The following is a 72,089-nucleotide window of genomic DNA, read 5'->3' on the forward strand; positions in this document are numbered from 1 at the left end:
GTTATGCATAGACTTCTTAGTTTACTTGACCCTCTTCATTTTCAGATTTCATTTCTATAAAATAGCAATGGGCTTTGTAGAATTGCTTTTAGAGTATTGTAAGATAACTTAGGTAATACCTCTAACAAAGAGTCAAACAGATATTGGACATATAACCAATGTCTGGTACCGGCCTTCCCCTCCTTTCACAAGCTTAATGGCAATGCAGTTAAGTCAAGGACCTGGATCAGAATTACGGCATGAGGAACACACTCCATGTTTGTGCACACCCATTCGTGGATGACTTTTCCAGGGTCTTCTCTTTTCTTCCACCTGACAACAAGTTCTCCAACTTCCCTGCTTGGAAGTGGCTGCCTGCCATGAGATAATCCCCTTTCTAATTTGTCCTCTCATGAACAATGCACCCAAGGAGTCCCTTCCTCTTACTCCATCTCTCCTTGAGCCTGCAGAATGGAGCTCAAGTTTCCTAGAGCAGCCACTCTTCCTGCACCACCTCCCCTTCTGCCTTGCGGGCTGCCAAGCCTGCGTCCACCGTGCGCATGAACTCCAGCATCAGGAAGTTTCATGCGTGTGCCCCGTGCTCCTATCTGGGCTCACGTGAACGTGCTCTTCTCTCTTTCTGAAATGCCCCTTTCCTTTGAGCGATTGTGGAAATCCTCCTCATCTTTTACAACTAGTCTCAGATGCACCCTCCTTCCCGAAGCCTCCTCCGAATGGCCTGTCTACACATGGCCCAAACTCGGTTTCAGATCATTAAAATAGAAGGAAAAAGATGAATGGTGTGCAGGGAACACACAGACAGCCTGTGGCATGGTTGGAAGCTGTAGTCTGATCTATGGCGAGTCCTGAGACCACGACTGTTCTTTGATTTTTGCTGCAGCCCTGAGAACCCTGTAGGTCTGCTCAGGCATCTTGCTGCTCTTCCCATCAAGCCCTTTGTTTCTCTGCCTATCTTGTTTCCTGCTTTTCACTTTCTTGTTCTCACCTGGCTGATTTGTAAATAATAAAATAACCGAAGTTAGACAATTCCAGCTACTTAAGATAACTGTGTTTCCAGGGAATCTGTTTCATGTGTAGAGAGGAAAAAATAAGTAGTCACAATCCTGGATTTTCTATGTGAATCAGTTTGCTTAGAGAGCAGCAGCTGTTAAAATATAAATGTGATATTTGAGTTCAAACGGGAGCAGAAATTATACTTTGTGTGGGCCAAAGAAAGGCATTTCAATGACAGGGCTCTTTCATCTGGAGTGGCGTGCCTAATTCTGATTTAGAGAAAAGCAGGTCTGATATTGTGCGGTGGAAAAGGAGGCCTGGGGCTGGGCATCAGAAAATCAGCTTTCAGACACTTCCTCCAGGTTGTAGCTGAGAAACTTGAGGCTCTTTAGTGAAATGAAAAAATAGTAGGCATCTCATCCAGCACAGAACCATATTGTCACAGTGTACACACAGATGGCTGAAGGCAGAAAACACCACACCAGTTCAGTTCCCCCCAGTGAAACCTATCTTGCCTTGGTGGAAAGAAGTCACCAAATCTGAAGGTTTATCATGAACAGGCAAAAGAGTTTCACTTGTTTTCATGATTCAAAACATTTGGCTTAAACTGCATATCTCTCCATTTTAAATGTAAATTATAATAGGGAAACAGGAGGGAAATATGCAAGATTCTGGAAAACCTGAAGTTTCCATGTTTATCTTTTCTTTAGTTCCTTGCTCTTTAGAGTCAACCAACCCATTCCCTAGATATAAAAAATGGCTGGGGTAAGAAAAACAAGTTCGGTGATATTTTTAAAACTGTATGCACAGTCACTTGGAGACCCTTGAATGATGTTAGGAGACTGAGCTTCCCATACTCACTGGGACACACACAGTTGCTCTTGTTTGTAAGAGAGGACGCTTCTGAAGTGGCATTTCCTCTGTTGCTAGTATCGGCCTGCCTTCCCCTTGACCCCTGCCTTGTGGCCACCACTGTATCACATGTCCACACCCTTTCTTGGCTGGGGCCCTGGAAGCCAGGGCATACTGAGTGGGACAGCTGGCAGGGGCTCGGGCTGGTGCGGTCACTGACAAAGAATCCTCCTCCAGCCTGTCAGTGGCAACTCTGCAGCTGTTGGCCCACATACCTGGCATACCTCCATCTCCAGGCAACTGCTGGGTGTGGGCAGGGATCCCAGCAGCACCCACTGACATCGGCTGCCTCCCAGAATGCCAGCCCCCAGGTAGCCAAGAGGAGTCATCCAGGTGTCGGGGAGAGAAGCTGAGAGAAGCAGCGAGGGCGGTGGTTGTGGGAGAGAGGAGGAAGTTGGGAGGGTCACCCACACACTTATGGAAAGCTTGGTGCAAAGAGAAAGAGACCGCCTTTCAAAAACAGCCCTGCTCTACCATCCTGAACCTAGTCCCGATCATGCCTTGAAAAAAATAGATTCCCAAGTGGGTCTTGCCTAAATAATGTAAGTGGACGTGGGAAAAGCACGGACTTGTCAGCAGTTTCAGAAGGTTCCTTGCTGCTGGTGACTTTGGAAAACTCCCTTAACCAGCGTGAGCCTCCATGTCCTCCTCCAGAGCAGGGGACTGTGTACCTTCCCCCAGGGAGGCCTGGAAGGATTTTGTTGGGTTTTCCTGATAAACTCACTCAGTGGATGAAAGGGGGGATGTTTGTAAAGTTGTCATATTTATGTTGAATGTAAGATCATTGAACTCTCACTGATATGCAGAAATCAACCTTAACGAGCGCTATCTGCAACACAAGAGATTTGTTTTCATGAGTACACACCTAGACGATGAACCTGTGCACACGACTTCACACTTTAAAAATGTCTCTTTTTTATTTTGCAGTTCTTTAAATACTAACAAGAATGGTTTTTAAAAGTGTTTTCAAATGTGAAAAAATACATATGACATAAAATTTATCATTAACCACTTAAGATGTGCGCTGGTCAGTGGCATCATGCACGTTGACAGTGCTGTGAAGCCATGACCACCATCCAGCCACAGAACCCTTTCATCTTGCAAAATTCAAACCCTGCACCCACTGAACAACAACCCCATTTCTCCTTCCCTCCAGCCCCTGGCAAGCACCATTCTATTTTCTCTTGCTATACATTTGACTATTCCAGGTACTTTATATTACTTTTAATGGCAAAAACCACAATAACTTCACACCAACCTAAAATGAGTTGAATCATGTAGTATTTATTTGTTTGTTTGTTTGTTTATTTTTTTGACTGGCTCACTTCACTTAGCATAATGTCCATTGTTTATTATCAGCAATTACATTTTAAAATGTCTAATCTTAGAAAAAGAGGCATACTGTTGTCAATGAGAGGTCAGCAGTTTCAGAATATATGAATAGATGACAGACACAATAGACTTAAAAATTATTACCATTCGTTGTGCCAAGAAAACTTGCAAAAGTGTTCTTTCTCTGATGTAAGCATGCCAAAGGTCTGAATGTGTACACATGTATGTTACTTCCCCCACTCCTCTTTTCTTTCATTTTTATCTTTACTTTTTTCTAGGTAAGGACCGATTTTATTGTGGGGTGAAAAGTAACATAGAGCTGTACATTTTAACCACAGAAGATAAGTTTGCTAAATGTGCTGAAATTAGAAGCATTGTATAAGGCCCGGTGCAGTGGCTCATGCCTGTAATCCTAGCACTTTGGGGGACCTCGGAGGTGCCCGAGCCCAGGAGTTTGCGGACCACCATGGGCAACATAATGAAACCCTTTCTCTACAAAAAATACAAAAGTTAGCTAGGCCTTTCGGATGCGACAACTAATTGTGTCACAGAGACACAACCCTAGTGGCTTAGGATTCTGGGAAGATATAATCTCCCCCGTTTATCTAGTGATCGATAATGCATGAACGCTTTAAAAGCTGGAACAGGCGGCCGGGCGCGGTGGCTCACACCTGTAATCCCAGCACTTTGGGAGGCCGAGGCGGACGGACCAGGAGGTCAGCTGATCCAGACCTTCCTGGCCAACAAGGTGAAACCTCTGTTTCTACTAAAACACAAAACAGTAGCTGGGCGGGGTGGCGCGCGCCTGTATTCCCAGCTACTCCAGAGGCTGAGGCAGGGGAATCGCTTGAATCCGGGAGGCCGAGGTTGCAGTGAGCCAAGATCGCTCCACTGCACTCCAGCCTGGCGAAAGAGCAAGACTCTGTCTCAGGGAAGAAGAAAAACAAAACAAAACAAAACAAAACACCTGGAGCAGGCATCCCTCAGTGGGCTCTAACCACCAACCTTTAGATTAACAGCCGAACGCGCTAACCGATTGTGCCACAGAGACACGTAGTGTACCTTCTTCTGGGCGCTATAGGAAGGGTGCACTCACCAAACACTCCCCAACCCTCCCATCCTCAGAGCCCACCCGGCAGTACAACTGTGAAAGGCCTTGGAAAACTGGAGCGACGAGAGCGGTGAATCGTGTTGGTCTCGTTGGAGACCCGCAGGTCGGGAGATTCTGGAACCAGGACGACCTTGCCCCTCACCTGCATCAGAAGCCCCCGGAAACGCCCGGCCCCGACCCGGACCTGAGTCGCCTGGGGACCCAAGGGAAGCTGAACGCCCGGTGGGCTCCCGCGATGGTTCTTTGTGCCGACTTGACCCAGTGAGGCAGCCTGTGCCTACCCTGCCCAGTCACTTTTGAGGCCGCTGCGGAACTTCCGCTGCCATCTTCGGATCCTGTGTCCCGCACGGGGGCTCCACCAGGGCAGGGATGGTGGTGAGGGTGGCTCGTGGGTCCCCTCGCGGAGAGCAGGGTCTGGCACTCACCAGCGCGCACGACTAGGACTTGTTGAATTAATCCATCGTCACCTTCAGCTTTTAGTCCTTTGAAGAGCCCCGAAAATGGAAATCATGAAATATTTTACCATGGGGAAGTTTTGATTTGTTTTTTGTTTTTGTTTGTTTTTGAGACAGGGTCTCGCTTGGTCGCCCAGGCTGGAGTGCAGTGGTGCAAACACGGCTCACTGCAGCCTCGACCTCCCGGGGCCATCGTCGCCTTTAGCTTTTAGTCCCTTGATAAATCCCAAGAATAGAAATCATGAGATTTTTCCATGGGGAAGTTCTTTTTTCAAAGCGTTTATTCACGTTGATTTCTAGGCATCCCCCGGGGAGGGCAACGGGCAGGGCCTCCAGTGCACCTTCTGCGCGGTGGAGCCGCGGGGGCTCAGCTGGGCAGTGGTAGGGTCCTGGGGCGGGAGGGCAGGAGGGAAGGGAAAAGCAAAAGCAGGGAAAGAAGTCGGGGAGCGGCGGAACACACACATCCAGACCTCCTGAAAGGCTCGTGCAGAGGCACAGGCTGGATCTTCTGGAGGTGAGAATTGTTTTTTGTTGTTGTTGTTGTTGTTGTTGAAGCAGAATGGGGAGGAACTGAGGGGAAAATTCAGAGAGAACATGAAAGAGCTCCAAACGCGAGGACCTATAACTCCCCAAGAATAACATCTTCCAGAAGAACTAGACAGAAAACTGGGTGTCTGGGAACCCTGAAATCCCTGGAGGAGTAGCATCATCATGACCCTCTGTGTTTCTTTTGGCAAAAGGACTTGCTTCCCTTGTTTGTACAATTGTTTGTGTTTGTTAAATAAATAAAACCCTTTTCGTATATCTTTGAAAGTACATTGGCTCTATTATTTTATGATTACAAACAATGCTGCAGTCATCATTCTTGTACACTTCTCATTGGCCACTAGTGTATTTCTATAGGGTAGAGGCCTGGAGAGCAGTTGTTCCAGCACAGTGATTACATGGTTTTTATATCATTCCATGTTCTTCTTCCCTTTGTTGGCTTATTAGCTATAACTCTTTCTTTCTTCTTGTCCACCGCATCCCCGACTTCTTTCCCTGCTTTTGCTTTTTCAGTGATGGCTTTAGGGTTTCCAGAATACATCTTTATCAGTGCCATCTAGTGACATTCTACCTCCCCTTCTGGCCATTATGCTGGTGTTGTCATGTAATTTGGTTTTAGACATGTTATAAACCCCACAATCCATTATTATTGCTTTTGTTTAATCGGTCAAATTATTTTAAAAGATTTAAATAAGAAGAACATATATATTTAACTGTGTACATACCGATTTCCAGTAGTCTCCATTTCTTTGTGTAGATCCAGTTTTCTGTCTGGTATCCTTATCCTTAGGCCTGGAGGACTCCCTTTGCATTTCTTGTAGTATGGGTTGCTGAATTCTTTCTTTCTTTTTTTTTTGTATGTCTTTAAATGTCCTTATTTCAATCACATTCTTGAAAGATTTTTCATTTTGGCATAGAATTCTAGGAAAACTATTTCTTTCAGTACTTTAGGATGTTGCCACTTTGTTTTTGTAAAACTGGCATAAAGCGGGCTTTTTGTACTTGTTATATAATTTTTGGAATGTGTATTTAAATTAAAAACATTAAAATGGGCTGGACAAGGTGGTGCACGCCTGTAGTCCCAGCACTTTGGGAAGGCGAGACAGGAGGATTGCTTGAGGTCCAGAGTTGGAGACCAGTGTGGGCAAGGCAGCAAGACCCTGTCTCTCTGTCTCTCATATATATACATATATATATATACACACACACACATATATATACACACATATATACGCGCTCATGTGTATGTATATATGTGTGTGTATATATATATGCTCATATATGTATATGTGTGTGTATATATATGCTCATATATATGTATATATATGTGTGTGTATATATATATACATATACACACATACATACATACATCGTGAATGTCCTAGATTCATCCTAAGTTCCACCAACAGTACACTTAAAGTAAAATGTGCCGAACCTGAGGGTCAAACCTACCTGCTGACGTGTAATTTGTGTTTGTGAGACATTCTCAACAGCATTTGCTTTCCCCTAGCATAGTGGTTTTCGTGTTTTCCTCACATCTGAATGTCTTCAGTGCAAAACCTGTCAGAATTCATTTCCTTTGCCGAAAGATTCTAAAATACTTTCTTTTTTTTTTGAGATCAGCGCACTGCAACTTCCACTTCCCAAGTTCGCAGGATTCTCCTGCCTCAGCCTCGCCAGTAGCTGGGGCTACAGGCCTGCGCCAACACAGGCGGCTAATTTTTGTATTTTTAGTAGAGACGGAGTTTCACCATGTTGGCCAGGCTGGTCTCAAATTCCTGACCTCAAGTAATCTGCCCACCTTGGCCTCCCAAAGTGTTGGGATTACAGGCGTGAGCCACCTTGCCCAGCCTAAAATACTCTTACTTCAGGCAAAAGTGCATTAAAAACAAACTTCTCAGTTGCATCCCTGGAATCCATAGGAAGCCCGGGAGAGACAATCAAGAGCTACAGGATCAAGCACTAAACAGGGGAGAACAAAGCATGGCTTCCTAACTAGGAGTCAGGGCAAAGTTATCTGCTTTGGTCTCCAATGGAGACCGGCACTTGGTTCACCTGCGACGGGAGGACCCGGCCCAGAGGAGGCGGACTTTCTCTTCATGGTGGCTTCAGACAGGAAATCTCCTAGGATTTCTTTCTTTCCCTTTGATCTACTCCCAACGCTCCCTTTCTGTTTCTTCAAGACCTTTTTTGGATCCCTACTGCGCAGGACCTAAGGGGCTGGTGCCCTTCCCTACCCTCCCTGCCTGGGTGTCTTCAGCACCCATGCTCACCCAGAACGTTACTGCCTGCCAGAGAGAGCGAGAGGACCAAGGAGGGCGGTGGGTGCAGTGGGAACCAGAGTCACCGTGTGCCTGTGCCTCGTGGGCTCCTCGCAAATTGAATAAACGCCCCCTGAAGCTTCTCTGCAGGTCACAGGGAAGGGGAGGGTGGCTGCCGACCCGGCGGGAGAAGCGTTAAGAAGCATCGGGAGGACCTGACCCTACCCCTGGACCTTGAAGACAGGCCTGGCCAGGCTGATTTTAATGGATAGGCCCAAGGAAAAGGCTCAAGGGCGGCCCAAACCCCGACCCTGAGATTAAGGCTTTCAAATGTCTGAACGTTTTGATGTTGGTCAGTAGAATCCATCCCACCTTTATCACAAGACTCCTTTGCCAAAATTCAGAGATCTGGGATTCCTGCTGGTTGCCGCACAGAAAGCCAATCACCAAGACGATTATCGCCAAGGAAGGCACTTTAATAGGGTGCTGCAGTGGGGGAGATGAGAACTCAGTCTCAAATCCATCTCCCTGACCAACCAAAACCAGAGGTTTAGATGGCAGGGAAGAAATGTTAACAATGAGTAAGAAAACAGGAACTAGGGAGGAGCAAGGAAGCAATCATGATGAATGAGGGGCCCCAGCATCTCATTTTCTGGATGAATTTCAGTACTTTGATAGCTTTTTTGACAGGCCTGAAGGTCATTTCCTGAGGAGGGAACTCAGATAAAACAAATACTAAGTTTCTTTCTTTCTTTTTTTTTTTTTTTTTTTTTTTGAGACGGAGTCTTGCTCTGTCGCCCAGGCTGGAGTGCAGTGGCGCGATCTCGGCTCACTGCAACCTCCGCCTCCCAGGTTCATGCCATTCTCCTGCCTCAGCCTCCCGAGCAGCTGGGACTACAGGCACCCACCACCACACCCAGCTACTTTTTTGTATTTTTAGTAGAGAGGGGGTTTCACCGTGTTAGCCAGGATGGTCTCGATCTCCTGACCTCGTGATCCACCCGCCTCGGCCTCCCAAAGTGCTGGGATTACAGGCCTGAGCCACCGCACCCGGCCAACAAATATTAAGTTTCAAGCTGTAAGACCAGAAGGGTCCATTTCTAGGTTTATCCAAAAAAGCTACATATGGGACTGTGGGGTGGTTTTCAGACCAAGAAAGAAAAAGATTGTGCAGACCAAAGTCTGCAGTTAACCAAAGAAAAAACATAATTTTCTGACCAATAGGATGTATGGGATCAGAGAATGACCAGGCTATAGAAGAACCGTTTTTTGTCCTGAGCATAGGGGAAGGATGAAGTTGCACCAACTAAGGTGGAATTAAGCTGCAGATGGGGAGAAATCTGGATTTTGGTTCAGAGCCCTGGGGTCTTCCTTGAAAGAAGAACCCTGTCTCGGTTTCTGCCTCTCTCTGAGTCCTTTTGGAGGTTGAGGATGCTGAGGTCTTGGTGCTTGGCCCCCTCTAGCCCTGAGTACTTCCCCTCCTGCAGGGCAACCTGGCCCAGTGCCCAGGTCCCAGCTCCAGCGACCATTTCCCCCTACTTTGCTCCTAGCAAAGGCCTGAAGGCCCAGCGGTTCCTGCAGAACCGCTGTCTCCCTCTTTTGGATAAAGCAGAGAGGAAATGACCTGTGTGGAGGGAATCAGGGGCTGCATCTGCACGGAGGAGCTGAGGCAAGTAGGGCAGTTGCGGTCTGTCAATGTAAAGGACATTTGCCATCCAGGAGGTTGGGCTGTTATTATTAATTTTTAAATTCGTCAATACAAACTTCAGGGAAATTTGTCTTCTTACTTGTAGGAACCTCACAAGACCTCCCATCTTATATTCCAGGGAGAATTGCTGCGTATTACACTAACACACAGGTGAGACTGCCATTCTGACCTGCAGGCCTCGATGCCCTGTGCAGGGGCACCAGGGCACTGGCAAAGCCCTTTCCATACAAAGAGCAAGCGTGTTATGTCTACAACCCAATGGCACCAGTTCCAAGTACAATTTCTACTTGGTTCTATGAGCTGAGTACATGTTCCCCCCAGCATAGAAATCCTACAAACTGCCATGAATGCTATAGGGAAAAGCAGGGGCTAGCCAGGTGTGATGGATCATACGTGTAATCCCAGCAGTTTAGAAGGCCAAGGCAGGGCGGATCACTTGAGTTCAGGAACTGGAGACCAACCTGGGCAACATGGCGAAACTTCAACTCTTAAAAAAACAGAACAACAACAACAACAACAACAAAACAAGAACAGAAATTAGCCGGCTGCGATGGCTCGTGCCTGTGCTACTCCAGAGGCTGAGGTGGGAGGATCGCTTGAACCAAGATCCCACCAGATACAGTGAGACTCTGTCTCAGGGAAAAATACAAACAAAAAAAAAGAGGCTCTGTAAGAGGTGACTCCGGGGACAATGGAAAAACACTAAGGTTTTCAAGTGGTGTTAAAAGCCAGTAGGCCTTGGGGACCATTGAGCAATCTACAAAGCAGGGAAGCCTAGATCTCTGAGCTTCTCCCGCCAAGTACCACCACAGCTAACATGAGAGACCTCCCCCACAGAGACTGAAATTTGCCTCCTGAGGAAACAAGTGACTACAGACATCTGTCCCAGGACAGTAAACAAGAAAATAAGGTCTCACAAAAACAAAAACAGCTGACCACACCATACAATCACTGAGACCGGGCCTGCGACTATAGATGAAAAAAACAAATGCTGTCTATTATTCATACCATGAAAGACCAGGGGAAAGCACGAACGCAGTCCCCTACTACTGTTGCGGGAATCAGGAGAACAAAGAGACCAACGGGTGGAACAGAAGGATTTTATTGAGTGCACTCGGGCCTAGCGTGAGTCCCGAAGAAAGACAGGGGGCTTGACTTTTATACACACTTCTGAAAGGGGGTTGGCTAGTTTGAATGGTGCAGCAGGAATTTGATGGTGCGAAACTCATGGGGCAGGCAAGAGGGCTTACAGAAGCAGAAAGAAGGCAGTTACTCAAACTGTGACAGGTCTTGCAACGCAAGCACAGCTGGTAACCTTGCAGCTGCACTGAATGGAAATCAGGAACTTACAAAACTTGAATAATGACATGTGGCAAGGGGGAAAGACAAGGCAGTAAAGACATTTGTTGTTTTTCCTCTTATACTTGCTGGGGGCGGACCGTGTTGACAAAGTCGCTGGAAATCACTGTCAGGGATGTAGCTTTTCGGATAGTATTGTCCAGGATCTGCTAGGCTCTATCCACTGCAGGCCTTGGGGCTGGGGGGGGGGGTGCCCTCCCAAATACAGGAAAACTTGTCTTTTCGTTGTAACTTCTGCTTCGTTACTACAAATTACGCAGCTGAGCTTCCCACATTAGAGGAAAGGACAGAACAGCATACTTCGAATGAAATAGTGGAGTCGGGTTTAAGAAGAAGCCCCTATCAGTAACCATAATATTTGCTCTGCCACATAAATAAGATGTTACGGATCTCCGCCCCGCCACAGCTCCATACGCCTCACCCTTTTAACGCACAGTCACTTGCCCCAGCACCACTCCAGCCAATCCCCAACCACCCCGAGCCCTCCTAGCCCTAACACACAGCTGGGACTCTCATGTCCAGCCAGTGGTCCTGGACTTGCTACTACAGCGCGGGAAATCCTTCGTGGCGAAGCAGCAGCCCCTGCGCTGCCTCATCTACATAGAAACTCCCTATCGGTGATGTCACCGACAGTGCCTTTCCCAGTCTCCTTCTGCTCTTCCGCCCCACCCTCCGCCACTCAGCCTACCAACCCGCTGGGGGAGCCGACGGAGGAAGTGACGTCTGCTGTCCCACCTCTCCCTCCCGCCCTTGTCCTTTACGGAGGTGCGCCCAGACCTCGCATCTAGTATCCCCCAAAGAAGCGACTACTTAACCTGTGTCCTGCGGAGGACCCTTCTGGTGGCCAGCTGGAAGCTGTGCGCTGGTCTTCAAATAGTGGCTTTTAATTCGCAGACTAGAACGTTTAGGATTACAAAGAAAACAGTTTCCTTTCAAAGCTGTTTATCTTTGTGAAGTAGCATTTTGCTTAAAATTGGAAGCCTTTCACTATCAGAGAGAAATCATATCTATGAAACTAGAGAGGCTGCTCAGATGACTGCAAACCAGCCATCCTTGCTGGTTTTACCAGTAGTAGTGTTATAAAGAATGTTGTCCAATTTCATGAGTCTCGTAGGTTTGTTTTTTTGTTTTTCAAATACAGTATTGTACAAAAAGGAAGCAGAATGTGGTTGCTGTCTCAGTGTAATGCCTCTCTGGGCCTGAGAATTTGGAAAGGCTCACACTCCTCATAAAAGTTCTTTTCTTTCCTCATTCTCCGTTTAGATAAAATGTCTTTTTTTTGAGACGGAGTCTCGCTCTGTCGGCGGGATCTCGGCTCACTGCAAGCTCCGCCTCCCGGGTTCACGCCATTCTCCTGCCTCAGCCTCCCGAGTAGCTGGGACTACAGGCGCCCGCCACCACGCCCGGCTAATTTTTTGTATTTTTAGTAGAGGCGGGGTTTCACTGTGTTAGCCAGGATGGTCTCGATCTCCTGACCTCATGATCTGCCCGCCTCTGCCTCCCAAAGTGCTGGGATTACAGGCGTGAGCCACCGCGCCCGGCCAGATAAAAAGTCTTTCTTGAAAGCATTGTCGATCAAAAGCTGTATCTCTCCTTGCCAGAAAGGCTCATTCCCAGATAGTCCTGTCCCACACTGGGGGCAGGGGAGGAAAGGAGCCCTCTCACTGAGGAATTTTTAACAGTGCCCAGAAGCTGAATTGGCATCACAGAATTGGGGGAGGGGGGAGACAGAGAGATCTCGGCCAATTCTATAGTTGCTGTCACTTGTTGAATCATCTCTAGTCTTCAGAGTACCATGAATTTCGTTTCTCAAAAGAAGTAAAACAATGAGAAATACATAACATTAATAATTTGACTAGTGGAGATATAATGCACACAAGAATGATAATCACAAAGAGAATCTATATCCCGAAACAGTAAGGGAACCTATTCCATTAGGCAGCCAACTGAAAACATCAGGGAAAACATCAAATACCATTTCTTCTTTAGTGATTTCTTGTAGCCAAGTGGCTTCTTTTCTAATTTTTTTTCTAGAGAAGGTTCTACTGCATGGGAAACATTTATGTATATGCAACAAAAGGTATTTGCCACCACACATACATCTCCCTGCTCAGCTAAATATATCATCTAAAGTGATGTGATTACCTAGTACAACCTTAGCCAGTGAATAAATAGCTTTTTATTGAGCTGCAAAAGAGGCCGCAGTTTCGTCAGCAATGTTTTTCTTTCTTTTTTCTTTTTCTTTCAGAGACAGCGTCTGTCTGTGTGGCCCAGGCTGGAGTGCAGTGGTGCCATCATAGCTCACTGCAGCCTCCAACTCCTGGGCTTAAGTGATCCTCCTGCCTCAGCCCCCGAGTCACTGGGATTACAGGCCAGAGCCACCGTGCCTGGTTTTCATCAGCAGTGTTTCCTGAGGTTACAGAAAGATTTGTAATCCTGGGAAGAAACACTCTCTTGAAGCAAAAGTGCTCTCCCCCCAAAAATGCAAGGAGCTATCTTCTTGATAGCCGGGCAGATAATTCTCAGGTTTTGCCCCACTGAATCTCTATCTAAAATAGAGCAGTGGTCATGCCTAGTGAAAAGTTAGAGGGAACTCGCCCAATGTTGGGTTTCTTCAGATGTATGTGTGTGTGTGTGTATATATATATGTGTGTGTGTGTGTGTGTGTGTGTGTGTGTATATATATCTCCAAATATCTTAAAGACACTGCCCTTCCTCATTCCATGCCATTAGACATTTATAGGACCATGCATGGTGATCTCCTCCACACAAAAATAAATGCTGGTGCAGAACAGGTAAGTGTACTATAAATCGAGTACATCAGCTTTTGGGCATTTTAAACCATTGGTCAGACATGTTGGAGCAAGAGGGCAGCTTGATAGCAAGAGGGAGTGTTTCTCTTTCAGTTTTCCAATAGCAAAGTGATGTTTGCCACTGTCATTTCAGAGTGAGGTGACAAATCGTTGTTGTTGTTTGGTTTTGTGGGGTTTTTTGTTTGTTTTTGAGACAAGGTCTCACTGTCCCCCAGGCTGGAGTGCAGTGGCACGATCAGGGTTACTTCTGCCTTGACCTCATGAATTCAAGCAAACCTCCTTACTAATCCTCCCGAGTAGCTGGGACTACAGGCACGTGACACCACACCCTGGGGTGTGAACTGGGATTTTATATTTTCGGTTGGCTCCCTAATGGAATAGGTTCCCTTACTATTCTGGAATACAGATTGTCTTCATGGTTGCCATTCTCGTGTGCATTATATTTCTACTAACCTGCTAATTTTTTTTTCTTTTTTCTTTTCTTTTCTTTTCTTTTTTTTTTTTTTTTTTTTTTTGAGACAGAGCCTCACTCTGTTGCCCAGGCTGTATTGCATGCAGTGGCAGGATCTCAGCTCACTGCAATCTCTGCCTCCTGGGTTCAAGCGATTCTCCTGCCTCAGCCTCCTGAGTAGTTGGGATTACAGCCTTACTGACATACACCACCACGCTGGGGATTTTTTTTTTTTTTTTTTTTTTTTTTGGTATTTTTAGTACAGACGGGGTTTCGCAGTGTTAGTCAGGCTGGTCTCGAATTCCTGACCTCAGTTGATCAGAAGTAGGTTAGGTCAGAAAACGCACCCTGGGAGAGGCTGGCAAAATGCCCAGAACGGCCATCGCTAGGCCTGGGGTTTTCTTCTGTACTGAAATACTACTATTCATGTAGTGCGGGGACAAAACCAATTAGATACTTCTGGGAGTTAAAAAGAGATTAATTTACAGTGCCATTTGAGAAGGGGTATTAAGGAATTTGCCAGGGTACTGACGCGTGTCAGGTGCAAACCGCAGGTTGAGAGAGAGCTAAGTATTTTCTGTCCATGAAGGTGATAAGGGGGGTCTTGAAGAAAGAGGGACGTGGGAGGACACTGGCGCCAGAAATAGAAAAGGGCTGCTTGGGGGTGGGAAGGATGGGTCGGGGTGCTATCTAGAAAGTTGCCTGGCAGTGGATGTAGGATGTAAAAGCGAGACATCAAACAAGAAGCTGTCGCTTAAATAAAGTCTGAAGAAAGACTAGATATGTAAACGGCAGGAGATAGTAGGGAAACTGGACCCGTCTCCTCATAAAACTTCCCGCCTTATATTTCAGGGAGGATCGCAGCGCATTTCGGCCAAGACAGGTGAGACTGCGGTTCTGACCTGCGGGCCTCGATGAATTGCGTTAGGGCGCCTGGGCTCCGGGAGAGCCGTTCCACTCCACAAAGTAAGCGTGTTATGTCTGCAAACGAACGGGGACACTAAGAGCCCCAAAGGCCCTGCTTTAATCCCAAAGAACAGCCCCCGTCTGCGTAGTTTGTACCTGGCTCTGTGAGGTGAGAACACATTCCCCGCTAGCACAGAAATCCTACAAACTCCTGAGGGGGCTGCGGTTAGAAGCAGGCGCTGTGTAAAAGGGGACTCTGGAAGCTAGAGAAAAACACCAAAATCTTCACAGAACGTGAGAACCCGAGACGCTGGAGACCATGGATCAATTTCTGCAACGAGCAGCCTTATGTTCTAAGGGAAGAACTACGCAGTCTTCGCGCTGGTTAGCCTGTGAAAAACTGGCTTGACACTTCTTACTTCTCCAGCGAAAACGACGGCGATATACCACTTTCTATTTTGCAGGCTTCTGACTGCAACAGTAACACTTAACAGCACCACAAAAAACACAAACCAGCAAAAGAAAGCAGTAACAACTAACGCACGGCCTACTTTTTAAAACCAGAAGAAGAAAGCAGGGGAAAGCGCGAACGCAGTCCCCCACTACCACAAATTATGCAGTCGAGTTTCCCACATTTGGGGAAATCGCAGGGGTCAGCACAGCCGGAGTGCAATGGATAAGTCTCGCCCTGGGAAAACCACCTTCGTGATCATGGTATCTCCCCTGCCAGGTAAGTATGAACTCTCGTACCTCCGCCCCGCCACAGCCTCACACGCTTCACCCTTTACACGCACGGTCACTTGCCCCGCGCAACCCCCCCAGCCCTCCTAGCCCTGACACACAGCTGGGACTCTCAGGTCCGACCAGCGGTCCTGAACCCGCTCCCACGGCACGGGAACTCCTTCGTGGCGAAGCAGCAGGTGGGGAAGCAGCAGCCCCTGCGCTGCCTCATCTACATAGAAGTCGCCCTATCCGTGATGTCACCGACAGTGCCTTTCCCAGTCCCCGTCTGCCTTTTTGCCGCTCAGCCTACCAACCCGCTGCCGGAGCCGGCAAGGGGAAGTGACGTCTGTCTCTCCCTTTTTTTCCTCCCGCCCCAGCATCTGTTCTCGCCCGCAGAAGCTGGTCCTTAGCCTGCGCTGCGGAGTAACCTTTCGGTGGCCAGCTGGAGCCTGGGCACCGTTCTTCAAATAATGGCTTTTAATTCTCAGACTAGAACGTTTAGGATTACAAAAGAAACCGGTTCTCTTCACATCCTTATCCTTGTGATGTAGCATTCCGCTTGAAATTGGAAGCCGTTCAATGTCAGAGAGAAACCATATTTATGAAATGAAAGAGGCTTCTCAGATGACTGCAAACCAGCCTTCCTTACTGGTTTTATCACTGGTAATGTTATAAAGACAGTCGTCCAGTTTCACGAATCTTGTAGGTTTTTGTTTGTTTGTTTATTTGTTTGCTTTTGATGTTGTTGTTGTTGCTGCTGTTTTCCAAATTCAGTATTGTAGAAAAATATGCTGCCCCAGAAGAGATGATTGGACACTCTCCAGCGTGGTGTTGGACTTTGTCATCTCTTGCACAGCCATCTCCAGACCTTAGTGCTTACCTCACGTTAGTTTTTTATATTCTGCAAAGACAAAACCAAAATAATCCAAATTTGACACAAATACCTGGGATACATCTTATTTGAGATGTTTAACAAATGTCTGGATCATCTTTTCTTACATTGGATTATAACGCAGGAAACACTGTGAAGTAAGTAAAGTTGGAATTCCCAAGTCAAAGACCATTTGAATATTTACAAGTAGATTTGAGACAGGAATAATACAGGGTGGCCGCAGGGTAACAAATTCTAGGCAGCAGATTTACATGACTTGAGGCTATGGCCTGATAAGACGCTGAAAAACCAGGGTTGTGGACCAAGCTGGCTAAGACTGACTGGACCCAATGTGGTGCTGGATTTGAGGTAGGTTTTACCTAGGCCCTCATTATGCGCTTACTAACATACTAAATCACACACCCACCAGTGCCATGACAGTTCTGAGACCAATATGTGATGTAAAAATGGATGGCACCACAGTTCCGAGAAATCTCCACCTTTACCCAAGAATTTTCACGAATATTCCACTCCTTGGTTAAAGAAACCCATCGAGATGAAACCCCAGAACCCATTGTTCTCTCTCGGGTATGCCCGAACTCCCCTTTCTTGAGTGTGTACTTTTTGCTTTGCAATACATCTCTTCTTTCACTATTTGCTGACTCATCCTTGACTTGGTTCTCAAGATGGTGTCAAGAGCCTGGACACCACAGCTGGGGTCGAGATCCCACCAGTGTCCGGGGACCTCCCCCAGCCCACCAGTATCAGATTCTATTCCATTGCTCAAATCACAAAACATTGAATGGAGAGTTCTCCTCTGGAGAGCATAAAGTAAAGATTCTGTGGCACGGTGGCCAGTTAGGCCACTGGAAGGCATGGCAAAATATTGAAAATGAGGGATTAGGTGATGGTATAGTAACTGCTGAATACTAAATACTTGATCCAGGCCCCATTCCCTGGAGACTGACAGAGAGACACATCGTCCAGGTAGTAGTGGAGAAATACTTTCTGGGTATCTGACCAGCCTTCGTGGAAAGAACTGGCACCATCCTGCAGGTGCAACTGCCTGATGGGTTCTTCCTGCCCATTGTACATACAAAATCAATTCATGGAAACCATGGCATTGCAGTAAAGAGTTTAATTGACACAGGCCAGCCACAACATGTGGGGGACGGAGTTATTACTCAAATCGATCTCACTGAAGGCTTGGAGGTAAGGGGTTTTTCAAAGACAGTTTGGTGGGGAGGGGGCTAGGGTTTGGGCAGTGCTGATTGTCGGGGATGAAATCACAGGGGTGTGGAAAATGGCCCTCCTGCATTGAGTCAGCTTCTGGGTGGGAGCTAAGGGACTGGTTGATTTTCGGGCCAAATGGTGACATCCAGTAGTCAGAAATGCAAAAGCCTGAAAAGACATCTCAAGAGGCCAGTCTTAGGTTCTGCAATAGTGATGTTCTTCACAGAAGTAATTGGGGAAGCTGCAAATCTTGTGACCTCTGGAATAATGGCTGGTAATTATTTAACGAGGCATACATCTTAGTAGAATTCAGGTCCCTTTCATCCTCCTAACTTGGTGGCCTTTCATTAGTTTTACAGGGGTAATTTAGTTTTGGGGAAGGTTATCATTGAAACCCACCTTTCTGGCTGTCCCCAATGTTTTTGGCACCAGGGACTGGTTTCATGGAAGACAATTTTTCCATGGGTTTCCGGATTTCCGGATGAAACTGTTCCACCTCAGGTCATCAGGCATTAGTTACAGTCTCATAAGGAGTGTGCAATCTGGATCCCTCACATGCGCAGTTCCCAACAGGGTCCGAGCTCCGACGAGACTCTAATGCCGATGCTGATCTGACAAGAGGCGGAGCTCAGGTGGTAATGCTCGAAAGCCTGCAACTCACCTCCTGCCGTTTGGCTGGGTTCCTAACAGGCCATGGACCAGTACCTGTCTTGTGGCCCTGGGGGTTGGGGACCCCTGATTTAAACTATAAACTCAACTTTTCCCAAAGATAGCTTGGGAGAAATTGCACAGGAATGAGCAAAGACAGCTAGCCTGTGAGGCTAGAACCAAAATGGAGTCAGCCATGTCAGATTTCTCTGATTGTCATAATTTTGCAAAAGTAGTTTCAGAGGGACTACACTGGACACTTGTTAAAAGCATGAGGCGGATTTTATTGTATGTACTACAGTAGGCAAGAAAGACCAGAAGAGAACTGAGCTCAACTCCAAATACAGCAAGAAGAGTTGAAGATTTATAGCCAATCGGCAAGGTAAGAAAGTCAGTGGATGGAAAATTACTAAGGGGAACTTGATTAGCTATCAAAGATGGTTGGGAGGACTCTTGCTAAACTAGGCTCAACGGTATTCTTTTCTAAAACTGGACTTGGCAGGCCAAGAACTAATAGAGAAAAGGGCTCAGAGGAAACTGACTAAGGTTTGGTCAAAGATGGAGTCCTTGTCAACTCTACATTGAAGCTTCTGCAAATAAACGAAGACCAACCAAATGAAAAAAAGCAAAGGCTATTTATTCTGAGCTTGCTATGGCAGGGAGTCAGCCACTGTTACTTGTGTTTTGGCAGAGACTTGAAGGCAGTCAGAAGGGTGGGAAAGCTTTTTAAAAAGAAAGGCTTTAGGTATGCTTGGACTGGAGGCTGTCAGCACGGTGAAGCTATAGATAGACGAAAAAATCAAAATATTTTACCCCAGAATATATTTCTTTGGCATATTTTAAGATGGCTGTCAGAGAGCCAGCAAACAGAAGTAACTCTGCAAAACTGTCTTTTATAGGGGAAATTTACACCTGCAGAGAATCTGCATTAATCCAGCCTTCCCTTGTCAGGATTGAGAAATAAAAATAAGCCCTAGGCCCTACAACCAACTGAACGGACTCCCTCTTGGCTGACAGGACCACAGAGAAACCTTGAAAGCTGTTTCTGGCTGTGACAGGATAGAAGGCTGGACATGCCCCCTTAAATCCCCTCCCTCACTAACCATGGTTATGAGGCAGGAGAACAGCAGAGGGAGTTGGAAGTTGGATAAAAGGCAGAATGAGTAAAAGCAGAAACAGAAGCAAGGTGATGGGGTGGGAGAGCAAGAAGCAAGATAAAAGGCAGAATTTGAGCGGCCAAAACAAAAAGTAAGATTAAAAAAAGCAAGCAAGGCCGGGCGCAGCCCCTCACCCCTGTAATTCCAGCAGTTTGGGAGGCCAAGGCAGGCGGATCGCCTGAGGTCAGGAGTTCGAGACCAGCCTGACCAATGTAGTGAAACCCCTTCTCTACTAAAAATACAAAAAAATAGCTGGGCATGGTGGTACACTCCCGTACTCCCAGCTACTCAGGAGGCTGAGACAGAAGAATTGCTTGAACCCGGGAGGCAGAGGTTGCAGTGAGCCAAGATCGCGCCACTGCACTCCAGACTGGGCAACAGAGCGAGACCCTGTCTTAAAAAAAAAAAAAAAAAAAGCAAGCAAGGACCCCATGGCCAGCAAGATCCAAACCAGGAAAGGGGCAGCTCTTCAGAGATAGGCATGAGCATTAGAGAGAAAAAGTATCCTTAACATGACTTCATATGATAATCAGCTCATTAAAGCTCATGCATACAGACTGCATATCATGCATGTACTTAAAATTATGGGATGGAGGCAGCATTCAAGCACACAAGGGCCAAAGTAACTAAGCAACCCACCTATCAATCAAAAGGCAAACAGTGGCTAAAGATTAGGCATCCTTGGTCGGGCACAGTGGCTCACGTCTGTAATCCCAGCACTTTGCGAGGCCGAGGCGGGCGGATCATGAGGTCAGGAGATCGAGACCATCCTGGCTAACACGGTGAAACCACGTCTCTACTAAAAATACAAAAAAATTAGTCGGGCGTGGTGGCAGGCGCCTGTAGTCCCAGCTGCTGGGGAGGCTGAGGGAGGAGAATGGCGTGAACCCGTGAGGCAGAGCTTGCAGTGAGCCGGGATCGTGCCACTGCACTCCAGCCTGGGTGACAGAGCGAGACTCCGCCTCATGAAACAAACAAACAAACAAACAAACAAAAACAGTAGGCATCCTTGTGAAGAGAAGGAAAAACACACACACACACACACAAAAAGACCCCAAGTACACCAACCTAATACTGATCTCATCTCCCAGAGGTCAGCCCACCCTCCCCACTCTGAGAGTGTTACTGTGCTTAATAAACTTTTGCTTTGCTTTGCTGCTTTGTGTGTGTCATGTACAGTTCTTTGTTTGGGACACCAAGAGCCTGGAACTGCACGGCACCAGCTGGTAAGAATTAGGCTTTTTTGGCCGGGCGCGGTGGCTTATGCCTGTAATCCCAGCACTTTGCGAGGCCAAGGTGGGCGGATCACGAGGTCAGGAAATCGAGACCATCCTAGCTAACACGGTAAAACCCCATCTCTACTAAAAATAAAAAAAATTAGCCGGGCCTGGTGGCGGGCGCCTGTAGTCCCAGCTACTCGGGAGGCTGAGGCAGGAGAATGGCCTGAACCCGGGAGGCGGAGCTTGCAGTGAGCCGAGATCGCGCCACTGCACTCCAGCCTGGGCGACAGAGAGAGACTCCGTCTCAAAAAAAAAAAAAAAAGAATTAGGCTTTTTTTTCCCTTAAGGGTTAACAACAAACCAGCCCTTTGGAAAGACTTGCTTCACCACTGTTATCAACCAACAGCCTGATGCTTTCCCTCAGTTTTGTGATTTTGACAAAACAAGCAAGCAGCATTCCCTCCTGATAAGAGACCACCGACCTAGGAATGATTCTGGCCAGACTAGAGAGGATGCACAGTGAGGGTTTTCATGTCCTCTGCTTCAGCTTTTGATGTCAGAGGGCCACAAACTCCACTCTCAGATGATTGCTAATGCCACCATTTTATGAACATGGGCCCCATGGAGAGGCACGAAGCTCAATTGCACTTCTGCACATTTTTCCTCCTATAAATATTGCTATTGGAATATTATTTGGTACGGCTCCCGTGAAAGATACATTTGCAGAATGTACTCAAATTAGAAGCATCATGTAAACCCTATAATGTAGCAATACTGCATCAACTTCCCTACACTATAGCAATATCTGCGGTATAGACATTTCCACAATGACCAAAGATATGTGTACAAGAAAGGTGGCTGCAGCATTCTTTGTAATCCTAAAACAATGAAACCTACCTCATCTCAAAAACTTTATTTTATTTTATTTTTTTTGAGATGGAGTCTCGCTCTGTTGCCCAGGCGGGAGTGTAGCGGTGCAGCCTCCACTGCAGCCGCCACCTCCCAGGTTCAAATGATTCTCCTGCCTCAGAATCCCAAGTACCTGGGATTACAGGCACATGCCACCATGCCTGGCTAACAAAAACATTTTGAAAAGGGTTAAATAAATCATGCACAAAGTGAGGAAAAATACTCTTTTCAAAAATGATGGAGAGGATCACTATGATGATGAATGATTCCACTGGTCACATTATTGATAGAGCAATCAGTAAATCCAGGCACATCCTCGGGATATTACTGACCTCCTATTATTAAAATATGAAAAAATGGAGGCATGTAAATTACTCGTTTAAGCGTATAACGGACTGAATTAGAATTTTATCACACCAGAAGTGGGTTCATAGGTCTCTGTTTCAGGATTCCTGAGTTACACACGTATAAACCCAGGATTTCAGGAGATACCCGGTTAAGAATCCGGTCGGGGAGGTGGGCTGGCCCTTGACATGGATAAGTCACAAATTAGTGGCTTAGGACTCCAGGAAGATAAAATCTTTCCCATTTATCTAGTGATTGACAATGCATGAACACTTTAAAAGCTCGAACAAGCGTCCCTGGGTGGGCTCGAACCACCAACCTTTCGGTTAACAGCCGAACGCGCTAACCGATTGCGCCACAGAGACAGGTACTGTCAGTTCTACTGGGCGCTATAGGAAGGGCGCACGCACGAAACTTCCTCCGTCCCTTGCATCCTCAGGGCCCGCCCGGCAGGACGACTGAGCAAGGCCTTGGAAAACCGGAGAGATTGGAGCGGTAAGTCGCGCTGGTCACGTTGGACACCTGCGCGTTGGGAGATTCTGAAGCCAGAAGGATAGCCCAATGGCCTTCGCCCGTCCTGCCCCTCGCCTGCTTCAGAAACCCCCGGAAACGCCCCGGTTGAGACCCCGGCCCGAGCCGCCTGGGGGCCCTAGGGAGGCTGAACGCCCGGTGGCTCCCGGGATGGCTCTTCCCGTTCTTTGCGCCGCCTTCACCCAGTGAGGGAGCCTGTGCCCTCCCTGCCCAGTCGCTTTTGGGGCCGCTGCGGAGCTTCCGCTGCCATCTTCGGATCCTGTGTTCCACACGGGGGCTCCACCAGGGCAGGGATCGTGGTGAGGGTGGCTCGTGGGTCCCCCTCGCGGGGAGCAGGGTCTGGCACTCACCAGGGCGCAGGACTAGGACTTGTCGAATGAATCCATCCTTTTAGCTTTTAGTCCTTTGAAGAGCCTTGAGAATGGAAATCATGAGAGATTTTTCCATGGGGAAGTTCCTTTTACAAAGCATTTATTTACGTTGACTTCTTGGCACCCCGCGGGGCGGCAATGGGCAGGGCCTCCAGTGCACCTTCTGCGCGGTGGAGCCGCGGGGGCTCAGCTGGGCGGTGGTCGGGTCCTGAGGCCGGAGGGCGGGAGCAGGGGAGGGGAAAAGCAAAAGCGGGGAAAGAAGCCGGGGAGCGGTGGACCAGACGTCCAGACCTCCTGAAAGGCTGGCGGGGAGGCACAGGCGGGATCTTCCGGAGGTGAGAATTTTTTTTTATTATAGCAGAATGGGGAGGAATTGAGGGGAAAATGGAGATAGAACCTGAAAGAGCCCCAAACGCCAGAACCTATAGCTCCCCAAGAATAAGACCTTCCAGAAGAACTAGACCCAAAACTAGGCGTTGGGGAACACCGAAATCCTTGGAGGAGCAACATCCGCATGACCCTCTGTTTTCCTTTAGGCAAAAGGACTTGCTTCCATTGTTTGTTCAATTGTTTGTGTTTGTTAAATAAATAAAACGATTTTCATGTATCTTTGAAATTACTTTGGCGCTACTATTTTATGATTACAAATAATGCGGCAGTGATCATTCTTGTACACTTCTCATTGGCCATTTGTGTATTTCTATAGGGTAGAGGCCTGGAGAGCAGTTGCTCCAGCATAGGGATTACACAGTTTTTGTTTGTTTGTTTGTTTATTTATTTATTTTCGAGACAGAGTCTCGCTCTGTCACCCAGGCTGGAGTGCAGTGGCGCCATCTCAGCTCTCACTGCAACCTCCGCCTCCCGGGTTCAAGCGAATCTCCTGCTTCAGCCTCCCAAGTAGCTGAGATTACAGGTCCGCGCGAGCCACCACATCGGGCTAATTTTTGTATTTTTAGTAGAGAAGGGGTTTCACCGTTTTGGCTAGGCCGGTCTCAAACTCCTGACCTCAAGTGATCTGCCTGCCTTGGCCTCTCAAAGTGCTGGGATTACAGGCATGAGCCACCGCACCCAGCGATTACATGTTTTTTTTTTTTTTATATCATTCTATTTTCTTTCCTTATTTGGCTTATTAGCTGTAACTCTTTCTTTTGTTATGTCAGTGATGGCTTTAGGGTCCCTAGAATACATCTTTATCCGTCTGCCATCAAGTGACATTATACCTCCCCTTCTGGCCTTTATGCTAGTGTTGTCAGGGAATTTGATTTTGGACATGTTATAAACCCCAACATCCAAGTACGTACATAGCGATTTTCAGTCATCTCCATTTCTTTGTGTAGGTTCAGATTTCTGTTTGGTATCCTTATCCTTAGGCCTGGAGGACTCCTTTAATATTTCTTGTAGTGCGGCTCGGTGAATTCTGTCATTTTTTTGTATGTCTTTAAATGTCCTGATTTCAGTCACATTTTTGAAAGATATTTCAATTTGGCATAGAATTCTAGAATAACTTTTTTTCTCTCAGTACTTTATGATGTTGCCACTTTGACGCTTTGTCATTGACATATCTTTCCTGTTTTTGTAAACTTGGCATAAAGTGGGTTTCCTGTACTTGTTATATGATTTTTGGATTGTGTATTCAAATTAAAAGTATTAAATTAAAATTAAAATGGCCTGGGCGAGGTGGCTCACACCTGTAATCCCAGCACTTTGGGAAGGGGAGGCAGAGGATCGCTTGAGACCCAGAGTTGGAGACCACCCTGGGCAAGATAGCAAGACCGTGTGTGTGTGTGTGTGTGTGTGTGTGTGTGTGTGTATGTGTGTGTGTATATATATACACATAAATATGTATATATATTATATGTATGTAGGTATATATAAGTCCTACAGTCACCTTAAGTTCCACCAACAGTGCGCTTAAAGTAAAATGTGCCCAACCTGAGGCTCAAACCTACCTGCTGGCACGCAATTTGTGTTTGTGAGACAATCTCAACAGCATTTGCTTTTTCTAGCACAGTGGTTTTCCTGTTTTCCTCACATGTGAATGTCTTCAGTGCAAAACCTGTCAGAATTCATTTCCTTTGCTAAAATGTTTTAAAATAACTCTTACTTCAAGTAATTGCATTAAAAATAAACTTCTCAGTTGCATCCCTGGAATCCATGGAAAGTCCAGGAGAGACAATCAAGTGCTACAGGATCAAGCCCAAACAGAACAGGACTAGGCATGGCTTCCTCACTAGGAGCCAGGCCAAAGTCATCTCCTTTGGTCTCCAATGGAGGCCAGAACTCGGTTCACCTGCAACGGGAGGACCTGGCCCAGAAGAGGTGGCCTTCATCTTCATGGTGCCTTCAGATAGGAAATCTAGGATTTCTTTTCTTCTCTTTGATCTACTTCCAACTCTCCCTTTCTATTTATTTATTTATTTATTTATTTATTTATTTGAGACAGAGTCTTGCTGTGTTGCCCAGGCTAGAGTGCAGCGGGGCAGTCTCAGCTCACTGCAACCTCCGCCTCCTGGGTTCTAGAGATTCTCCTGCCTCAGCCTCCTGAGTAGCTGGGATTACAGGCGCCCGTCACCGCGCCCGGCTACTTGTTGTATTTTTAGTAGAGACAGGGTTTCACCATCTTGCCCAGGCTGGTCTCGAACTCGTGACCTCGTGATCCACCCACTTCGGCCTCCCAAAGTGCTGGGATTACAGGCGTGAGCCACCGCATCTGGCCCTCCCTTTCTATTTCTTCAAGACCTTTTTCAGATCCCTCCTGCGCAGGACCTAAACGGGCGGTGCCCTTACCCACTGGTCCCTCCCTGCCTGGTGTCTTCGGAGCCCTAGCTCACCCGGAACGTTACTGCCCGCCGGTGACAGCGAGAGGACCAAAGAGGGCAGCGGGTGCGGTGGGAACCACAGAGTCACCGCGCACCTGCGCCTGGCGGGCTCCTCGCAAATTGAATAAACGCCCCCGGAAGCTTCTCTTCAAGTCACAGAGAAGGGGAAGGTGGCTGCCGACCCGGCGGGAGAAGCCGGCCCTGCCCCTGGTCCTTGAAGACAGGTTTGGCCAGGCTGATTTTGACTGGTAGGCCCAAAGAAAAGCCTCAAGGGCAGACCAAACTCCGACAGGCTCCGAGATTAAGGCTTTCAAACGTCTGATCGTTTTCAGCTTGGTCAGTAAAATCGATCCCGCCTTTATCAGGAGATTCCTTTGCCAAAGTTCGGAGACCTGGGGTTCCTGCTGCTTGCCACACAGAAAACCAATCACTGAGACGGTTATTGCCAAGGAAGAGGCTTTAATAGGGTGCTGCAGCGGAGGAGACGAGAACTCAGTCTCAAATCCATCTCCCTGACCAACCAAAACTAGAGGCTTAGATGGCAGGGAAAAAATGTGACAATGTGTAAGAAAACAGGAACTAGACCAGGCGCGGTGGCTCACGCCTGTAATCCCAGCACTTCGGAAGGCCGAGGCGGGCGGATCACGGGGTCAGGAGATCGAGACCATCCTGGCTGACACGGTGAAACCCTGTCTCTACTAGAAATACGAAAAGAAATTAGCCGGGCGTGGTGGCGGGCGCCTGTAGTCCCAGCTACTCGGGAGGCTGAGGCAGGAGAATGGCGTGAACCCGGGAGGCGGAGCTTGCAGTGAGCCAAGATAGCGCCACTGCACTCCAGCCTGGGAGACAGAGGGAGACTCTGTCTCAAAAAGAAAAAAAAAAAAAAGAAAGAAAACAGGAACTAGGGAGGGGCAAGGAAGCAATCAGGATGAATGAGGGGTCCGGCATCTCATTGTCTGGGTGACTTTCAGTTCTTTGATATCTTTTTTGAGAGGCCTGAAGGAAGGAACTCAAATAAAACAAATATCGAGTTTCAAACTTTCAGATCAGAAGGGTCCATTTCTATGTTCATCCAAAAATCTACGTATGGGACTATTGGGTGGGTTTCAGACCAAGAAAGAGTGTGCATATCAAAGTCTGCGGTTAACCAAAGAGAAAACATAATTTTCCGACCAATAGGATGTATGGGGGTCAAAGAACGACCAGCCTACAGTACTGTTTATTGGCCTGAGCATACAGAAGGATGAAGTTGCACCAGCGAAATGGGATTAAGCTGCAGGTGCGGGCTGGGCGCGGTAGCTCACACCTGTAATCCCAGCACTCTGGGAGGCTGAGGTGGGTGGATCACTTGAGATCAGGAGTTTGAGACCAGCCTGACCAACATGGTGAAACCTCGTCTCTAATAAAAATACAAAAATTAACCGGGCGTCATGGCGGGCACCTGTAGTCCCAGCTACTAGGGAGGCTGAGGCAGGAGAATTGCTTGAACCCGGGAGATGGAGGTTTTAATGAGCCGAAATTGCGCCACTGCCCTCCAGCCCAGGCAACAGACCGAGACACCTTCTCAAGCAAAAATAAAAACAAAAAGCTGCAGGTGGAAAAAAAGTCTGGATTTTGGTTCAGAGCCCCTGGGGCCTTCCTCAGTAGTTTTCTCTTTCCTTGAAAAAGGAAGCCTGTCTCAGTCTCTGCATCTCTCTGAGTCCTTTTGGAGATTGAGGATGGTGAGGTCTCAGTGCTTGGCCCCCTTCTAACTCTGGGTACCTCCCCTCCCGTGGGTCAACCTGGTCCAGTGCACAGGCCCCAGCTCCGACGACCATCTCCCCCCTACCCTTTGCTCCCAGCAAAGGCCATTTCTAGGTCAGTTGTGAGGTACAGCCAGGACAGGGCAGCTCGCTCCGAGATTTTTGGCTCTCGAAGGCCTTGAGCGCTGTGGTTCTGCAGAACGCTGTCTGCCTCTTGTGGAGGAACTGACACCCGCTGGAGAAAGTGTGGAGGGAAGCGAGGGCTGCACCTGCACGCAGGAGCTGAGGCAAGCGGCAGTTCCCAGCTCTCAGTGCAAAAGACATTTGTCATCTGAGAGGCTGGACTCAGTTATTATAATTTTCAATTTTGTCAATAAAAACCGAATGGAAATTTGTTTTCTTACTTGTAGAAACCTCCTCACAAGACCTCCCATCTTACATTCCAGGAAGAATTAGCAGGGTATTCCGCCAAGACATAGGTTAGACTGCGGTTCTGATCTACAGGCCTCGATGCCCTGCGCCAGGGCACCAGGGCACGGGCAAAGCCCTTCCCCTACACAAAGCAAGGGTGTTATGTCTACAACCGAACGGGGACACTAAGAGCCCCCAACATGCACGGTTTTCATTCCAAAGAAAACCACCAGTTCTGAGTACAACTTCCACCTGGCTCTATTAACTGAGTACACGTTTCCCCAGCACAGAAATCCTACAAACTCCTGTGAATGCTGTGGTGAAAAGCAGGAGCTGCCAGGGCAAGATGGATCGCACCTGTAATCCCAGCACTTCAGAAGGCTGGGCGGACCACTTGAGCCCAGGAGTTGGAGCCCAGCCTGAGCAGAATGGTGAAACCGCTACGAAAAAAGAAAAAGAAAGGAAAGAGAAAGAGAAAGAAAAGAAAAGAAAAAAAAAGAGAAAAAACTAGCCGGGTGTGGTGGCGTGTGGTTGTCCTACTCGGGAGCCTGAGATGGGAAGATCGCGCCACTTCTCCAGCCTAGACGGTACAGCGAGACTTGTCTCAGGGAGGGGCGGAAAAAAAAACAACAAAAAAAAAACAGAGGCTAAGAAGTAACTTCGAGGATAACAGAAAACACGAGAGTTTTTAAGAGATGTTAGAAGCCCTGGGAGCACTGAACAAACCACAAAGCTCCCGATCCTTGATCCCTGAGCTCTACCTAGCAATTTCCACAAGAGCTAACCTGGGAGACCACCCCAACCAACAGAGACTGAAATTCGCCTCCCAAGAGAGTAGGTGGATAGTTCTAAGCTGTCCCCAAACATGACCTCACAAACGAAAACTAACCGTTGCGAACGGAAACAACTGACCGGACAGAAAACAGTCACAAGACACGAGCCCGCATCCTGGATTACAAAAACATTTAGGGTTCATCTACTATTCACAACACAAAAGCACCACGGGAAAGAGCGAACGCAGTCCCCCACTATCACAAATTATGCAGTCAAGTTTCCCACACTTGGTGAAATCACAGAGATCAGCACATCCGGAGTACAACGGATTAAACCTCGCCCTGGGAAAACCACTTTCGTGATCATGATAGCTCCTCTACCCAGTAAGTATAAGCTTTCGTAACTCCGCCCCGCCACAGCCTCACACGCTTCACCCTTTACACGCACGGTCACTTGCCCCGCGCACCGCCCCCCCACCCCCAGCCCTCCTAGCCCTGACACACAGCTGGGACTCTCAGGTCCGACCAGCGGTCCTGAACCCGCTCCCACGGCACGGGAACTCCTTCGTGGCGAAGCAGCAGGTGGGGAAGCAGCAGCCCCTGCGCTGCCTCATCTACATAGAAATCGCCCTATCCGTGATGTCACCGACAGCGCCTTTCCCAGTCCCCGTCTGCTTTTCCGCCCCACCCTCCGCCGACTCAGCCGATCAACCCGCTGCCGGAGCTGGCGGAGGAAGTGACGTCTGTCTCTTTCTCCTTTTCCTCCTGCCATTGTCATTTGGGGAGGTGCGCAGAGACCCCGCGGCTGGTCTCCCCCTAAAACTGTGGTACTTGATCTGTGTTCTGCAGAGAACCCTTCTGGCGGCCAACAGGAAGCTTGTGCACCCTTCTTCAGATAACGTCTTTTAATGCGCAGACTTGAACGTTTAGGATTACAAGGAAAACCGGTTCCTTTCAAACCTGTTTATCTTTGTGATGCAGCATTCCGCTTAAAGTTGAAAGCCGTTCAATGTCAGAGAGAAAACATATCTATGAAACCAGAGAGGCTGCTCAGATGGGTTGCAAACTAGCCATCCTTACTGGTTTTACCACTAGAAGTGTTACAAAGACAGTTGTCCAATTTTGTGAATCTTAAAGGGTTTTTTGTTGTTGTTGTTATTTCAAATACAGTGTAATACAAAAATATGTGGCCCCCGCAGAGACGATTGGACACTCTCAGGCATGGTGATGGACTTTGTCATCTCTTCCACGGCCATCTCAGAACCTTAGTGCTTACCTCATATTAGTGTTTTATATTCTCCAAAGACACAAAAATAATCCCAATTTGACAAAACAAACAAACAAACAAAAAAACATCTAGGGCATGTCTTATTTGAGGCGCTTAACAAATGACTGGATCATCTCCCTTGTATATAACCCAGAAAACACTGTGAAGTAGAGCAAAATTGGAAAGCCCAAGTGCCCATTTGCAAATTTCAAGTAGATTCCAGTCTGTTGCTCAAATCACAAAACATGAAATGGAGGGTGGAGACCATAAAGTCTGTGACATGGTGGCCAGTTGGGTCACCGGAAAACATGGCAAAATATTGAAAATGAGGGATTAGGTGAGAGTGTAGCAACTGAACACTAAATGCTTGATCCAGGTGCCATTCCCTGGGTACTGACAGGGAGACACATTGTCCAGGTAATACTGGAAAAATACTTTCTATAATGTAAATCACAGATAAAATTCCAAGCCCCTCAACTATTTGAATGCACCCCTCCTCTCAGCCAGGGTCATTCCAAAGTTAACCTGAAAAACTGGTTCAGACCATGATGGGAAGTACGGGTCAGATATGCCTCATTATACCCTCCTTCCTTTGGAATTCAGGCACAACTGACCAGCACATCCGACCAGGCCCAACTGACATTACAACAGCGATCTTAAGACTTTTTGTAGCAATAAGACACCAAACTCCAGGCTGACTCTAGTGTAGCATTACATGACAGATAGCAGGCCCTGAAAGAAATAAAAATATTTTACCCTAAAATACATTTTTTATCATATTTTGAAATGTCCCTACAAAGTTGTCTCTTGTGGGGAAAGTCTACATGCTATAGGGAATCCCTTTCCAGGTCTTTTCCCTAATCTAGGCACCTTTTTAAGTCTGATAAGAAACATTTACAATCAATTCTCTCTGAAGCCTGCTACCTGGAGGCTTCATCTGCATAATAAGAACAACCCCTTAACACAGAGACTCCCGTCTATGGATTCCAGGTCTTTAGATAAACTCTTTCAACCAATTGCCAATCAAAGTATCAGAAAATAACGGCTGGTAACTACGTAATTATGCATATATATGAGTAGAATTTTGGGGGTGGGCACAGTGGCTCATGCCTGTAATCCCAGCACTCCCTCAGGAGGCTGGCACATTGCCTGAGTCCAGGAGTTTGAGACCAGCCTGGGAAACATGGTGAAACCCCATCTCTACAAAAAAAAAAAAAAAAAATTAGCCAGGCATGGTGGTGAGCACCTGTGGTCTCAGCTACTCAGGAGGCTGAGGTGGGAGGATTACTTGAGCCTGGCAGGTGAAGGTTGCAGTGACCCAAGCTTGCAACACTTCACTTCAGCCTGGATGACAGAGGAATGGGCCTTCACTAGACACTGAACCTGCTGGCAACTTGATCTTGGACTGACCATCCTCCATAACTGTGAGCAATAAATTTTTGTTGTTTATAAGTTACTCACTCTGTGGTATTTTGTTATAGCAGCACAACTGGATTAGGACATCAACCTGACCTTAAGAAATCATCTCAATTCAGTCTTGGCTCTGGTGGGAAACAAGGGGCACACTCGGATGTGTGATTTAAAGAGAGTTGTGGTTTTTTTTTTTTTTTTTTTTTGAGACGGAGTCTCGCTCTGCCGCCCAGGCTGGAGTGCAGTGGTGCCATCTCGGCTCACTGCAAGCTCTGCCTCCCGGGTTCACGCCATTCTCCTGCCTCAGCCTCCCGAGTAGCTGGGACTACAGGCGCCCGCTACCACAGCCGGCTAATTTTTTGTATTTTTAGTAGAGAGCGGGTTTCACCATGTTGGCCAGGATGGTCTCGATCTCTTGACCTCCCAAAGTGCTGGGATTACAGGCGTGAGCCACCGCGCCCGGCCTAAAGAGAGTTTTATGAAGAGAATATTTATAAATATAATATGGACAGGATCAAAACAACCCAACCAAGGACTGAGAGGCGCTCAGAATCTGGAATCAGCAGAGAAGTTGTATTGCCTCTAGGACTGGATTGTTGTATAAGTCTGTTCAGGTTGCCATAACAACCTGGACAGGACCGTAGTCCTGTCCAGTGATCCTCCCCAAGACAACAGTTCTCTCTAGTAACTATGGTTTTCCTTTCTCATTTCAATTTCCACCTCAATTGACTGAAATGTGAACACCAACTCCCGCACTTAAATGTTGAAGCCCTAACACCCACTGTGATGATTTATGCAGCTGGGGCCTTTGAGAGGTAATCAGGATTAAAAGAGGTTATGAGAGTGGTGTCCTCATGCTGAGATTAATGCCATTACAAGAAGAGAGACACTAGAAAGCTTGCTTGTCCGCCTTCCCCCTGGTGCACGAAGAAATGGTCACATGGGCACACAGTGAATCTGCAGCCACTTACAGGCCATAGGAAGAGACCTTAGAAAGAAATCCGCTTTGCTACCACCTTTATCTTGGACTTCCCAACTTCCAGAAGTGTGAGAAATACATTTCTATAGTTTAAGCCACTTGGTGTATGGTATCTTGTTATGGCAACCTGAACAGACTTATACAACAATTAAGTTGCCTTTCCACTGATGGACTTAGACACAATCTCTTTCCCAAAAAAGAGCTATATTTAGCTCCTTTTCTTTTGCATATTGTTCCATTTGCAGCCACACTATTTGTCTTCCCCCACACCACTTCTATCACCAGGAATCCATTTTCCTTGTTTTCTTTTTAATATCGGGAGCCTCTGCTCACTGCACTGCATAGTCCTTGGGGCTTTTTTTAAACTTTATTTTTAACAATCATTTGAGCAGAAAGTAGCCAATTCAGTTCTTTAATTTCCCATTTTATTCTTGGTTTGAAACTGACCTGATTGTGTCCCTTTTGTTATGACCAGTTACTTAGAAGCCATACAGCCCACAAGGTACCCTTGGGTATAAATCCAACTTCTTCATTTTAATGGTGAGAAACCAAAAGCCCATGTTTCCTGATTTCTGGCCCAGCACTGGAACTGTTTTCATGGCACGTCAATTCATCATATATTTTAATAGTGATATTTTATATTTGCATAATTTTATTGCCTTTGCAATGGGCTTTCACATCTATCTTCTCATGTGTATACAGTTTAAAGGCCATTTTTACCCACTACCTCCTAATCATATCGACCACAGCCTCAGGAAATGTCTGCTCTATTATTTCACTTGCCTGTCTGGGTTCTTGGGCAACAGCATAGAATCCTGCACTGTGTTTTCCCTCCCGCTTTCTCACTCTCTGCAGAACAAATTTTTGTTACATGCCTTATTATCATGGTAATATTGGCCTTCAGTCCTGTATAGAAGCATTACAAATGTGCGTAATGTATATCCTTTCAAAATGTTATCCTAAGAAGCATCTTTTGGAGTTAAGGAGAGTTAGATGAATAAAGAAAGAATATAGTTTCTCCTAAACAAACCCACTAAGAAAATCATGGAAAGAATTATGACAACTATGAAAATGAAGGAGGTATACTTTGTCAACAAAAGCAAAATAACCAAGCTACTCTTAGACATAATCTCACGTTATCTTTCTGTAGTGCTCTAGCATTTTCTAAGCCTTTTCACACACTGTTATCTCTTTTTTTCTTTCTCCTTCTAGAAATTAATTATGACTTTTCCTTTCAAAAATGAAGGACTTTTTTTTTTTACTCTTTTCATTTTTTCCTGAGACCATATGTCAAAGGGAATGGGAGGAACAACTTTGGTATGGTAATAGCCAAATTTCTCCAGGTCTGCTCCTCAAGCTTGCAAAGTCAAGACTGGCAGAAGTGGTGATTTTTCCCTGGGTATCCTGGGAACCTTGCACAGTCCTTATCACATGCAGGTGTTCAGAGTGTGCAAATAAATGCAGAAATGTGAGATTGTGATGATATTTTCATGGCATGCTTTTTTTCCACACTTCCTCATGCAGCCCAACATCCTCTACACTGTGTTGTTCTACCCATTTAAGTGATTTACCACTTCTCCATTAAGCCAACTTAAACCATGTTGCCTTCAACTCAACATTGATTGATCCCCAATACAGTCCTGTAGGGAGGCAAGAAAACTTACAAACGAAGTGGTAAAGAAAGAGAGAGATTAAGCAATTTGCCCCAAATCTCATAACCACTAGGTGATAAATCTTCAACTAGAACTCAAATATCTGGCTGAGAATTCCGTGCTCTTTTCATTTAAATCACATCGCTTCATAAAAATAGATCTGCAGGAAGAATAAAAATGTCCAAAGTGCAATGAGACAGAGAAGATAATATGGAGAGAGACATATTGCACAGAAAGCATTTGACCATATGTCTGCCTGATCCCCTTCATGTGTCTTGTTCATAACTTACTTTACTCGGGCAGCAGGAGATAGCATAAGAACTGTCAGAGTGAATTTAGGCCACAGTTTTGTGTTGCTGAATGTGTTGAGTCATTTCCCTTAGTTCACATTTCTACCTAACTTTATCTTTTAAGTCATCATCATGGCTTTAATCTCGTATTTATTTTGACTGTTGAGATTTTGTAGCCATTATCCAAATAAAACATTTATTTTCACTCGTGAGTCCCTAATCCTTCCTCAATGGAATTAGCTATTTATTTGATGCCATAGCTAGACCAGTAGGGTTAAAAATGCTTTTATAAAGACATTAATAGCTGGGTATGGTGATGTGCACCTAGGGAGGCTATGGCAGGAAGATCACTTGAGTCCATGAGTTTGAGGCCAATGCCTTCGCAACATAGTGAGACCCTGTCTTTAAAGTAAAAATTTAAAAATTAAAAGAAAAGACATTTAAAAAGGCTGTTTACCAAAATGATGGTTAATTGACAGAAAATAGAAACTGAAACTAGAAATAATTGCCATCAGCTTTCTCTAATGTGTACTTGATCCTTTTCTCCCTGTGATGGAAGTTGAAAGTCTTTTTTTTTTTTTTTTAATCCACTACTGTTCAAATGAGAATAAACAGCCAAATGACTGAATTAGTTGGTAGACATAATTCCTAGTCTTCAATTATTTTTATATTCTTTTGTAATACAGTCATTATTTTTTCAGACTTCTATAATATTGCATTTAACCAATCCCCAAATAGGGAAACGTTATGTAATTTTTCTATTATTTACAGTTCCTTGATTATAATCTTTTATTTGAAAAGATTATATATTTATATAAAAACCCAGTGTCTTTCTTACATATAAATATTATTAGTAGTCTAAAAATGTCACTCTCAATAAACAGGATGAGTCAACTTGAGGACTAGAGAATCAGGTAGTCAACATCAGAGAACTGGTTTAGCAAACAGAAGGGGCCTACCCAGATAGAGAGAAGTCAGGCAGGGCTGTGCTGTGAAAATATTAGAGAAGCTTGATGGGAGGCCTAATATAGTTTGTCTTTACACCTGTATATTTTGCTTCTTGCATCTGCTTCAATGCCCTCTGTCATTTATTATAACTAGATTTATTGTTCCAATAGATTTGTACTACAGTCAGAACAAACAAATCACTGGATCCAGCAGAAGCCTTAGATATATGACATAACAGAGATTTGCACAAAGATTTGCCCCATTGCCTTCTCGAATTTCTCTTATCATCAATCCATCTAGCTGGAGCTCTCTGAAGGTCATCAGAGGTCAGTATAATTTTAATAAGATTTTAACTGAAGGATAGCCTTGATGTTCAGTGACCTTCAGACATGTTTATAATCGAGAAGCCACTCCGCCTGTTGAATGATAACCTCTTCCATGAATTACCAAACCAATGGTGCTCACATTCTGATTAACCATTGATTCCCATAAACCCAGCTTCCCCCAACACTGATGATCTAAATAACCTGAATTATTTGCATTGCCTTATCAATTCCATCTCATTTCCTGTCTTGGTGGTTTTGCTCACACTGCTTCTATGTGGAATGTCCATATGTAGCCACTCCAGTTTCCACTTCATCGTTCCATCATCTGTAGTCTCTATACACTATCCATCATCAGGACTAATGTGAGCTGACTTTCCTCCAAAAAGCTTTCCCTGAACTTATCCTGAAATAACGTTTTTCTCTGCTAACTTATCATTTGTCACGTTAGTATACAGCTTCTCTAACTGTCATGAGATGAAATAAATGGGAAGAAGATGAAACTTGAAAACAAATCTGCTTCTTAAGGCAGGCCCTGGGGGAATAGCCCTGGCTGGAGGTAATGTAAGGTCTAGATGGTGTTTTTAGAATCTGAAGACTGCAACACCAAACACAACAAGTATAAGCCTAGGCAAGCTGTCAGTGCAGGGCCTAAAATTAGGTATTTCAACAAGTGGATGAATCAATTTGGGGAATTGTATTAGTAAACAGAGGAAGCCCGTCCAGTAAAAGGGAGAGTAAGCAGGGATGCAATTTAAAACTATTGAGGAAAAATGGCTAAGAAATAGTAAAATTAACACATGGCCTAAAATATTAAGAAATTAAGCCTGTTACAGAATTACTGACCTGGCTAGTATATAGGAGCATTAACAACACAAAAACAGATTAGGTCAGGATTAGCAGTGGGGGTGAAATAATCTTCAGGGCTGAACTACTGAGCTAGAAATATTTAAATCCTCCTTGCAGATGAAAACTATAGAGGACAATTTATTGGTTCAGCATGAATTTCTGGTCTTCTCTTAAGAAATACGCTCTTTCATTGAAAGTGAACATTGAGGCAGTAAACTCCAAATACAGCTGCAGGTACTATCTCCTGCTGATTTGTGTGTATAGAGCATGAAAGAAAGGCTCAGAAACAAAAGCATGTTGGAAAAATAAGCAGAAGGAGGCATTTACTTGCAAAGAAATGTGAGGAAGTCAGTCTTCAAAAGAACTGCCCCAAAAATTAAAAAAATAGAACTTCTTAAAACAAACAATATTATGAAGACTATAGGGTTTATATTAATCTCTTCATGGCAGAAAACAGCAATTTTATCATGGTTATTGTATTCAGAAAGTTCATGACATATCTTCAGACAATAAACAGCATTGTAAAGTCAAGGATAAAGTGATTTTCATTAAGGAGTTAGCAACTCTCAGGAAATGCTCAAGGTTTTATTCATTTGGAGGACTGCAGGTAGACAGAGAGACCCTTTTATTGTTTCTTTATGTCAGAGTGCAGAGTTTTTTTTTCTCTGTTTCTTCAGCAGTGGGACATGATGAACAGGCTGACAATGGTGTCAGGCCCAGATGTCACTTTGGTTTTTACACTTCATCTTGTGGTCATGTTTCCTTCTCTACAGGACATGTTTGTCTACCTACATTTGCTGAACAATGTTCCTAATCAGTACTATTGATTTTACATTTTAATTTGATCCATTTTATTTGCACAGATCCAAGAAGTGTTGATTAATATTTAATGACCTCCTAGTATTTTTTTGATGAAACAATAAACTAAGGCTCACAAGTTTACGTCTATCTATAGATTTATAAAGCCCTTGTGGTTTAAATTTACTTTTACATGTTTAACAGCTCAGTTTAGAGCAGACCAAACCAGTCCGTTCACCTCTACCTGATTTCATCTGCAGTATTTATAATGCAAATGTATCCTTTTTAATAAAAGATATCCAATGTCTTGGTGTCCCTGCTCTGCCAAGAAAGGACATTCTTTCTTACCTCCAAGCCTGAGATTGCATAGTCCATAGAGCAAGCACCAGATTGGTTTCCTAGAAGGATGTTATAGACATCGCTTCTGCGTGAAAAACATAGAAATTATTCCTATTACTGGATTTGTCTTGTCTAACTAAATTGAATTTGTAGCACAGCTATAAATTTTTTATTAAAAAATTGATTCTTCCTGGCTGGGCAAGGTGGCTCATGCCTGTAATCCCAGCATTTTGAAAGGCTGAGGCCGGCAGATCACCTGAGGTCAGGAGTTTAAGACCAGCCTGGCCAACATGGTGAAACCCCGTCTCTATAAAAATACAAATATTAGCCTAGCATGATGGTGGGTGCCTGTAATCCCAGCTACCTGGGAGGCTGAGGTGGGAGAAGTGCTTGAGCCCAAGATTGAGAGGTTGCAGTGAGTTGAGATCACGCCATTGCACTCCAGCCTGGGCAACAGAGCAAGAATCCATCTCAAAAAAAAAAAAAAAAAAAAAAATTCTAATTAGTAATATATTCAGGTAGAAGGGAGGACAAATTCTTATTGAACCAATACAAATAACTACATAGTCACAAAAAGTAAATGTTTTTATTAAAGAAACTTTGTGCAAGATTTAACCAATATTGCTAATTAAGGCTATGTTAATAGACAAAACCAAATATTGTATGTCACAATTCTTTACAAAATAATTATTTGTATGTTTTTCTTGGCAACTTATTAGCTTTGTTTTTATATTAAGAATTTCTACAAGGTATTTTTTTCCTCAACACTAAGAATTCAGAGTGTTTTATTTAGTTTTTACAAATTTAATAATTTGTAAATTTAATTGGAGATTAAAGGTAGATTAAGAAGAAAGAAAATGGGTTTCTCTCATGTTCATTAAAGTAGAAAATTAAACTAACCTCAATTAAATTGCCTTACTGAGGCCCTTTAATCCTAAATAACAACCTCTTGTCGTGCTGGTCTTGAGTTAAGCAGTCTACTTTCATGAATTCATCTGCTTCTACATTGTGAGTGTCTTGGAAATCATGACTCATTTACTTCGTATAGTTGGAATATTGTTTGTGGGGACAAGGTCAGCCTATTCTTGGAGGCCTATATCCATGAGTCAATTTCCTGTGGTATCAATAGTATCAACAGTGTCTGCTACCGTTATTACTGGAGCTCTTTTGATATTTCTTCCAGATGACTCAAATTCTGATTGGCGCTTTGTAGAGAGGCTTTTAGGTATGCTTAAAGGGAAAGGAGGGCTGGCTGGGCACAGTGGCTCATGTCTGTAATCCCAACACTTTAGGAGGCTGAGGCAGGCAGATCACTTGAGGTCCGGAGTTTGAGACCAGCCTGGCCAACATGGTGAAACCCTATGTCTACTGAAAATAGAAAAATTAGCCATGCGTGGTGGCGGGCACCTGAATATAGCTAGTCGGGAGGCTGAGGTAGGAGGACAGCTTGAACCCGAGATGTAGAGTTTGCAGTGAGCTGAGGTCATACCACTGCACTCCAGCCTGGGCAACAGAGCGAGATTCCATCTAAAAAAAAAAAAAAAAAAAAGCAGCGAGGATAGGGGGAGGAGATGTTGCTAATAATAAAACTGTAAAGTTTGTTTAATTTTTTGCCATAGCAAACAACATCACAATGGGGGACAGTGGCATTCTCTGTTGAGGTGTAATACATACTCATCTAATGAAATTTTAATCAGTGATTACCGTAAAAGACAGAACACATGAAGAACAATTAGTGCATCCCGATACCTCTCCAGGGCCTTTAATTTTCCCCACAAAGTAGATATTATTATTTGTCACCAACTGATAAGTTTACTTTTTTTCATCAGTTGGTTGACATTTATTGTACCAGTCTTTGTACATGAACATAAATATGCCTCAATCCAACCTGAGAAGTGCACAATTATCGTAACATAGCCACAGTAATCATACATAATTATTGCATTTAATTAATTTAAGATGATTTTATTGCTATTTTCTCAGAATATGGCCTTGCAAAACACAGCAGCTTCCACTATATTGAGCATAGTTTTGAGCAAATTAAATATCTGGAGAATACAAAACATTACCTTTATATCTAATATATCTTCATGTTAAGAGCTAGGAGGAGGATCTCTGGAGTTTCCCAGCAGCCATCTGAGAAACCCAGAGATACTGTATTCATAAATAACATCTCAGTAGTTTTACTATTTTGGATTTGAGGGTTAAATTTGGGGAATATGGTATCAAAAACAGTGTCACAGGTGGAGGCTGCAGATGTGAAGGGCCTGCTATCAATCAGGTGACCCTGGATGGACTACCCACTCCCTGTGTCAGTCCAGGATCCCAGCTGTAGTGGGTTCCTCTCTGCTACAGCACATGTTTTTAAAGGGCAAGAATCTGGGCTCCCAATAACTGACCTCTGTCTCCTCCATCCTAGCTTGTCATGGTAGACCTGAACCACCCTCCCATTGAATTTGGGCCCTTGTGGCTCATAGCCACAAGGCAAATTGGGAGCTCACATGTGAAAGGCAGAATTAAGTTAATACACCTTCTTCCAAAGTCTTAAGTTTGTTTGTAGCCCAGGTGCCCCTGTTTCCAGCAGGAGTATTAGCAGTACCAGGCAGCCACTCCCCAGAGTTTGTGTTTCTGAGCTTTCTCATCATCAGTTAATTGGAAATTTCAGGAACTGTCCCTGCCTTACAATGCCTGCTGTGATCTACAGGTCTTTTGGAGACAGACAGCAGGTGATGGGGCATGCCAAAGAGATAAAAATGTCTTCTGATAATCAGGGGTCAGCAGATGAGTATGAAAGCTAATTATCCCCACTACTCAGGGAATTTAGAGGCTTCCCCTTTTGTCTTTGTAGGAATAGCAGACTTTCTGACTGTAATGTCCAAAGTTCTTTACAAGTTGAAGTACAGAAGAGATCAGAAAATGTCTTACGCACATGAGAGTTGTTATCCAAAGATTTGTCATAGGAGCAGCGACTCTAGGTGTTCTCTATTCTATTTAGAAGAATTACATTAGATTTTGATTCCTCAGTGTGGCCAAGAAATAGAGCTACTTGCTGGCATCAAGAAAGACAACATGACTTCTGGAAACTATTTATTATGAAAAATGAATTTTCATTATGTAGCAAATTACACTGCAGAAGTATTACAAAGAATTCTCATAGACATGGTGTATTAAATCTCAAATCAATAATCATACATAGTCAATTAAAATATCTTTGTTGATATCTCTCAGAACCTGGGAAGTAATTTTCTGACTTTCAAATTTTTTAGTTTCTATTCAATGGCAGAAAATCTATATTGTGCCAAACCAGTCTGAAAATTAGTAGTTGATTATATGCTGGACACAGAAAAATTTTCTATAACCTGTTAAATGCAACACTCCATTCATCGCTTAATTCTCCCCAAATAGCATAAGGTAATTAAGGCTTTTGTAAACTTTTTTCTTTTTTTAGAACAGCCTACGGTGACAGAGGAGAATGGTTATATTGTTAATTAAAGCTCACTCATGTGGTAAACCTGACTCACATGGAAACTTAACTATTTTATCACAAAGATAAATGTTTATCATTTACATATGTATGTATTCATTTTTATACTTCTTGAAAGGATTTCTAGGAGTACAAAGTAAACTACTCTAAATCTCTTTTCTCCCGGATGGCAATATTGTTGTGGGTGAGAAACAATTTAGTCCAGGAGAGCTATATCTAATCCGGTAGGACACTGTGGAGAATACAAGTGTTAAATTTTTGCTAAAAAACTAATATATGGCTGGGAGTGGTGGCTCACGCCTGTAATCCCAACACTTCGGGAGGCCGAGGAGGGTGGATCACCTGAGGTCAGGAGTTCGAGACCAGCCTGGCCAACATGGTGAAATCCCATTTCTACTAAAAATACAAAAATTAGCCAGGCATGGTGGCAGGCGCCTGTAATCCCAGCTACTCAGGAGGCTGAGGCAGGAGAATCGCTGGAACCCGGGAGGCAGAGGCTGCAGTGAGCCAAGATGGCGCCATTGCACTCCAGCCTGAGGGACAAGAGCAAGACTTTGTCTCAAAAAAAAAAAGGCTAATATATGGAGATTGATTTATCATTTTATCAAAAAGGTAACCCAAATACTAATATGACTTTTTTGAGACCATCCATTTAACAAATTGGACTAAAAGACTCAAAAGTTCTTTTATGTTTTATGCCCAAACTAATTAACATTGAGTAAAGTTAGTCCAAAAATTATAAACATTTTATTGCTCATTTAAACTCATTATCTGCAGCTATTATAAGCTATAGCAAATGAAGTTTACTTCCCTCAGATATTCTACAATTATTGTATGCCCTTAAATTTGTATTTTAAAATTCAGTTTTATATTCTAGCAAAACTCTACAATTTGCCTTTTAGACAAAATTACTCTCTTTGCCTTGATAAGCAAAAACACATTAATTATATTGCATGCACTTTTTTTTTTTTTTTTGCCTTGAAATGTTTTTAATAGAATTGGTCTAGTAATCGTTCAGGATTTCGGTGATGGGCCCTCCCTGTCTGGACACTGCCAACCCACAGCTGGAGGGGCACTTAAGGCACGTCATTTTATGATTAGAATTACACAAAGTTTGATTAATATTATAGCTGCAAAATTAACATACACAATTTTCACTCATAATTTAAAATATTTTGATGAAATTCTTTGCTTTCACAATAGCAGATCAATGGTACACAGTATATTGAACTCTGTAACAAAATTATTTTTGAGAAAATACAGAAGTGAGAAATAGTGATTTCCTCAATTTGTTTATAGTCTATCACAAAGTAGGCCAAAGTTCAGTATTAAATAGATATCCTAATAAAAGTTTTTACAAGTTTTCCTAAGGAAATACATTCATAAGACTGTTTACCTTCTGTTTGACAGCAGTGACAGGAACGTGGGGATCCCCACTCATGACGAGTCCCTAGCACTCAGCCCCTGGCACCCACAGCCCGGGCGCGCTCCATCACCTGGTAGCGAGCAGCCTGGGCTGCTGTGAGTGAGGTGTTCTCACTGGAACTCTGGTTCCATGTTTGTGTTTAGCCTGTGCAATTCTCGTAAACACAGAACACCTGCCTGCCCACCCCCGGTGCTGAAGACTGACCAGTCAAGGAGGCATTGGTGAGAGTGTTGTGTTCACCATGTGGAGATCAGGCGGCGATTACCGCATCTTCTTTGCTGACTTTGGTAACCGGGTGTCCAGGGAGGAGCGATCGGGAGTGGCCAAGCAGTTGCCTGGACTCAGCTTCTGACTCTGCAGCCGGGAGTCAGATGCAGGCCCAAGGGTCCAGGGGAGTTGTTCAGCGCCTGGAATCGCCATGCACTGCGCTGTGGGCCGCACGACACTCCTGCTCTGTTCTCCCAGGCACAGACAGGCACTTGGAAGGCAGCTTTGCTCCTCTGGCCACCCGGAAACCTCCCAGCAGTTCAGATGGGACAAACTGGGGGCCTGTCAGAACAGCCACTTGTGCCAGGAAGGCCAGGCCCCGGCCTGCTCCGATGAACGTCAGGACGGTGGCTGCAGCAGAGAACCAGGGCTGGCCTTGGATCTGTCCAGTAGGGTCACTGACTGGGCAGGGCTTGCTGCATAGAGGATGGCTGCATTTTGTGCTCAGAGTTGGTTGAAATGGCTACGAAGTGTGGAGAATGACCACTGAATCCCAAAAAGTCACTGCGCTTGATCTGATCCAAGTAACAGTGACTGCAGTTAGGGTCGAGAGCTTCTCCAAAGCAGCGGTCATGGAGGCTTTTGTGTGGCTGACGCTTCCCTTTTTCACAACAGTAAAAAGCTATCAATGGGAAATTGTGGACTTTTCCCACCAGGGACTCAATGGGGACTCAATGTGCAATATTCAGTCAACATAAAACTCTTTTAAGAACTCCTCCTGACTGGTGACTGTCAACACTTGATCTGAAACGTGAATAGTTTAATTTTCCTGAGCAAGGAGCTGCGAGTCTAGCTTTAGAAAAGCCCCTAGGAGTGTCCACCTCCACCACGCCGGCAGGTTTCAGGTGGGTTGGACCCTGTGGGACTTGCCGTCTGAGGGATGGATGGACTCCGAGCACCCTCCCCGGCTCAGCACCCGCGGCCTCTGCCCACTCAATGGCCTGTGCCTCCCAGAGCTTGGGCTGGATGGTCTCCCTGCAGAGGACCAGGAGCTCTGTCCAAGGCCTCACCCTGGGACGCTGGAAGGAGTGGGAAGGGTCAGGGGTCCGGGGTCTAGGACAGGCCCAGGGGTCTCAGCAGGTTCTCCTTGAAGGGCCTGAGCCTGGTAGGGGGGGCGGTGCCCTGGGCCCCTCCATGCCCCCTGGTTTGTTAAGGGGGACAGAGCAGCTGCTGGGCCCCACCATCCACTTAAGGACTGGCTGTGATTCTTGGCAAGCTCCGCCCGCCAGGCCATCTCTCACCCAGCCAGGGCACCCCGGGCGACCTCCGCGCCAGGTGCGACAACTCAGGCCGGAGACCTCGTCTGTGGGGACGGGCCGTGTCCGGGGCCGCCACCCTGAGACCGGGCGCGGGCAGGACGGAACCTGGGGGGGGAAACGGGGCAGGTACTGGCTTTAGGAGTCTAAATCCCCAAACGCTGAGCAGACGGAAGACGTTCCTGCCACTTTACCTGCAGTTCAAAGACCTGGCGAGGGCCTGGAAACGGCGCTCGGCCCGGGCCGCTTGCGGGCGCTGGGCCTGCAGCCGCTGCAGGTCGGGCCCTGAGTCCTGGCGCTCGGGAGGTCCCTGAGTCGGTCCCCGAGTCAGTCCCCGGGCGCGGGGCTCGGGATGGGGGGGCCCGGAACCTTGGGCTGGTTTCACGCAAATCCGTTTGGGGCGAGCCTCGGTTTCCCGGCAGCGGTGGGAAAGGGCGCCAGCGGCCAGCCAAGGCGCGCGGACCCTTCCCGCTGGCGGCGTCACAGCGGCGTCTCCTCCTGCTCCAGCGCGTGCGGCGGTGCGTGGCACGAGAGCGGCAGCGACGCCAGCTTCAGCAGCGCGGGGCGGCGGCGCGCGCGAGGCCGCTGGAACGAGCGCCGGCTATGCACGCGGCGCGCCGCCGCCGAACGCCCGTGCGCACTCGGCAGCACTCGGCAGCCCCCGGCGCTCCGGCCCCGCCCCCGGTGCAGGCCCCGCCCCCGGCTCGCCCTCGGGCGGCTCTGCGGGCGCAGGCGCGGCACTCTCGGAGTTCTGTGCAGGCGCTGGCGTGGGTGAGGCGGGGCTCGGGGCTCGCGATCGCTGTAGCCGCGCGGGGATCTGGGGTTTCTCTGGGACAGCGGCGGCAGCGGCGGCGGCGGTGGGCGGACCGTGGCGCGGGGACGAGCGTCCGGTTAGCGGCGTGTCGGAGCCGGCGTCACATGTGTGTGGACTCGGGGAGGGCGGCGGGGGGCCGCTCCTCGGGGCCGTCTGCCTGCAGGAAGGAGTCCACGGACTTGCTGCTGAGGCGGAAGGGCATCAGGCGGCGGAAGGTGCCGGGAGAGTAGGAAATCTGCGTGCGGGCCGTCTGCGAGGGGACCACCGTCTCCCCGGGAGACAGCCAGGGCGGTAGCCTGGCCAGGAGGCTGCGGTCCAGGGCCTCGTCCGGAGAAAACACAGGGTTGTCAATTCCTGCAGGGGAGTCGGACGCTGTGTCATTGGTGACACTGGCCAGGAACTCGATTCCCCCACTCATCTCCTCATCATAGTTGGGGGGCTCCTCGGTGTCTGAAAGTTCCAAGTCTTTCTCCTTGATGGTGAAATTCTGCACAGGGCTCTCCATGGGCAGCTTCCCATTGGGGATGCTGCTGTTTCTCCGCTTCTGGGCACGCTCCCGCTTATACAGCTTGGCCGCCTTCTTGTTCTGGTTGAGCCCCAGCTTGGTCGACTTGAAGGACTCCAGGCGCTTCCGCATGGTCCTGTGGAAGATTTCCCCGTCCTGTTTCTCGTCCTCCGTGGGCGTGAGCTCGTGTCGGCTGTACAGATGCTTGTACTCCTGCCGTGGCTTGTACAGGTACTGCTGCAGCGTGTGGTGCGTGACCATGTCCTCCGCGTCCCGGATGCCCCGCCGTCGCTGCTCCAGCGACTGCATGTCCAGGCAGACAGCGCTGACATTTTCTCTCAGGAGGTAGGAGACAGAGGCCTCCACGGTGGACGATCGTGGCGTGAAGTCCACGTTGACCACGTTGTCGGTGCTGGGGGAGCGGATGAAGGCCAGGGACCCACGGCGCTCTCCCTCAGCCACGTAGCTGATGGCATCCTTCAGGTTCAGCTCGTGGACGACATTCAGGATCCGGTCTCGAGACTTCTGGGCCGACCGTCTCATGAGGACCCTGCTGAGGAACTTCCTGTCGAAGTGGGACCACTTGTCTCTGAGATAATTGTGTCCGATCTGTCCGGATATGTCCTCGATGGCCGAGAGGATGTGGTCGAAAGCGCGGCCGTGCAGCTTCTCGTTGAGCCGAGGTTCCCGGTGCTCACTCCTCTTCACCTTCAGCCACTGCACCAGGGGCTTGATGGTCAGGCCCTGGAAGATGACGGTGAAGAACACTACGATGATGGTGGTGCTGACGAACAGGTTCTTCTCCTTGACCTTGTCTCCGTCCAGAAGCACCACCAGGGCAAAGGCCACGGCCCCTCGCAGGCCCCCGTAGGACAGGACCACCTGGTCAATGGGCTCCAGCTGCACCATGCGGTAGCGGTTCAGAAGCCAGGTCTGCAGGACCACACCGATGGCCCGGTACACGGAGATGAAGACCAGCGTCAGGAGCACGAAGGCCGTGTTCCAGGTCCAGATGAACGGGTTCACGGCCGAGATACCCAGGAACATGAAGATGATGGTCTCGGCGCTGCTGGCCAGCATCTTCATGGTGTAGCGCACGGTGGTGGCCGACTGCTCCGAGATGTTGGCCTTCACGTACTTCTGACAGCAGATGCCACAGAAGGTGATGGCGAGGATGGCCGACAGCGACAGCATCTCGGACGTCAGGTAGGACAGGTAGGAGATGATGAACACGAAGCCGGGCTCGATGATACGCACATGCTTGGTGAAGCGCGTCACCAGCGACAGCAGGAAGGCGAAGACCACCCCCACCAGCGTGCCCCCCAGGCTCACCACGAAGAAGGACACTGGGTAGAGGACGCCCTTTGTGGCCGTGCTGGCCTTCCGGGCCCTTCCTTGCCAGGGGCCGCCTGGTGACCCCGCGGAAGTGCCGGGAGCCCGGGAAACGGGGGTGGATTCCTCACTCTCTTGGAGATCGGGCCTGGTCTCAGCACCAGCCTTGGTTCAGCAAGTGGGGAGGACCCTCCCGTGCCCCTGGGAGCCTGGCCCCAGGCCCTATCCAGCCGTCTGTCTCAGGAAGACCTGGCTGCCCTCATCCCTGTTCTGGGAAACACCCAGGAACCCCCAGGACCATGTCAAATCGTGTGTGAATCGCTCTGCAAGGGGACGTGACGTGGAAAGAAGGGCCCAGTGTAGCAGCTTTGAGTGCAAAGCTTTTTTCTGCATGGGCTGCAGGCCAGAGAAGACAGTTGGCCCCAGAGGAGACATGGCCGCCCACTCCCCCTGACCCACGGCTACACACCTATGTCCTTCACGCAGTCCACGCCGGTCACATTGTCACCTCCCAGCGCCACGAAAGATTCAAACACATTGTACAGAACCACGGTGACTGCGTCGTTCAGCAGCGACTCCCCAAAGACGATGAAGAACAGGACCTCGTTGACATGGACCTCCTCAAACACGGCCAGGACGGCCACCGGGTCCACAGCAGCAATGAGGCTGCCAAACAGGAGGAAGTCCAGCAGCCCAATCTGCAGGTCGCCGATCTTGGCCAAGCTGGCCACGAGGATCCAGAGCGCGATGACGTAGGGATCCTGCACGTGGGCCCACTCGAAGGTGACCACCTGGAAGCCCACGCTCTCGCCGTGCGCGCCGTCGGGCTCCACCTCGACGCCCGCGGCCCGCGCCAGCCCGCCCAGCGCCAGCGCCAGCAGCAGCCCCCGCAGCAGCCCCCGGTCGGAGTCCCCACATTGCCGCCTGCTCAGCGCAGGGCTGGGACGCGCATGTCGCGGGGGGTCCCGGCTGGGCTGGGCCGACGCGCGGGGCTGGGACCCGACGAGGACCCGGCGCGCTCCGGTGCCGGTACCGGCTACCTGCATGCACTTTTCTAAATACTCAAACTGACTTAATTTCTTAAAGTAGTATAAAAGGACATGTGCATTAATCAGAACTAAGGGTACTTTTACATACTGTTCATTCTCCTACTTGATAGCCACTCTATAATGTGTAAAAATATGCGGCAAGGATATGTTAAAAATTTTACGAGACTTATCCAAAGATTTTTCACTAATTATCTCAAAGAAATATTAGCCAAGTTCATAAAGCTAACTGGTATGTTAAAATTCATTTTAAACTGACACACTGCAGAGAATTTATACTAAAATATAAAAATTTACATGAAAATTGTGTTACATATGAAATTTGAATTTTTTACCAGGTAGGGTATGTGTGGTTTTACCTATACAGTATAATTATTTGTAGCCCTATCTCAAGTTACAGGAACAAATGTTTTAAAAAATACTAGTTTAATAATTCAATTCAGCTGAGCCATAAATCCAGTAGGGGACATCTAGAAAGCTCTGGTAAGTTAAAATATTTTATAAACCAGAAAAATATGCTAACATTAATTCTAAGATTGTGATAAAATCAGAGAAAAAACATAATTAATTTAAACCAAAATTATCAAACCATATACATTTATCCAAGGATTTCCCATGATTAAAAATATTACTGAACTTTATTTCAATCAAATTTTTAAAACGCTTCAATTTTGTTCTGAAGCACTGAAGTCCTTTGCGTTATGCGATTCTCTTACCCGCCTGCCTTCCCTTGCTTCTCGCCTTCTGACATAGCAACAAAGTCCATTAATTCACCTCAGAACTAAACCTCTCTATAGATTTTTTCTTCTGAGCTGCAGTTCAGCAAGTTACCTGTGCTAGTGTACATAAGCCAAGGAAAACAGAAGCTCCATTAAACTTAAGAAATTGTTTAACCTAATTCATTAATTTTCTCCAGAGATAGGAAAACGTATAATAATTTGTTCAGAAGATATTTACATACATACAACAAGAAGTCATTATAAAATTCGGAGCCAGTGATGATTTTCTCCCTGCTTTATTATAGACTTTCATATGCTATTTATTTATAGTCCTTATCCAGTCAGATTATAGATTATGGTAGAGACGTAATTTTTGAGGTTGAGTAATACTTTACTGTTGATGTATAGAATATTCCTCACAACTTATTTTAACTCATTTTTATATTTCTATGAGATTTTCCTTGTTTGGGGTTTTTTGTTTGTTTGAGAAAAGGGCTAGAGAAATTTAAATGCTTGAAAACCTTTAGAGTTTTCAGAAGCACCCAGAACTTCAAACAAACACAAAGCTATTCTCATTAATACTTTCTTAAGACAAATAAAGCAAAGCCCTATCAAAAGTTAGAGCTCTCCATTTTTCAAGCTATGCAAGACTGTCTCCAATAGTTATGGCTTCAGCAGTGATTAAACTTGAGTGTGCATCAGAACCACCTGCAAAGCCTAATTAAACGGATTCCTTGGCTCACTTGGCAGTATATGACTCAGTAGGTAAGATTTGAGAATTTGCATATCTAACAAGTTGCCGGGTAATACGGATACCGATGTCTAGGGACTATGAGAATCACTAACCTAGAGTGTTTAAAAAATGACCAATTTCTGTGCCCAATTATCTGCCAAAGTTTCCTAAGAGAAGGAAAACAACAACAACAAACAAACAAACCAAAACAGAGAGAAACAGCCACAACTGGAAACTAGTAACACAAAAACAAACCATTGTAAAGGCTAATTAACTTATTTTCATACCAATGGGGAAAGATTTTTGTTTCATTTTGCACCCACAAAAAGCTTTAGGAGTTTTTTCATGTGCCAGAAGGAAGCACATAACCTCCAAATTCACAATCTATTCTTTGCCCGTTTGCTGTAGTTACTCTTTGTACCAAAGGTTCTGAGCCTGGAGTCTCTGCTTCCACTGGTCAGATAGACTCTCTGCTTACATTGTGGTCTCTCACTGAATGTTCTCACCCACTGCTTCCTCACTATGTAATATCTGCCCAAGAAGCTCCCGTCTTCTCATTCTCCCATCCCGTATGCTGACATTCTTTCCAGTCCCTGCATTGTTATGAGAGCTCAGTGGGGGAGGGAGCTGAATGTCTGTATTCAGTCCACAACTACGATCTAGGATACTCTGTATTAACCATAAATAAATGAGGCAAGTTTCTTCCACTCAGCCACAGCTGAGCCAGATTACCCGCAATGCTATCTCATCCCACCACAGTCTCTACGACTAATTTCTGTTATACAAGGTAAGATCAACATTTGAAGTGATTGAGTTTAAACATAAAAAGATGTATTGGCTCCTGCGACTGGGCAGTCTTCAGGGTTAGTTGCTTGAGTGATCAACGATACCATTAAGATTATGATTGGGACATGAAAAAAAGAACTGGCAAATAAGGAGAGAACTTTGACAATAGAAAGGCATTTAATCCTTGTGTTGTTTTGAGCGTCCTAAAGGAAAAGACAAATTAAAGGCAGATCCTAACAGAACTATTAACAAAGAAGGAAGAGGGTGAATGAGACTCTTGAATCAAAAATTCTTAATTCTTAACTCCACCTGTGAAATCTTACTTAATCTGGTTATACTAAGAATAATCATCACACCATTCTGTCTCACATTCTAGAAGGCTTTGTAGTGGTAGAACTGTAAACAACATATAAACATTTCTGAAATATTTTGGTTGTTTTATCTTCCATAAGCCTCACACAAGCTGTGTGTATGATCATCCGTCTTCTGGGCCATTATCTGATTATTGCTGCTATCTCTCGCTTTGGGGAAAGGAGAGTCTCTTTCCTTATCAATAGTATTGGATCAGCTCTTCTAATTTCATGATGACATGAGTGTTCAGGAATGATGGAAGGCAAATGGAACCCTGAGAAAACTTTGTTTAACTACTGCATTTCACAAGTCCATATCCATCCTAGAAGGTCGTCCAGCCTGCTCTCTGCCTTGCTCCCAAGATGGCCACATGTAGGTCTCTTCTTTCCCATAACCAGAGGGTTATAGATTATATTATCCTTCAAAGTCTGGGATAAACCAATTTCTCACTCTAAAGAGAACAACGTGTTTTCATTTTTCCAACCCTAACCCTAGCCTAAAGTCTACCTTCTAATCCTGTCTTATTATAAATGTCCCTGGATTGATCTTTCAAGGGATTTTTGCCTACTAAAAAAATATTACTCTCACTCAAAGAATTGTGGCCTGACAAGAAATCTACAAGAGTCTTGGACACAGAGGCCAAAACATCATAACGTCTGGATTATTCAGGCTAAAGTAATATCACCTGTGGGTTACCCACAGCCCAGTCCTCAGCTTCAGACAATGCCGGAGTCACTAGTGTTCTGTTTTCTTTCCTCTATCATTCCTATTCAAAAATTCTAAAAATTTGGAGTTCCATTTCTCTTAAGAAGACATGAATACATTAGTACAGTAACATATTTATTTCTACTTCCTTGAAATTTTATTGAGAAATCCATCATTTTCCGAACTTTTCTTTCTATTGGTGTAAAACAGGGATGAATGGCCATGAGCACTTCATTGCCTCATCTCAGGTGACACTTTTTTGCCCTTTGAAAAGCCTATAATGTACTTTATAATGTAGTTTAACTTTTCCACTTCACCTCATGTAAACAAACTGATTTTCCAACTTATCAATACAGTATGAACATTTCTCCAAGTCAATTAACAGAAAGAGGAAATATCACTTTAAATGAATGCACAGTTTCTCTATATAGAGAAAAATAATATGTGTGCATATATGCATGTGTAGATATATGTATGTGACTGAATTCTACAAGTTTTTAAACTATCTTTTTACTGATGGAGACTCATCATGGTTTTTTTCCCCCTGTACTACAAACAAAGTAGCCATAAACATTCTAACATTCTGGAGTATGGTATCCCTTATATGAAATGCTTGGGACCAAAAATAATGTAGATTTTGGATTTTTTCAAATTTTGAAATATTTTCATATCATAACATGACATGTTAGGAATGAGACCCAATCTAAATTTATTTACATTCCCTACATATAGTATACATGTAGCCTGAAGGTAATTTTATGTATTTGTAAAATTTTGTGCAAGAAACAAAATTTTGACTGTCTTTTGGCTGTGACCAGTCATACAATGTCATATGTGAAATTTTTCACCTGTGGCATCATATCAGTGCTCAAAGTGTTTCCAGTTTTGAAGCATTTCAGATTTCAGATTTTTTAGTTGACCTTGGAACAACATGGGTTTCAACTGTGCAGGTCTGCCTACACTGGTATTTTTTTTTAAAAATAAATATATCAGAAAAAGTTTTGGAGAATTGCAATTGAAAAAACTAGCAGACTAACTGCATAGCCTAGAATATAAAAAAAAATTAAGAAAAAGCTATGTACATCCTGAATGCATAAAGTATATGTGTATATTAATCTATTTTATCATTTGCTACCATAAAATATACACAAATCTATTATAAAAAGTTAAAACTTATCAAAATGTATGCACACAAACCGTACAAGTCACTATTTGCGGTCAAGAGAAACATAAACAAACATAAAGATGCTGTATTAAACCACAACTGCATACAATTAACTATAGCACATACTGTACTACCCAAATAATTATTTTTATTTTATTTTTATAAATGTGCTAGGTACAAGCATACTTTTATTATATGATTGTTTTGTTATTTGGATATATTGCTAGTGGTGAAGTCTGAGCTCTTACTGTACTCATCACCCCAATAGTGAACATTGTACCCAATAATAATTTTTCAACCCTCACTCCCCTCCAACCCTGGCATCTTTTGGAATATTCTCCAGCGTCTACTTTCCAGTGTATGTACTATTATAATAATTTTGTAGCCACCCCCTGTTGCTACTGTGGTGAGCTCATGTTGCCAGTATCTGCCATGAGCACTTGGTCTCTTCAGTAAATTCTGTGTCTAAGTAAATAGTGTGTTCTCTCACAGTTCTCTTTTCATTGTGCTTAGTGTAATACTATAAATCTTGAATAACACCATGAGACCAATACAAAGTGCCACAAGTGATGCTGGGAGTGCTCCCAAGAAGCAGAGAAAAGTTGTGACATTATGAGAAAAAGTTAGATTGCTTCCTATAGATTGAGGTCTGCAGCTGCCTGCCATTTCAAAATAAATGAATCCAGTGTAAGGTTCCTTAAAAAAAAAAAGAGAAATTCATAAGGCCTCATTTTGTGCCAACAGGCATGAAAACCTTGTCCTTTGTTATCTCATATTCAAAATGCAGCTTTTATGTGGGGTACAGAATTGCTATAAGAAAGACATACCTATAGACTCTTATTTGATTCAAGAAATAGCGAAGTCATTATTTGACAACTTAAAGTAAAAGCAAGGTGAAAGATCTAAAGCTGGAGAATTTAATGACAGCAAAGGATGATTTGATAATTTTAGAAAGTGGTTTGGTTTTAAAAATGTCAGGATAATGGGAGTAGCAACTTCTGCCAACCAAGAACCAGCAAGTGAATTCTCAAATGCCATTAAGAAAAACATTGAGGAGAAAGGATATCTGCCTGAATAGGTATTAATGCAGCTGAAAGTGCCCTATTCCAGGGGGAAAAATAAAAGCCACAAAGGTCATTTATTAGTAAGGAAGAGAAGCAAGCACCAAGATTTAAGGCAGGAAGGGATAGGCTAACCCTACTGCTTTGTGCAAATGTAGTCGGGTTTATGATCAGGGCTGCCCTTAACTATAAAGCTGCTAACCCCTGAGTCTTGAAAGGGAAAAGAGAAACACTAGTTGCCAGTCTTTTGGTTGTACAACAAGAAGGCCTGGAGTATGAGAATGCTTTTTCTGGATTAGTTCCATCAATGCTTTGTCCCTGAAGTCAGAAGTACCTTGCCAGTAAGGGACTGCTTTTTAAAGTTTTTTGTTGTTGTTGTTTAATTGGAAAATGCCCCCTGGCCACCCAGAACCCCATGAGTTCAACACCAAAGGCACTGAAGTGTTCTCCTTTTCCCCCAAACACATCTCTACTTCAGCCTCTAGATAAGGGAGTCATAAGGATCTTTAAGGCTCTACACGTGGCACTCTATGGAAAGGTTCGTCAACATTACAAAAGAGAAACCCAATAGAGAGAACATCATGGAAGTCTGGAAGGCTTACACCTTTCAAGATGTCATCAGTTGATATAGAAAAAGTCGTGAAAACCATGAAACTCAAAACAATAAATTCCTGCTGGACAAAAGTACAATTTGTGTCCAGATGTTGTGCATAACTACAGAATTACGACAAACCCAATTTAGAAAAAAACATGGAAAGAAGTATGGATATGAAGGGAAAAAAAGGTTTGGAGTGAAGGGTTGCAAGATATGGATCTTGGAGGAATTTAAGAGCTAATACACACCACACCAGAGGAATTAACAAAAGATGACTTCATGGAGATGAGTGCTTCCTAACCAGTGCCAGATAATGAGGAAGAAGACATAGGAAAAGCAGTGCCAGAAAACAAATTGGCATTCAACAATCTGGCAAAAGAGCTTTGATTATTCAAGACTACTTTTGACTTCTTTTATGACATAGACCCTTCCATGATACAGGAACTGAAACTAAAGCAAATGGTGGAAGACGGATAGGTACTACACTGAAATGTTTTTAGAGAAATGAAAAAGCAAAATAGACAGAAATAATGATGTATTTTTGTAAAGTTTCACCAAGTGTGCTTGTCTCTTTTGCTTCCCCTTCCGTCCCTTCACCCTCTTCCACCTCTGCTACCCTAAGACACAAAGACCAGCTCCTCCTCCTCCTCTGCCTACGCAACATGAAGACAAAAATGATGAAGACCTTTAGGATGATCCACTTCCACTTAATGAATGGGTCATATATTTTCTCTTCCTTACAATTTTCTTGATTATAATTTCTTTTCTGTAGCTTAGTTTATTGTAAGAATACAGTATATAATACACATAGCATGCAAAATATGTCTTAAATGTAACGCATGTTATCAGTAAGCCTTCTGGTCAACAATAGGTTATTAGTAGTTTGGGGGGAATCAAAAGTTGTATGCGGATTTTTCACTGTGTGGGAGGCCAGCTCCCCTAACCCTATGTTGTTCAAGGGGCAACAATATTCTTTCTCACTGGCACTTTACTTTCCATAAATTCAAATCCCAAAAGTAGAACTGCAAGTTCAAAAGGATTTTTAAAAAAATAATTACTGTCAGATTACAGAAAGTTTCCAATTTACATTTTCACTACCAATGTACAATGTTGGCGTCCCTGAATCCTTATCAGCAATGAATTTTTAAATATACTATAAGGGATGAAAAAATATTTTTTAAATTTGAAATTCCCTGATCACTAATGAAGTTAAGCATCAATATTATTCCTTTAATATGCAAATGCTGAAAATACATTTAACTATAATAGATGTCAAAAATCTGTAAATCAGGCTAGGTGTGGTAGGCACTCACCTGTATTCCCAGCCACTGGGAGACTTGAGTCCAGGAGTTCCAGACTGTAGTATGCAATGATCAAGCCTGTGAATAGCCACTGCACTCCAGCATGGACAACATAGCAAGACCCCATCTTTTTTTTAAAAAAAAAGAGTCTATAAGACAAAGGTCCTCATAAATTAAGAGAAGCCAAGACAGTCACTGTGACTGCAGAATATTTTAATTTTTTTTATTATACTTTAAGTTCTAGGGTACATGTGCACAACGTGCAGGTTTGTTACATATGTATACATGTGCCATGTTGGTGTGCTGCACCCATTAACTCATCTTTTACATTAGGTATATCTCCTAATGCTATCCCTCCCCCAGCCCCCCACCACAGAACAGGCCCCAGTGTGTGATGTTCCCTTTCCTGTATCCATGTGTTCTCACTGTTCAATTCCCACCTGTGAGTGAGAACATGCGGTGTTTGGTTTTTTGTCTTTGTGATAGTTTGCTGAGAATGATGGTTTCCAGCTTCATCCATGTCCCTACAAAGGACATGAACTCATCCTTTTTTATGGCTGCATAGTATTCCATGGTGTATATGTGCCACATTTTCTTAATCCAATCTATCATTGATGGACATTTGGGTTGGTTCCAAGTCTTTGCTATTGTGAATAGTGCTGCAATAAACATACGTGTGCGTGTGTCTTTATAGCAGCATGATATAGCAGTATATACCTTTGGGTATATACCCAGTAATGGGATGGCTGGGTCAAATGGTATTTCTAGTTCTAGATCCTTGAGGAATCACCACACTGTCTTCCACAATGATTTAACCAGTTTACAGTCCCACCAACAGTGTGAAAGTGTTCCTATTTCTCCACATCCTCTCCAGCACCTGTTGTTTCCTGACTTTTTAATGATCGCCATTCTAACTGGCATGAGATGGTATCTCATTGTGGTTTTGATTTGAATTTCTCTGATGGCCAGTGATGATGAGCATTTTTTCATGTGTCTGTTGGCTGCATAAATGTCTTCTTTTGAGAAGTGTCTGTTCATATACTTCGCCCACTTGTTGATGGGGTTGTTTGTTTTTTCTTGTAAATTTGTTTGAGTTCATTGTAGATTCTGGATATTAGCCCTTTGTCAGATGAGTAGATTGCAAAAATGTTCTCCCATTCTGTAGGCTGCCTGTTCACTCTGATGGTAGTTTCTTTTGCTGTGTAGGAGCTCTTTAGTTTAATTAGATCCCATTTGTCAATTTTGGCTTTTATTGCCATTGCTTTCAGTGTTTTAGACATGAAGTCCTTGCCATGCCTGTGTCCTGAATGGTATTGCCTAGGTTTTCTTCTAGGGTTTTTATGGTTTTAGGTCTAACATGTAAGTCTTTAATCCATCTTGAATTAATTTTTGTATAAGGTGTAAGGAAGGGACCCAGTTTCAGTTTTCTACATAGGGCTAGCCAGTTTTTCCAGCACCATTTATTAAATAGGGAATCCTTTCCCCGTTTCTTGCTTTTGTCAGGTTTGTCAAAGATCAGATGGTTGTAGATGTGTGGTGTTATTTCTGAGGGCTCTGTTCTGTTCCATTGGTCTATATCTCTGTTTTGGTACAAGTACCATGCTGTTTTGGTTACTGTAGCCTCGTAGTCTAGTTTGAAGTCAGGTAGCGTGATGCCTCCAGCTTTGTTCTTTTCGCTTAGGATTGACTTGGCAATGTGGGCTCTTTTTTGTTTCCGTATGAACTTTAAAGTAGTTTTTTTTCCAATTCTGTAAAGAAAGTCATTGGTAGCTTGATGGGGATGGCATTGAATCTATAAATTACCTTGGGCAGTATGGCCATTTTCACGATATTGATTCTTCCTATCCATGAGCATGGAATGTTCTTCCATTTGTTTGTGTCCTCTTTTATTTCCTTGAGCAGTGGTTTGTAGTTCTCCTTGAATAGGTCCTTCACATCCCTTGTAAGTTGGGTTCCTAGGTATTATTTCAAATATTATTGTAAAACAATGAGATATTGAAACATACATTGGAGCAAACTCTTCTTCATTCTTAAATCCTTTCAGCACAGAGACAATCAACTGACTGTCTGGGTACTTACTACCTGACCACTATTGGAGTCTCTTTCATCTGCCCGAGTCTGTGCCACAATATGAAATTATAATTTTACTATGCACCTAAACTTTCCTCAATATATTGAATTCTTACAGAATTTGATGAGTCAAATTTTGTAAATCCAGTTACCTTTTTCCACTACTCTAGGCCTCATATACTATCTGGCCTAAGGGTTAAAGGTCCACAATTGAATAAGCCAAACTTGTTAATTTGAGGGTAAAGCATGTCAAGAAATCTGGCCTTAATGTCCAATGAACTTATGTCATATTAAGTAGCTGGATAGAAACATGCATTCCAGAGTGGATACTGTTTATCAGGCTCAGTGCTCTATTCTTGACAGTAAATCCCAGAATAGGGTGGATGCTTTAATTTTGTATTAAATAGTATTAGGTGTAATATCAAAACCACTAAGGGAACACTAATGATGAGAATAGGAACACTAGCTGTGGAGCTGGCAATTTTCTATAGAAATCCTATCTCTTTCAATTGCCTGTTTAGTGGGCAAGTGTTTCAGTTCCTATAATATCTAAATTGGAGAAAATCACCCCACCTACTTCTTCAGGTGTTATGACAATTATGAGGGATAACATCTTTTTAAGTGTTTAACACAATTCCTCACACATAGAAAGCAATAATAAACATTGGCTAGCATTGTAAGGATGGATTATTGTCTTCTAATGTGTTTTCATACATTTTCTTTCTGGGATCTTGAGTGAAACATGTGGATCTAGAACAAGAACAAAATGATGTTACCTTGATGATCTCTATGTAGGGTCACACTCAAGGCATCTTAAAATATTTTGCTGGCCAACAAAAGACACCTCCTGTTCTAATTGGGCATTGTCCTTTTCTTTAAACTATGCAGACAAACAATATTATAAAGTGAGAACATCAGCATAAAAAACCTAAACATAAATCTTAATAGTGAGTTCATGAAAATTCTTACTGACGAAATGGCAACGTCACAGACTGACTGTTTATGTTCCCCCAAATTTGTATATTGAAATCCTAACCCCCAAGCTACTCGTGTTAGGAGATAGAGCCTTGCGGAGGTGATTAGGTCATGAGGACAAGATTCTCATGAATGGGATTTGTGCCCTTATAAAAGAGATCCCAGAGAGCTCATTGGCCCCTTCCAAAGTATGGGGATACAGCGGGAAGTTGCCATCTATGAGCCAGAAGGGTGAACCTCACCCCAGATGCTGAATCTGCCTTGATATTGGACTTCCCAGCCTGCACAACTGTAAGAAATTTCTGTTGTTTATAAGTTACTCAGCTTGTGGTATTTTGTTACAGCAGCCTACACAGACTAAGACAAGTAGCATTTTGAGGTTTGAAATTTCTTCATAAATGAATAGAGTATGCCCTGTTAAACCATATTCTCAGCTAACCCCATTTACTCACTGTTCCTCTTTATTTTAGTTTCACATTTTTGCTATTTATCTCTGTAATTTTATTCATTCTTCACAATTTGCCATTCTTATACTTCGAATCATGTTATCAGTTTATAATACCTCCATCAAATGATAGTCTGCATTTGTTTATCCTTGGCTGATTCAAAACACTTGGCATAATTTCCTTAAAGGAAATCATCTTCATCCCACCTCACAACACTGTATTATTTTCAATTAATTTCCAATAAACTCTTAATTGTCCATGCTCTGTCAGAGTTGGCAGAGTTAATCCCTGTTTAAGCTAATAGGTTCAACTTCTTCAACAAACAAATCTTTCATGAAAGCTGCTGACAAGCCAGAGTATTAATTAAATCTAGTTTCATTGCTTCTCACTTTCCTTGATCTTTCTCTCTTGTTCTTTGGGAAACAGTCACAGAGTTCTGGCGCTAATAAATACTATAAAAAGTAGGAAATACAGTCTAAAGAAGCAGAATATTCTGTTTAAAGTTGATGTGGTGCTTTTTGTGCACCAAGCATTGGCTCAAAAGCCTGAAAATTAGGCAGCAATACTTCCTAAGCTCATCTTCAACCATAAGGCAGAAAAGCCAAACATATCTGAAAATATAATATCACTGGTACCTTATACCAGCACTAAGAATAAGAAAACCCTGGAAAGTGGCTCGAGTACAATATTTTTCTATTGGAATTAATTTTTCAAAATGGAAAGGACTTCATTGTTATTTTTATTATAAAATTAGTATATGTTTATTATTAAAAATAAGTACAAAAATCTCTAAAAGAAAAAGGGAAAAATTACCAGCAGTTCCACATTCCAGATACCATCACTGTTAGCATTTAGGATACAAATATCCAAACACTTTTTCTATCAATACCTTTAATTTTTAAATTTGACCATTATGCAATGTACACATGCACTAAAGCACCACACTGTACCCCATAAACATGTGCAATTATTATGTCAATTAAAAACAAAATAAAAGCATTTTACAAAAAATCATGTTATTTTTAATAACTTGTTTTTCTAATTTTATACACCATAAAATAAATGTCTTTACATGACATTTATTTTATGATAATAACTAATTTTTTCATTTAAACAGCAAGGTACATTTCATTCTACAGATATACTATATAATATTTACTCCGATCTCTGGATGAGAATTTATGTTGCCTGTAAATATTGTATCACAAACATTATAAGAATAATCTCTGTAAAGGTTTTCTTCCTGTATTACTATTTGGGTAGAAAAATTACTAGAAATAGAATAACTGGGTCAAAGATTAAAGACAATTTAAATTTCAATATATAGAATCAAATTATTCTCCAAAATATTGTACTCTACAGTATTTGAATTTTGATTTTTTTCTCCATTTTCACTACTGCCAATAACTTTAATCTTTGTCGATAAATGAGACAAAAAGACAAATAATGCAATATTATACAAGGGAGATTAATAGGTAGAAAAAGAAATGCAATGGCCAGGAGTAACAGAAGATGTTCCACATCAATCCAATCAAATTAATGAGTCTTTAAAATGCAATAGCAGTCAATGTTAGCAAGAGTGTAGGCATTAGACATTCTCATAGGAATATAAACCAGGGCCATGTTTTAGGATCATATTAGATCGCAGCAATTAAAAAATGTTAAATTCATATGTTCTATAGCAACTTCTCAGGTTGGAATTTATCACATGGAGAATCTTGTAAAATACATAAACCAAGATATGTTATTAATGTTAGTGGTAGCCTATTGTTTAAATAAAAAATATATTTATACAATACAGTTGTTAAAAGTTAAGAATATCTTGAAGGTAAATTATTAAACAAAAATAGAAAGCCTAGGCCAGGCAAGACTTCATCTCATGCTTGTAATCCCAACACTTTTGGAGACTGAGGCGGGAGGATTGCTTGAGCCCAGGAGTTTGAGACCAACCTGGGCAACACAGTGAGACCTCATCTCTAGAAAAAAAAAATACAAAGCCTAGTTCTGAACATCCTTTTGTGTAATACTAAAAGATAAAATTTTATTTTCTAACTTGTTTAAGATCTATATTCTATACGGGGAATGTGTATTAAGGTCATTTTTAAAAAGATACTCAAGAAATTGTCAACAGTGATTATCTTAAGGAGAGATTCTAGATGTCTGGGGGTAAGAGACTAGAGGAAAGAGAATTTTATTTTTCATTTTTACCTTTATTTAATTTTTTGATTTTCTTACTGGGTGCATGAATTATATTTTTATGTCAGCATGTTTTATCAGAGAAATAAAATTATGAGCTATTTCTGTTTTCTCTCATTTGTTTTATGTTTAAATAAAGGAAAATGAGATATGTCTTTTTAAATTAGATAATCTTGAGTCCATGATTATTATGAAAGCCCTCTGTTATCTTTTTACTTCCTTTCACAATGACTGTTTATGTTGTAGAATCATTAATTTCTCAAGACAAATGTCTTAGAAGGTAGATACAAAAAAATGGTATAGATTTTTTGATTCAAGCTAATTTCATGTTATGAACAAACTTACATAATGTCATTTCTAAGACCTTTCTGTGATCTATCAATCCACTAGGTTAAAGAGCAGAAATCACTTCCAAAACAAATCCTTTTGCAGTCAGCAAAGTGAAGCAATTATATGAATAAGTTTTTTCACTTGGCCTATTTTTCTACCCATGGTTATTAATCAGTCTCACTGACTACATTTTCCATTTTACATCCCCTTTCAGGCACTACTGCAGATGGCCAAGCATATCACATTATGTAAATAAAATAAAACAAAATCTTTTCCCATTGAGCAAATGGATATACTTCACCTCTAATGCTTCCAGTCTTTCTCAGATCATTCAAAAAGCATGATATGGTTTCCATAAAAGGACATTCATCCCATTTGACTAACTGGAATTTCTTTACTCCAGCTAATCTTTACCAAATAGCTGAATTAATTCAAGTTGACATCCTGTCATCTACCAGCTCTTCCAGCCCTTTTGCTTGATTGTTTTGTCATTTTGCCTTTTCTTTTCTTCTAAAGTGGGAGTATGGAGATTTACCCTTCTGAAACAGCTGTGTCACATCATAATCCTTGAGGATATCAGCTCTTAACTGGCTGCACATCAAAATCACTGTTTCCTTTTACCAATACTCTAGACACACTCAAGCAGAGATTCTGGATTCTGATTTAATTGACACAGAGTAGGGCCTGGGCATTTTTATAGCTCCCCACATGATTCTATTGTGCCTCATCTATCCTAGCCCTTAAGCAGGACCAAACATTTGTTCTATCTTAATTATTATTCTCTTAAACTCAGTCCAATTCCTTACAACTGATAGCTTTCTATATACTCATCTGCCTTGAGTGATGACAATTGATAGGGTTTGGCTGTGTCCACACCCAATCTCATCTTGTAGCTCCCATAATTCCCACATGTTGTGGGAGGGGCCCAGTGGGAGACAACTGAATCATGAGGATGGGTCTTTCCTGTGCTGTTCTTGTGTTAGTGAGTAAGTCTCATGAGATCTGATCATTTTTAAAATGGGAGTTTCCCTGCACAAGCTGTCTCTTTGCCTGCTGCCATCCATGTAAGATGTGACTTGCTCCTCTTTGTCCTCCACCATGATTGTGAGGCCTCCCCACCCATGTGGAACTGTAAGTCCATTAAACCTCTTTCTTTTGTAAATTGCCCAGTCTCAGGTATGTCTTTATCAGCAGCATGAAAACAGATGAATACAACAATACTGTAACAAATCTACTCACATCTGTTCTCTTTATAGGAATTGCAGTGCTACAATATTACTGGCTCTTAATTCTAAGAGTGTTAAAAAATATTAATGCTTGTCTCACCCCTAAAGTCTAGGGTGTGACCTGAGTATTAGGTTATTTAAAACTTTTCTCAGGTAATAGACATGTGCAGCCAAGGTTGAGAACCACTCTATAGGGCCAAGATATGTAAGAAAATTCAAGTCCTTCAGCTGGGCATGGTGGCACGCAGCTGTAGCCCCAGGTACTCTGGAAGCTGAGGTGGGAGGATTGCTTGAGCCCAGGAGAGAGAGGCTGCATTAAGCTATGATCACATCACTGCACTCTAGCCTGGGTGACAAAGTGAGATCATGTCAAAAAAAAAAAAAAGAAAGGAGAAAGAAAGGAAGAAGAGGAAGGAAGGAAGGAAGGAAGGAAGGAAAAGAAGAAAGAAAGAAGAAAGAAAGGAGCAAAGAAAGAAAGAAAGAAGAGAAAGAGAGAGGAAGAAGAGAGAAAGAAAGAAAAGAAAAAGGAAGGAAGGAAAGGAAGAAAGAAAGAAAGAGAAAGAAGAAAGAAGAAAAGGAAAGAAAGAAAGAAAGAGAGAAGGAAGGAAAAGAAAGAAAATTTAAGTCCTGCCTTGTAAAATGCAGTACTCCATTTTCCCAAAGAGATCCCAAGGGAAACTTAACTACAGGATAAAGACAGACAAAAGGACATAAATTACAACTACTCTAGGTTCACATATTATTTTGTTTCTGAAATTGGGTTTAAAATATCTATGTCAGAGTTCATTTCTAGAACTTTATCTCTAGAAAACATATTTTCACTTCTCAGTACAGGAAAATGGAGATTGGAAAAATGAGGTTGGAAAATGATTTCCATGCTTATCTCTCAGTTTCTTTTTTCAACTTCCCTTTTTTCATCTCCGTATCTTCACTGATACCTAGGAATCTCTGTTACATCACAGTCTTCAAGAGCTTTGCTCGCAGCGAATTAGTTAAGACATTAGCTTTCAAAAGTATATGATATTCTCTCACAAGCATTTGTCTACTTTTAATAGGGCAAGCTACGTAAAGATGTTAAATCTCATTTCAGAAATACCACATCTACTCTACCTATTTATGAGAACAGTCGTCTCTAGACCAAGATAGAAATTCATAGTTAGGAAATAAATCCCTGTAGGGTTTTTCCACAGTCCCAATATGTCCCCTACTGTCCCGATTTTAGCAACAAAAATCCCCCATCCAGAAAATCCTTCATTCCTGAGTAAGTTGAAAGATTGGTCACCCTATTTCTATCTGTGTCTCTTTCTTTCATAATTGGCTCATAATCATAGCAGTCACAATTTTGAAAAATTTTATTTTACTGAATTACTCATTGCTGTTTTCTCATTTTTTAAATAATAAACACTTATTAAGAAACATTGGAAATATACCGAAAATAGTAAACAATAAAACAGAAACCATTGGCAGAAACAGTCACTATTAAAATCTTAATATACTCCCTTCCAATGTTGTTTCTGTTAATGCAAATTAAAAAATCAGAGATTCGCCTCTGTGAACTAGATCTCTTTTTACCTTTAGATATTATTTGACAAATACATAGCTCAATCATCTATCCAAACTTCTCTTTTACAGACTCCATGCCAATTAACCTTCTCCTATGAAACTATTATTTCTTCACATAGGATAAATATGGTTATTGACACACAAACTTTCTTAGTTACACTGCAATCCAGTTGTGCGTCCCTAAATTTATACCAATTGGATTTAGAATGATCATTACTAAAGAGGCTTGGTCTTATCTCTTGCAATTTGCTTCTTCCTTCTTAAATTCAATTCTTGTAATGTAACTATAATTTGGGGGTATCTTTTTGCCTCATATTCAAATTCCCTTTCAAACTGAGGTACATTTCTGTATTTCTGTATTTGTATATTGCATATAATAGTATAGAAAACAATAATGAGATTATAGTGTACATAAAAGTTTTGAAGTATAATTAAATATTTAATATATAAATATATTAAATATGAGCTGCTGACTCACCAAGCCTGGTTTGGCTTCCATCACTTGTGTAATCAATCACCTGTATTAAATCACCTCTGCTTGAAAGACGAAGAATAGTTTCTGATTTATAAGCAAACACTGAAAGCTCTTCTATTTCTTGTTTGCTAAACAAGATTTGTCAAAGTTAAATATTTTATTTTATTGAATTCACTTTTTGCCTCTCCTACAATGATGATTTGCTTTTCCTCCTTTAACTTGTTAATGTGATGAATTATACATAGTTTTTTTTCTATTGTTAGAAATCCTTGCATTCATGGAACAAACACAATTTTCATACTATATTATCTTTTTTATAGATTTCTAAACTTAATTTGCTAACTTTTAATTTAAAATGTTTGCCGTTAGGTTCATGAGGAAAGTTGGCATGTAATTTTCCTGTCTTACACATTTCTCATATAACATTGGTATCAAGGTTGTACTGGCCTCATAAAATGAACGAACAAATGGACCTTTTTTTATTCTGGAGTTGTTTTTATAAAATGGAAATAATCCATTTCTTGAAAACATTTGATAGAACTCACCAGTAAAAATGTCTGGGCCTGCTGGTTCTCTTCTTCTAAGAAGAATTTGGAACTTATAATTAAAGCTCCTTTAATGTGTTAGAAAACTTTCCAGGTTTCCTTGAACATTAATAAATTCCAATGATGAAAAACCCTCAGATATTAAATATAACCTTCCCCCAATTCAATTTTTCTTTTGCAGATATGATTAGATACTCTAATTTTTCAACCTCTATTTCACATATCCATTCTCCTTTCCTCGTCTGTACTGTCTTCAGCATAATTTTTTTAGTCTAACTTCCAACTCACTTATTTTCTTTTTGGTTCTATCCGATACTGTGTTTAACCCGTCCATTTAGTTTTTAATTTTCATTATATTTTTTATTTCTAAAAGATCTCTTAAATTCAGTTTCAATCTGCTTAATATAAGATACATACACTGTCTCAATTTATATTCCTGGCACACCTCATTGATTTTTTAAACATATTAAACACGGCTTTTATAGTTATATAGTCATCCTAATATCTGAAATCTTTATGGGCATAATTCTGTTTCTGCTCATGATGTTTATTTCCTCATGAGTTTTGTAAGAGTCTTACTTTTTTCTCATTTTGGATGAAATTTTACCTGTGGCCATTCTTTGAGACATGGGCTGAATGTGGGTTTCTCCAAAGACACTTTGCCTTCGTCTTGTGTTTGGTGGTAATACCAACATGGGATAACTATAAAATAAATTATCAGTTTCATGTGTGGGTTTTTTTTAACTTATACTTACAGTGAAAATTTAAACCACAAATTCATGTGAAGATGGCCTTCTCATTTTTCCTCTAAATAGCACCGAGTTTGAGGCAGGAAAATTTCCTGGTTGTCTCCCCCTGAGGAACAGGTTTTTATCTAGTTTATCCTTTCACTGAAATTATAGTCCTTCGTATCTCTGGCTTTCAGCAGTTTTCTCCTGTAAGACTGCTATACTGGGCAGGCACTAGGTTTTGTCTCACACTCTCCCATATCCCAGGTGGTCATAAAAATTGAAGCTCAGGGTACTAGGGCCAGGACTGTCCTTATGGAAGCTTCTGGTTTGGGGTCTGCATACCTCTCTGGATTTATGTATTCTCCTTATGCTTGGCCTATGTGGTTCACCTTAATTTCTATTCAAGTAGTAATATACTTTTGAAAAATGACATGTACATTTTATCTGGTATTTGTAGATTTCATATAGCAGGATAGTGATTCAGCAAATTTAGTCTACCACAATGCTGGGAATAGAATTCCCCTAATTTTTGAAAACATTATATCAAATCATGTTTATTGCCATTAATAGTCTTATAAATGTGCTTTTAAGTAACTGCATTTTGTCATAGCTCATTGTGATTGTATATTTAACTAGTTCACCCCTACCTCATGTTTTTTGGGAGTGAAGGTTGTACTCAACTCATTATGTTAAGTGATACTACAGTAAACATCAATCTATACATGCATTAATAATGATTTCCAAGAAAGTAGTGACACATGGTCATAATCATCTTTGAGGCTGATGGTACATATTTTCAAATTGCATCTCAGAAATAATATACCAATCTGTGCTCTAATCAGCCGCATATGAAAGTGTCATCTTTCTGTTCTCCAACCAATGCAATTACTACTGTTTTTATACCTACAAATCTGACAAAGATGTGAGAAGGCATCTTATAGTTTGAATTTGTATTTCTTTGGTGACCAATGTACTAAATTACTCAATGTACTAAATTACTCTTTTCCTGTTTATCATCCATTTCAAACAAAATGTAAACCATTTTTAAAATTTTTTTATATTAATGCAAATCGTAAATCACTACTTTATTTATTCAACTTCCTAAGCAAAATTATATGTTGTCCCATTTATACATTTTATATTAGATCATTCTGCCTTACATTTATATCCTAAAAACTTTCAGAATTATATAATAATTATGAACAGTTGATTATAAATAATGTCTTTGTTAGGATATTTCTCCATAAATCTAAATTTCATCAATCTTTCTTTAAATATCTCTACACAATGTCCTCTTGTATTATATTAATAATTGCAGATACACTTCTTTTTGCTATTTCTATTAATTCTTTCCTATTCCTATTGTCTGTTAGTCTCCCATTTTCTCCCATAAAATAAATAAAAATTTTTCTATCAGATTCTGTGATATATTACTTCTTATTCCCAGCCTTCAACATTTTAAGAATTCAGATTGACCTTTTCTGCCATTCTTATTTCAAGTTATCAGCATGTCGATACTTGGGAAATCTCATCAAGTGTTTAACAGTGCATACTTTACTGATTCATTATTTATTTCAATTTAATCTTTCTTATTTTCATTCAACTTTTTTCTCAGTAATACAACTTTTTCAAGCTTTTTATTTTCTAATGCATTTCTCCAAATAGCAGCCATAACCCTTATATGCCCTCTTTCAATGACAACAACAAAAGTGTGCTAGGCTTCTTGGAAGAAAATAATTATACCAATTCAAGAAGGAGAAAATGATGTACTGATAAACAAATGGGCATCTTAGGATCATGTTTCTCACAAGTAAGGCAGTTCCAGAAATTCCTAGGACCATAATGGGTTTTATTCTAAATAGGTTAAACATATCACTTAAAAAATTGTTTTCTACAGTTCTCTAATATTGCTTACAATTGTCCACGTTTCCATGTTTATAAATTTGCACTTTTTTTTTTTTATGGAGTTTTGCTGTTGTTGCCCAGGCTGGAGCCCAGGCTGGAGTGTAGTGGCGTGATCTTGGCTCACTACAACCTCCACCTCCCAGGTTCAAGCAATTCTCCTGCCTCAGCCTTCTGAGTAGCTGGGATTACAGGTGCGTGCCACCACACCTGGCTAATTTTTTGTATTTTTAGTAGAGACGGGGTTTCACCATGTTGGCCAGGCTTGTCTCGAACTCCTGACCTCAGGTGATCCACCCGCCTTGGCCTCCCAAAGTGCTGGGATTACAGGCATGAGCCACTGCTCCCGGCCTTATACTTGCACACTTTTTAATTCTAAGACCTTGCTACTCAGTGAGGGATCCTGGGACTAATACCATCAGCTTGACTTGAGGCCCTGTTTGAAAGCAGACTCAGAATCTGCAATTTATCAGGATCCCCAGGTAATTTGTATGTGCAGTCTAGTTTGGTAGATCTGCTCTGGCAGACTGGAAGACTCTTCTATCTGCCTCATGTAAGGTGCAGGTGACATAATTAGGTAATCAAGCAAAAGATCACATATTTTAATAAGAAAGAGACACTGGCTATTATTTTGAGTGGTAAAACAGGTTATTCAGTCCCAGTTTAAAATGGAAGTGACAGAGACCAAGATCAAGATTTTTAATTTGAGATGTGCCTGCGATGCAATTACATTTGCTGAATGAAACTGCTTCATTAATTAGATGCAGGTTTCTTCTCTCTTCTTTTTGAGATGTAAAGAAGACACAATAGACTCATGGAACTTAAAGAACTAGATGCCAGCTAACAAAACATGCTATCCAGACTCTTTCATTTCACCATATTGCTTTCTTGAAAACATAGGACAGTGCCAGTTTAGCACTGAAAAAAATCAGTTCTCCTAATTCTAAAAAGAGGAGACAGCCAGGCGTGGTGGGTCACTAAAAATACAAAAAATTAGCTGGGCATGGTGGTGCATGCCTGTAATCCCAGCTACTTGGGAGGCTGAGGCAAAAGAATCACTTAAACCTGGGAGGTGAAGGTTGCAGTGTGCTGAGATAGCGCCATTGCACTCTCGCCTGGGCAACAAGAGCGAAACTCCATCTCAAGAAAAAAAAAAAGAGAGAGAGAGAAACTGTAATTTCATTTCAGAAGTTTTATAGGGTACTATTTCCAATTCTTTTTTTCTTACTCCATTAAAGTGTAATTAGCAGTATGTGAAAATTTCCACTTTATCCTCAATCAGAAGCCTCTCCTTCCAATTAGCATATTTTTTTCTATTAACTTTGTAAAGTGGGATTCTTGTTTTATACATACCCCTGGAAAGTATACTTAAACTGTGAGACCCTGGGATTTTATATTTCCAAATAGAAGATACCATCCTCTTGTATGACAAAATGTACCTAAGATGGTTTGGATTATATTTAAATATTCTTGAATGAAATAGACTTACTGACTGAAGCCAATTATTATATTTTTCCACACCAAAACAAATGCAATAGGAAAAGATGACAGTTCTGTGTAGTATTCCTGCTTCCATATTGCACAAATTAGAAACATACATATTCTATTATGTTACAGGGTCTAGGGCTTTGGGAGGACAAGGCTGCAGGCAGCCGAGATTGTGCCGCTGCACTCCAGCCTGGGCGACAGAGTGAGACCTTTTCTCAATAATAATAATAAAAGTAAAAAGAAATATAATATTTAATCAATATATGCACACACATGGGTTTATCATGACACACATGACATGTGTCTACAGTGAAAAAAATGAGTAAATCTAGAAACCTGTATTGCCTCAATAGCTAGCTAAGTACTTCAATATGCGTGTTTATTTCAACAATTTTGTGTTAAGCTTCAGTGGTAAATAAGCAGAGTACACTGACCATAATGAATACTTCTTTTGATGAGGGTTATCACTACACAATTAAAATATTACATAGTTGGCTGGGCACGTTGGCTCACACCTATAATCCCAGCACTTTGGGAGGCCGAGGCAGGCAGATCACCTGAGGATGGGAGTTCAATACAAGCCTGACTAACATGGAGAAACCCCTTCTCTATTAAAAATACAAAATTAACCAGGCGTGGTGGCACATGCCTGTAATCCCAGCTACTCAGGACGCTGAGGCAGGAGAATCACTTGAACCTGGGAGGCAGAGGTTGTGGTGAGCCGAGATAGCGCCATTGCACTCCAGCCTGGGCAACAAAAGCAAAACTCCGTCTCAAAAAAATATATAATAATAAATATATATATATTATATATAATAAATATAAATATAATATATAATAAATATATAATATGTATTATACATATAATATATATATATTATATATAATAAATATATCATATATATGATATAGTTTAGAGTTAAATACTGACTGCTCTTGGGAACTTTGAGGTATTCTGAGGGATATAAATAACACGAAGAGAATAGCACATTGGCTTGAAGCAGATTAGAGTCTGCTACCTGCGTGAATACTTGCTTTTCATGAACTATGAGGATGCCCTTAGCTTTTGAACCACTTCTACTTGTGTTGAAATTTACCCTTTAATTTTGGGGTTTGACACGCTCTGCCCTTCTGTTATGCTTGAGTCTGGTTTTTCCTACTCTGACTCACTTTGATTCTTGACCTCTGAATCTTATTCCTATTTTACAGTAAACACACATCGCACATACGCCAATTAGTAGAGTGGAAGAGGGAGAAATTGCCAAGGAACTATGTTTAATGTTGTTCCTTTCGCAAACCAGACACCATAACAGAAAAATTTTAGGAACATGTGCATGTTCAGTAGCCTTCAATGCAATTATAGTGGTTATTAAAAAGTGTTGGATAATCAATATTTTTTAAAGATTCACTAGTCCCTTCTCATAATTTTAGAACTTTGGGAAGTAATAATACAAATGTATTTTTAGCTGTGTCCTTTAATCTTTTACTGTTTCCTCTATGTGTGGTGTTTGGTTTGTGTGTGTGTGATAATTATTATAAAGATCAGAGGCTAACAGAGGTGTTAATCACGAACTTTTAAATTTTTTTTATTTTTATTTTTTTATTTTTTTTAAGAGACAGAGTCTCGCAGTGTTGCCAAGGCTGGATGCAGTCGCGCCAACTCAGCTCACTGCAACCTCCGCCTTCAGGGTTCAAGCGATTCTGCTGCCTCAGCCTCCCAAGTAGCTGGGACTGCAGGAGGGCACCACGATGCCCCACTAATTTTTGTATTTTTAGTAGAGATGGGGTTTCACCATATTGGCCAGGCTGGTCTTGAACTCCTGACCTCATGATCCGCCTACCTCAGCTTCCCTAAGTGCTGGGATTACAGGCGTGAGCCACCGTGTCTGGCTGCATGACCTTTTAACTTGTCTCATACACTCAATATTCTCAAGATATACCTTCCAAAGTGAAAAATTATGGCACTTTGCAGCCCTGACCACTAACTGAGAACTTTGATGCTTTGGATTTTGGAGACCTCATTTTATCACCTGGTCCTTTTACTTCATGACTTGTCATGCTGCCACCTTTTGATGGGATTGAGATCAAGATAATAATCAAGATAATAGGGTCAGGAATATTGTGCCCCTTTGTTTTTATATCCAGATGCCAACAGAGCCTCTGACACACCACTACTATTGTTCTTAGGATTTGGAACAAAATGCTTCTTTCTTTGACAAAATAAATGTTTTCTTTAAAGAACTCTTGATTGATCCTGGACCATTGTAGAAACTGAAGTCCTATCAATGCAAAAAAATATGACAACATGAGCTGCTTATCATGAAATAAGTGTTTTCCAATTAACTATCCTGCTTCATCAGCAGGTAGGAATAATAGAATCTATACCTATGTCTTCATGGGAAGTTCTCTATGGCCAGTTGATTAGTGAGGGAAAAATTGAGCCTGATTTACAGAAGTCACTGTACAACACCACAGCAACAGCCAAAAGTAGATTGCTTAGGCATTATAACCTACGTGAATGCAATTTTAAAAGAAATTCAGCCTATGTAATTGGTTGTCCACGATGTCTAGAAGGAGAGATATTATTGATGTATATGTGGCAGCTAATAATTTGTCTAGATAATTAGGGACTTGGGGCCAGGCCTGATGGCTCACACCTGTAATCCCAGAACTTTTGGAGGACACGACAGGTGGATTGTCTGAGGTCAGGAGTTCGAAACCAGCCTGGCTGACATGGTGAAACTCCGTCTCTACTAAAAATACAAAAATTAGCCAGATGTGGTGGTGTGTGCCTGCAATCCTAGCTACTTGGGAGGCTGAGGCAGGAGAATCTCTTGAATCCAGGAGGAAGAAGTTGCAGTGAACCAAGATTGCACCACTGCACTCCAGCCTGGGCAACAAAGCGAAACTCTGTCTCAAAAAAAAAAAAAAGAAAAGAAAAGAAAAGAAAAGATAATTAGGGACTCGGAAAGACAAAGACTGAAGGATTGGTGGCAATGAGTTTTGGGGAAAAAATATGTAGATGAACCACAGAAAATGAGCCAGAGTGTAAGAATATTTGTGCTTAATACGAATGCTCACCAAACTATCATCAGGAAGGTTATCAAATAGATATGAAGGTATGAAACAATCTCTTTCACC

At 43.1% G+C, this 72,089-nt stretch overlaps 2 protein-coding genes and 3 non-coding genes across 5 annotated transcripts in view; 1 reads left to right on the forward strand and 4 right to left on the reverse strand.

Moving 5' to 3' along the window:
- Positions 1-15,421: 15,421 nt before the first annotated feature.
- On the reverse strand, positions 15,422-15,585 carry LOC115932426 (U1 spliceosomal RNA). The gene has a single exon (XR_004068711.3). It is a non-coding gene; the product is annotated as a U1 spliceosomal RNA (small nuclear RNA).
- A 6,659-nt stretch (positions 15,586-22,244) lies between these two features.
- On the reverse strand, positions 22,245-22,318 carry TRNAN-GUU (transfer RNA asparagine (anticodon GUU)). The gene has a single exon. It is a non-coding gene; the product is annotated as a tRNA-Asn (tRNA).
- A 6,509-nt stretch (positions 22,319-28,827) lies between these two features.
- Positions 28,828-28,992, reverse strand: LOC129530038 (U1 spliceosomal RNA). Its single transcript, XR_008675557.2, has one exon. It is a non-coding gene; the product is annotated as a U1 spliceosomal RNA (small nuclear RNA).
- Positions 28,993-44,658: 15,666 nt separating this feature from the next.
- Positions 44,659-47,585, reverse strand: LOC115933183 (sodium/hydrogen exchanger 3-like). The gene is made up of 2 exons (XM_031006942.3): positions 47,009-47,585; positions 44,659-46,553 (listed from the first exon to the last, which is right to left on the reverse strand). Exons 1-2 carry the CDS (start codon positions 47,583-47,585, stop codon positions 44,803-44,805), a joined length of 2,328 nt encoding a protein of 775 aa, XP_030862802.2. The 3' UTR covers positions 44,659-44,802.
- A 23,750-nt stretch (positions 47,586-71,335) lies between these two features.
- PPIAL4H (peptidylprolyl isomerase A like 4H) overlaps positions 71,336-72,089 on the forward strand; it is a 2,796-nt gene continuing 2,042 nt past the window's right edge. Inside the window, exon 1 of the mRNA XM_055384434.2 lies at positions 71,336-71,435. Within this exon, the coding sequence (XP_055240409.1) occupies positions 71,336-71,435 (100 nt within the window). The remainder of the gene's footprint in view (positions 71,436-72,089) is intronic.

Source organism: Gorilla gorilla, chromosome 1 (assembly GCF_029281585.2).
Source record: "Gorilla gorilla gorilla isolate KB3781 chromosome 1, NHGRI_mGorGor1-v2.1_pri, whole genome shotgun sequence".
Lineage (NCBI taxonomy): Eukaryota > Metazoa > Chordata > Mammalia > Primates > Hominidae > Gorilla > Gorilla gorilla.

Excerpts from the sequence above, each read along its gene's own strand:
- LOC115933183 (XM_031006942.3), bottom strand. The coding sequence starts at position 47,585 with ATGCAGGTAGCCGGTACCGGCACCGGAGCGCGCCGGGTCCTCGTCGGG. Across the intron at positions 46,554-47,008 it reads GGACTGCGTGAAGGACATAG|TGTCCTTCTTCGTGGTGAGC; the intron begins GTGTGTAGCCGT and ends TCCTCTACCCAG.